This window comes from Daphnia pulicaria, chromosome 6, assembly GCF_021234035.1.
Source record: "Daphnia pulicaria isolate SC F1-1A chromosome 6, SC_F0-13Bv2, whole genome shotgun sequence".
Taxonomy (NCBI): domain Eukaryota; kingdom Metazoa; phylum Arthropoda; class Branchiopoda; order Diplostraca; family Daphniidae; genus Daphnia; species Daphnia pulicaria.
Window position 1 is genome coordinate 19,444,106 of NC_060918.1, and position 63,460 is coordinate 19,507,565.

Genomic DNA, 63,460 nt, shown 5'->3' on the forward strand with positions numbered 1-63,460 from the left:
CGTGTGGTTGTTAACTCAACGCCGGGCTAGCTAACAGTTGGGCTTTCGAGCTTTGTGAATCTGAGGCTAGGAGAATAGTTGCCAGGGGTTAGAAGTACTGCAGAACAGGGCCAACGTTGTGAAAGAGGCGATAACGTCTGTCTTGATTGTAAGTCTCTCGACGTCTTGCGATCATCGATTGATCAGGGTGGGAAAGTCTCTGTTGCCTTTGTTAAATTCTGGATAAGCTGGTCTTGACATAACGAATAAATCACGGTCGGCAGTCATTTGGTGCATCGCTATATGGCGTATCGCTTCTTGCATCTCCCGTCGTGCTCTTGATCTCGGTCTTTTCTCGGTGAAATCCCATCATCTTAAAGGCAACTTTGGCGGACTCGTCGTCTGGGATACGTACGTGAGGAGACGCTCGTTAGTGTACTACGATCAAGCAGTCAGATTGAGAAACAAGGAGAAGTGATTGGAAAAAGTTTGAAAATCCTTTCGGAGAAGTACAGCTCCTTCATTGGCGAGCAAGAGAGATAATTTATCCTTAAGGCTGAACCAAAATCTACCGATTACATTGCACCACGTAACCGAGGAGGGCACACCTAAAAGATCGGTTTCGGTCGCGGATCCTCCTTGTGTTGACCCTCTGTTGGCCCCTCTTAAAGATTGGGATCGATTGCCTGCATTGGACAGACTCGAAGTGTACACGAGATAGTCTGAGCTTCCGATTCGTTAAATTTCTTTCCCGTTTGTCTCCAGGTCTCTTGGGTCCCGAAGCCTTATCTCTCTGCTCCCGAGGTCCCGACTGGTTAACGAGTTCAACGGCTCTGCTGATTTAACGTACGGGCCTAGTCTCCTCGTAGCAGTCATTGATCGAAGACGCAACCGAGGTGGGTTGACGAGATCTTTGGCTACTGAAGTCCCCGCTGCCTCGTTGACAACGTGTAAAGAGTTCTTTCCCAAGGGTCTATCTTGGTCTTTTTCTTCCTCTGCAGATAGAACTGAACGAGATTTCGAGTCCGTAGCTCTCTCGTTCAGTAGCCTGTTCGAGCTCTGCTCTCAGCGCTCCTCCTTTCTAGAAAACCCGATTGTCTCTCATTCGGTCTGGTAAACGAGAATTATCGGGCCAATAGGGTAAAACAGCGAACTGGGACAGCGTTTTTCCTAATAGACTTTCTTATGGCATTTACGTGTATCGACGAAATGCGAATTATGGGACAAAACGTGTAATCATGGGACAAAAAATGCTAATTGGGACAGACTTATTTTTAAAAACTAATTATTTCATTCGACGCAGAATTTTTTTCTGAATCGAATTGCTTAAGACACTAAGTATGGTGCAATAGAAAAATATTAAGATATTCTGATTTAAAAAATCCAAATATTGAGCTGTCAGAAAGTTTTTCAGTCTGCTAAACAATTTCGATCGTGTTTCAAAACTGTTCAACAGCACAAAAATGTGATTTTGAAAATCTTATGATCTTATTAGCTTAATCTAAAAGGTATAACATACTATTTACAAAATAAAAAACTTAACTAAATTCTGTTGTTCATTTATCGAGAAATTCGATTGGGAAGTTGGACGTCCGTGTTGCGAATGTCCCAAACTTACGCAAAACGAGGTTTAGCTTTACCTTATGTTTCATCAATATATAATGGCGTAGCGGTGTAATCACGGCGAACGAAGAAGATTGTTGTGAGTTCGATACTCACAAATGACTAAACGTTTAATTGTGTTATCGGCAACAAGTCTTATTCTCTTTGATAATTGCGATCATTTGAAATGAAATCGCGATATCAAATGAAAATAGAAATGAAATTGGGTGGTTGGCTTAGGTTTCGCTAATGAAATGTTAACATGTCATGTTTGAAAAAATTGTTATTGGTGGTCTAGTGGATAAGGTAGTAGATTGCTACTACAAAGGTCGTAGGTTCAAGTCTTGAATATGTTGAAGATCTTACTAGTGATTTATGGATCAGAGCGGGATTTCTAACCGAATAACTTTTTTAAAAAATTCATTTGACAATGGACGTTAATCAGGAATTTTTTAAAGATATAAATACAATTGGGAATTAAACCACGAATTAATTATTTGTTTTTACCGGATATGTGATTCGAACCTCATACCCCAAGGATACCGCGCATTCCAATCTAGCATTAAACCTCGGAGCTACGATTTGTTTCGAAGATGTCTGCGATAGAGTATTGTATAGTATAGACAAAGTCCCCCATTCGGCTGTCCCAATTAGCATCATAGCACCTTATGGCAGCAAAACTGCAACTATTTTTTCAAAAAAATTATCGGTTTTTCGTTCTTTTTGCATTTTTTAAAGCGAATCCCAAACATTTTATGAAAGTGTAAGGGATTAATGAAAAAAGTTAAGAATTAAATAATATTGCCAATAAAATAATAAGGGGCTATAGTTTGGGACATAAGATAGGGCACTATGAGAAAGAAGAGCCATTATCTAATTCAAATATTGACATAAAATTCAAAAATTTTCGCGAAAATTCCTGAAACCCTATTCGCTTTCAATGCCATTTTATGAAAAGAATAAAAAACAAATAAGTTGAAATGACAATTTTCTTGAACCTGGATAGAATCGATCCTGAGTCCCTGAAATATTATTTTTCAAAAAGTGCTTAAATGACAAAATGAAACCCTAAACATTATACATCAATCGATTCGCCTTCAAATTCTGCGTCGATTGATGTACAGACATGGCGAAATAACGAAAAAAATTTTTTTTTCAAAATTGTTTGTCCCGATTCGCGTCTGCTGTCCCAAATTCGCATTTTTCTTCCATTTCCTGGTAATGAAATATTTCGATAAATATTCAAAATACTGACAAAACCTTTTACAATATTGTAGAACTTTTCATTCTCTATCTTTTGATATAATTATTTAAGGGATTACTTCACTTATACTCTAGATATTCCTTATGCCGTAACTATTTTTGCTAACAGCCAACACAGAGCCCAAATTTCTTGGCCGTAAGCAAAATTCTGAAATTGCAATTAACGATATCTCGTTTAATTCTGAATATTATATGACGCCCTTTTGCTTAATTGCGTATCCCCCCCTATATTTTAAATTTAATGAATTAGATTTTGCAATAAACCTCAAAATTTTTTGTATTTTACTTTAAGAAAAAAAAGTCGATTTGTGTCCCAATTCGCGTTTTTGCCGGCCGTGTCCCAGTTCGCTGTTTTACCCTAATTCGTACAGGCCAGCTCTTTCTTTTTCTACAGCCTCCCTTCGAGCTACGCTCGAATCTTGGTTAACGAGGACTATCGGTCGGATAGTTCGTACGGGCCAAAAAAAATTTTTATACGCAAATTTTCGTTCTGCTATCGGCCGCAGTGGTGCGCATCGGCGTAAACTGCGCACGATTTTTTACTCGACTAATACTTTTGGGTGGGAATAACATCTATAACAGATAAAAAAAGAATTAAAAAAGAAGTAAAATCAAAGGGAACTTTTTTTTGCAATTGTTTAACGTTAGCAATAAGTTAATTTTGCATATTAAGTTTTGAACGACGTGGATTTGAAGCATTTCGATGAACCATGCCTAGTCATTTTAAGGGTGCATTGAACCTCTCAGCGTACTTTGTTAAACCCATTGCCCCCTTTAACTTGAAAGAAAATGTAGAGGTACACGTCTTCGATACTGGGATTTTCTCAGATGATATCGTTTTCGAAGGCCTCCGATATACATTCACTCCCCTGGGCTGAAAGAACTTTTGTGTAAAATTAGCTAAACTTCGTCAGGCAAATAATGTAACAGATTTCAAATATTAAGTTCGTTGTATTTCTGTTATTTTCGTGGGATGCGGCAATTAAATAATTTTTACAACTTTTGCTCAAAAATATTTAATGCTCTTGAATGTCCTTTTAAAGCACAAAACGTAATCCATGTTATCCAGCACCATTTCTCCCCGTTATATTTATTAACAACTTTACAAAATTTGTTTAAAATATAATACAGCCTTAGCATTTTCATAAACTTTTTTTTTTTAATAAATTATTTTGAATATATAAAAAAATCGCCGTAAAAATATCATGTCGGATGAATTTCTAACCGTAAAGTCATGCTGAAGTGCATGCTTTCTTTTTTCCTCTAAAATTACAAATTTAAAGAAATTGAGTCTCCATCCCATTTATCGGCCGCTTCCTCTTCTATTTTTTCTTATTTGTTCTTCCTCAGTCTTTTCTACATCGCCGTCATAACCCAAATTTGTGTATATACAGTAACAATAATACAGCCTTAGCATTTTCACAAACTTTTTATTTTGACTTAATCATTTTGAATATCTAAAAATACCGTCGTATTGTCACCATCCTCCTCCCCCCCTCCCAAGTCCCCTTCATTCGTCCCTAACACCTCCTCTTCGCTTCCGTCTCCTTCCACGCGTCCCACCACTCTTTCGCATCACCCGACTCTTCCGCATCCCCGTCGTAAGCCAAGTTTTTGTCTACACCGTCCAACTCAACTCTTTGACGATGAACTATAAATTTGAAAAAGGATGTATAAATACTTCTATATTAAAATTCTATGTAATCTACCTAGAATTGAGTCTTTAACTTCCCCATAGTTATTATCCACTACAGGAGTAGATGTCTCATCTACACCAAATGGAGAAAATAATATTTCCTTAAAGAGTTAACAGTTAAAATATTACGAAATATAAAGTTCTCTGAAAATTTTCTAACCTGACAATTGTCAGCGAAGTCGGGCATCGCTGACGGAGTAATTGGGGATGACGGAGCATCAAGATCAATTGAATATATTCCCTAAAAAATCAAGTTCTTATCATTAAAAAATATAACAAAACAGAATTAAAATTTACTTACTGGTAGAGTTTGAGGACGTCTTTCCATTTTTGGATGTGAATGATGAATTATTTATCTTTGAAATTCCTGTCATAATATAACTAGCAAAGAGGTAGAGAATTTGCGCGGGTATAGAGGTAGCGTAAAAATTAGTTGGCTACCCTGGTTTTAACACCGGCAATTTTAAATATAAGTCAAAGTATAAGTCGATGTTAAACACAGTGTAATTATAACAATTTATTTGATACATCATGAATATGGCAATAATCCTAATGGCAATGCGCAGCTGGTCCTTCGGTAAGTCGTCCATTTACTTCCTTCACAGTCGCAGCGCATGACTTCTTCCCCTTCAAGCCTCGAAAATTGCATCGCCAAGTAACGCTGGCTTGATTTTTGCGTTTGACTCCGTAACAGAACCCCGAGCCATCGATAAAAATATTGGATTTCTTCATAGAGCCACTCTCAACAATCTTAAATTTCTTCGGCAACGGCTGGGAAGCTGCAGGTTCATAATCCATGTTTGACCTATACAAAAACATTAAAGGGTAAGGTTTATCATGTTAACAACACAATTGATTCAAATAAAATTATCTACCTTTCTCCCTCAGTTTCCGAAGATGAGAACTTTGCTGTTGTGATGGCTCAATCTGTATATCGTCAACTGCTTGAGAAGATCCTGGATCGATGTTTGACCTATACAAAAACATTAAAGGGTAAGGTTTATCATGTTATAAAAAAAAGCCAATTAAAATTATCTACCTTTCTTCTCCAGCTCCAGAATATTGCTCTTCTGATGGTGGAAAACCAAAAAATGGAGAAGACAAAGGTGAAATCATGCGAAGGGGAACATAAATGGGTGATGAAATTTGTGATATCAATGGTGGAGGGACGAAAATGACTAAAGTAGACTGAGGAGAAGAATTTACTTTCTCCGTAGTGTTCTCTTCGCTAACAACGGTTTTTTTCAGATGAGATGAAATTTTTAGCACCAGACTCAGAAGGAAGATCATTTTCAATATTTTGCAAAGTGTAAATGGAACATTTGAAAATGTAGCAACGCTAATTAATGTGCCTGTAGTCAGCTGTATCCTTCCCTGCATAGGCTCTGCAGCAATGTCGTAATATTTCCGGATTGAACTTTCAAACTCCATAGAATGTAATTTTCTTTAGTATTTCGTCAAACTCATCCTACACACTAGAAAACAGTATTCACAATAAAACTCTGTATTTAAAAATTTTAAAACCCCCTGAATGAAACAAATGCTCAAAACATCACAAAACCGAAATAAAAGTGAAATCTATTGCAAAAAGTCAATCTACTGTCGTCGCATTATCACAAGGCACAAGCAGGTCTAATCTACCAGCGTGATGATTACAAACGTTCCATCAGGAGAATAGTTACCCCTTAAAATGAAGGCCCTAGGCTCAAGGCTTGAATCAAAATATTTAAAAAAAGAAGAAGAAAAGAAAAATCTAAATTGGAATTTTTTTTTGTTTTTCTCGAAGCAAAACCGAACGGAATACATCTGCATTGATACCAATAAATGTTGTTGAAAAATGTAGCCCAAGATATAGCGAAAGTGAAATCATAAACACTTAAGATGTAATTAGGCATCTAATGGCGATGTTCAATAAAAAATTTAAAACAAAATTGGATTAAATCGAGGATGTCATCCTTCAAGCGATATCGGCATGGCCATGAATGTTAGAACGTCAAAGTCAGATGTGGGCGACGAATTGCAACAGCGGGATGTGATTTAAAGAAAAGAAAAGAAGCGTTTTCAATTTGGGAAAGAACAGAAAAATGTAGTCTAAATTAAAATAAGCATAGCAGCAGCGGCGTCAGCACAGCAACCATTAGGATCAATTGACTCACGGGGACGTCAAAACCGCAAAATTTCCCGTCTCTGAACAAGAAGTTGCTATGCCTACCACTAGAGAGACTCATCATTCGGGGAAAATTTTGCCGTTTTATCCTTTTTATTTCTTTTACATCCCTAAACTTAAACAAAAAAACAAATTGCAGTACTTTAAATGAAGAATGGCTTATTCTTCATCTTTTGCTAAAAACTAGAAGGGCGTAAGTCTGGTGACTATTTTTTATGATTTTTTTTAAACAAGGCCATTTTTTGCAGCGCCAAGAAAAGCACTGCAACTGCTCCAACTTTCTCTCGGCGAAATTGCCCAAATTGGTACAGTTGGCGCCAGTTCGTGGTGGTAGGGAAATTTACATATAGGGGTGGCGCATTTTTTTCGTGTTCCCAGTTTTGTTTCGAACACCCTCCAAAAATCTTAAGACTACGGCCACTAGGTTGCTAATTAAAAAATAAAAACTAAAATCGCGTAGCGCCATAAGAAGCAATGCTATAAATTGGTACACTGTACCAATTTCGCCGGTAGGTACTGTACCTATGCCGTTCTCGTGCGGGACACAGTCCTTTTTAATGAACAACCTGACATCGCAATAAGTGAATCCTCGTGGAAAATAGTGACAGAGTGGGCACCAGAAGAGAAACTAAAAACTATTAGTTCTGTGGAATTACTGATTCAACAGCTGTCTGACATTGCAGCGCGTCATCGAAGAGATGCTAAGTTTTTTCTCGAGAAGGACGTTTCTTTGGCGTTTCAAGAATACTCTAGTTTCATGGCGGCGGGAAAAATTAGAACTTAAGTCCTTTTCTTTTCCGCACTACCGACCTCGATTAACATCTCCTCGACAAACAAGCAACGATTGTAAATGAAACTCTGCAGCTAACACGGAACAATTTACTTATCCTTCGGAAATTACAAAACGTTCTGAGTTGTTGCAAAACAAAGCGGACTATATTATGGATTACATCAAACATAGTGAACTGATCCACGCTCAACAGATAGAATACTTCGCGGAATAAGACTCTACCTTTGCTTCTTTGGATTATCTTTTGACGTGGTAACAACAGCAATTGGAGGCTTTGGAGGTGGGTTTGGCTAAATTGGCTACTGATAGGCTATCTCCTCAGATTCTCTCCCCTCTAGCTCTCCAACAAATTTTAGTCGCCATCAATAAACAATTACCTCTCGGGTGGACGATTCTAAGAAATGATCTTTGGGTATTTTACAGGGAAGCACGGTGGCGGTTTTTCATAATAAATTCCGTCTTTTTATTGAAATCCCCATTTAAATCATGCTTAACACTTTAATTTATTCAAAGTAATTCGGCTACCGAATATAACGGTTGATGGCTCCCACGGAGTTGTCGGAAAATTCCGACCCATCAAGAATAAGTTTAATTGTATTGTCCTTTGCACCATGAAAAGACAAGTCGAAGCCCAACCGTTTGTTCCAGACAAGTCTGAGCGTGTCAGACCCCTCGGGTTATTGAGCGCATCATATTTCTACTTACCCTTTTTGCTGAATTGTGTCCTTGATGTCTGAAGTGTCCGACAGTAGCTTCATATTCATGGAGCCATAAAGGTTGCAGAATATAGCTGATTTGTAAGTTTTCAAGTTAATGTTAGGAAATATCCGACAGGAGTAATATATCGTAATCTTCCCGATTTTTTGGCCGTTTCACCTGATTTAGACACCTTTGTCAAATTACAAGATTCGGAATTACAAAACTGTCAAGATCTCGACAAACAGTTGTGCCGTTTTCATACCGGTCTTATTAGAATAGGATCAAGGAAATCCTGTGCCATTTCATTGTTTACCCAAGATGACAAACTATTTGCACAACATGTCAGACGGAATTTCTCCCGTGGATGGGACCGGAGATTTCTTATTTAGAGAGCAATCGTTGGGCGTTTTCAGCGGTTGCCCCTCCTGACGTTGTTTTCTCGTGCCCTGCCAATGTACAGCGTTTGCCTACACGGACTTTACAACTTTCCACCATCGGAATATTTGAAGCCCCACCGTGGTGCACAGCTCGAAAGGAAGATTGGTTATTTCCTGCTAGCATGGAGGGCCAGACGGAAGCGAAAATTTCTTCGCTGGCCGCTCCTCATTAATGTTCGTATCTTTCTAACAGGTCTTTTAACAAGAACGCGGCTGCATTTGAGCTTCCACGGAGTAATCATTCCCATCGAAATCAAGTCAATGAATTGCTGCGCTTACAGGAACGCATCAAAGTTTCTATCTATCATGAATGGAGATCAAATCCAGGCCTTGCTTAAACAAACCAACCTTGATATACCAGGTCCTGTCTCATCGGTTTCCCTGCAGTTACTTTCAACGGCAATGGGGTTTCTGTTTTTTTGCATAGGCGGTTCGGTGTTGTACACCTTTGTTTTGGCGTTTCGTCTACAGAATCACATTCGTATCAACACGAACATTTACGAGTTGGCGTATGCTGATCGCCGCACTTCTTCCCATCAACCGGATGGTGCTGATCTTCCTTTCTTGTCACATTTCCACGTTTCCCAGTCGGATGACCACACACTAGGTAACCATTAAGGAATAAAAAAAACCGCCTAGCGTATTTCTCAGAAATATTTCTGGCCAAGAATGCTATTGGAAATAACTAATAACATCAACAGTTGTTTAATTTGTGCTAGACGCAAAGCCTATGGAAAGAAGACCGTCTAAGGAAAAAGAAAAAAGAATGCCCCTCTACAACCGTTAGAGCCTTCAACCTTCTTTTGGCAACGCGTTACAATGGAAATAGTAAGGCGACTTCCCGAAACGCTATTCTAGTGATAGGTGAATTCTCGTAATGTCGGAATATGCTGTATGATAGCCATTGCTATGAAAGATCAAACTGCTAAGACAGTAGCCAAACATCTCATTCTAAACGTTATACTCAAATATGGCAGCCCATTCCAAATACTTACTGACCAAGGAAGAAATTTCATGTCAAACTTAATGAATGACATTTGCGCACCCCTTAACATTAAACAGACACGTACCACTGCCTATCACCCAGCAACTGACGGAAATGTCGAACGGTTCAACCAAACCATAGGTGATATGCTAGCTACAGGTCTAGCTAAAGACATTAACAAATGAGACGAGTATTTACCAGAAACTCCCCATTACTTATTACTATTTGGTCAAAACCCAATAGAACCAAACGATATTTCGTCAAGCATTGCACACAAAAAAAGAAGATGCATTGACGACCATTCTGGCGAATTTTTCAGCATCTGGCGAAACGCCATAGAGATCGCTCAAGAAACTTTCAGAAAATCACAAAGCTCACAAAATACCACCATAAAAGTAGAAGCCCATAAAACCAAATGTGGCTTTGAACCCAAATTTAACGGTAGGAAACAATAGGAAAATACGAATTCACCCGTACAAAATTCCGACCTTTTACCTGGAGCAACGGTCTCGTTAACCTTAACGGAAAAAGGTTTTGAATATGTAAACGAAAGCTGGACCCCGATCAAACCCAATATCAAAATCTCTTCCATTGGCTTAAAAAGTCATTTTGAAGAAGAAGTTGATATCGAAGCTAAATATTTACATAATCTAGTAACCTCTTTCCACTCTAAATAAAATGAACAAATGAACATGATTGGTGAATTAATGGCCGTCATGCAGCATGACGCGATCAACCCAATATCACCTATCCTTTCTCATTTCGACGAACAAACACGATTGGATTGGTCTTGGACCAACTGGTTTTCAAATTTCACTTCCTTTTTCACAATAATCCCCATTATAATTATTTCTCTAGTTGTCTACATATTTTTACGAAATAATAACACAGCAGACTCTTCCTCTTCCGAACAAGTATATTACCATCAACCATTTTCATTTATCCCACCAACTCCAGAGTCAACGCCTGCTATACGCAGAAAGACCTAAACAGTTCCAGAAATTTTCTCAAACATCAGTCAAGTCCAACCCAGATCCCCCCTCGCTTTTCACCCCCTCCTCCACCCCAAGCATTAGCCCTATCAATCCTAGTACTCCCAGTACCCCCAGTACCCCCAATGTACGAACCCTAAGGAAAATCATGCCGATATTTCTGGTAGCCACCCCAGTAGCTCCTCCCACCCCACCTATTAACGCCACAATATTGCCCCTACCATCTCACAAACTTACACCATCTTCGACCATCCCAACTCTAGAAGTAGACACACCCATCACTCCCCCTCAAACGGAAAGTCTAGTAAATATAGAACACGACAACACAGATCAAAGATACGTCATATCAAAAGGATACTGTTAAAAAGACGGATGCCTAGTGTTCACTCCCCTCAATTGAAATCTGACTTCCGCTATCCCAGTCCCTCGAAAAGAAGCATATTTCAACAATTTGTTTAAAAATAAACAACTCACCCTTTTCAAACCCCCTTTCAACCATTCATTCCCCTTATTTATCCCATCACACAAATGTTACAGCTAGCCGACCCCAAGTTAAAATTAAAGTGCCTGGTTATTTTACACAAAATACCAGCCTCTCCACCGTTTCCACTCCATCAAGAACGAATAATTTCCCCAGTGCATAAAGAATCAGACGCTCAAAAGATCTTCCTTTGGAAGGTAAGATCAATATGATATCTCCTAATTTAACTCTCTCGAGTCACTCGAGCAACCAAAAAAGTCGAAAATAAGTGTCAAGGATTTTATTTTCCTTCAAATAAAACTTCGGAGCCCCCTCTACTCAAAACAAAATTTCATATTCAATTATACTTTTGGCTGAAAAGCTGAAATTCAGATGTAAGGAGGTTGTTTAGGATGTTTTAAACTATTACCTTCTCCCTTCCCGTAAACACTAAAACTTCAAGGTAAATTGTTTATTACTTGTAAGGAAATTGAAAAGTAAATACAACCAAAAATCAGTTAGATATTGCGATTCCTAAGCACCCCTTTTCTCCCTTTTCTCTTCTTACATTGTTGACAGAAAATAAAAAAGAAAGAAACAATAAATGTAAAAATCATACTGCGTCAAGGATTTTTTGTTTCCTTTTGCTAAGACAACGATAAACTCAGTACTTAAGAATCAAGTAGCATATACACGAGGGAAAATTTATAGTTGATTTACTATGCTATAAGTTGACTGTTATTTCAAGGTGTCTTTAATTTGTAAACGCTTAACGAAAACAAATATGTGCCCCTCTATTCTCAGTTTCTATCGCCCGGATTAGAAAAGTAAAATTTTTTGTTCCAGACAGAAACGCTTCATTTTTGTTAAGAAAACCAAGTGTATCATCTCAACATTTTTGTTGATAAAAAATTCTCTGAGTATCCAGAAATGAAGTAATTTTGCTGTGACGACAAATATTTAGAATACGTACAACATGTAACTCTAAATAACTTCGAACAGTATGTAATGTTAATTGACAACGTATGGCAAAGCCAATTGACAAGTTCTCACACTTGTTGATGCGTTTACCATATGGATATTTCTAATTGCTTTAGCAGGCATAGCTACCATCAGACAAGCCATCTTCTGTAGCCCCGTATATAAACCGGACATTCGATTCATTTCGTGGTCGCTTGTACGGTCACTTGCTTGTTGCTTGTAATCGTGTTACAGTTGTCGTCTTGGTTGTTCCTGACTTTTAATACACTTTTAGCCGCACCTCTCGTGTTGACTCTTTTCTTGTGATAGACCCATCATCACAAACTGGTGAACGTGCCAGTTTTGGACTTCAAGACCTGCCGTGTGTCAATGAGAAGGAATATCGCCCCCAGCTGCCACACCGCCTAGGATCAGACAACCAGACAACCCACAACGAGATCATCTACACCGAGGAAGGAAACATCAATTTTCTAAAAACTGTAAGTGAATGACGAATACTCAAACAACAATTAGCGATACTTCGTTTACAGCTATTAATGAGTCTTTAATTGATGAGATAGACCTTGAAGAAGACGCGTACGTAAATTCCTTAGCTGATAGTGTACTGAAAGTTAGAAACAATTTTGTTACCTTAAGTCTTTGTAAAAGTAATATAGATGAAACCTCAGATAAACGCATAACACGAAGTATTTATATAGCAAAAAGAAAGGAAGTCACAGGTCAAGTTCATCATTTTTTGCAACAGTATACATTTGAATTGCATAAGAATTAGTTTGCAAGTTCAGTATATCTTACCGGTGAGGGTAAAGAAAAAGTTTTAGAAAATTTAGGGACATATTTCGTAGAATTAAAAGCAGACCCCAATAAATTTAACCCTTTGCTACAAAATGTTAGAGAAGCTCAAAGTCGAGAAGTAGATTTTCGGAATAAAGCATTTAAAATATTTAAGAGGGAACTTCTTTTAAAACAACTAGCATTAGATGAGTATGCAAAGAATCTTGAACAAGACGTAGTGAACGAAACAAAAAAGACTGAAAAAGAAGTAGAAAAAGTAAGAAGGGAATTTTCGAAAAAAGTAGCCGATTCTTACCTAGAGAACACCCGTTTAACAGCAGAAGTAGAAACATTAACCCGAACAAATTTTAAACAAGCAACTTTAAAAGCAGATTTTAATAATAAACCCAAAGAAAGTCAGGCAAGCGATGAGAGTAAAACATTTTTGACAGAATACGAAACAGCTAAAACCGATCTAGAAAAAGCTAAGAGCGAAATCATAGGACAAAACGACTGCATAAACGATTTAAGGGATTCTCTATCAAAATTGAAGTTAGAAACTGAAGATAAAACAAAACAACTAAACCATAGCTACAATCTATTAGACAACGCACACGAAGCTTTGAAGAACGCAAGTAAATTAACAGAAGACGACGTAACAACACTTACACATAAAAACCAAGAACTATCTCAGAAGCTAGACACATTGCAAATTGAAGCCAACTCCAAAAAAACAAACATAAAACTTTTGAAGACAACCAAACGAGAATTGTCCAATAAAATCTCTGACCTCCATCAAGAACTTAAAGCTAAAGATTTATACATTCAGAAACATTCGAGATCAACTCTAGTAGCAGATACGCAAACCCATTCAAAGCCCACACATAAACAACTAATATTATAACCATGACATGAGGCAATGAAAATGAAGATGCACCAATTACTAAAAGTCATTTACGTGAATTATATTCACAGGACGAACGGAAATCTATTCCAATTTTCAAAGGCAAAAGAGGAGAGCAGTTAGTTAATAATTGGTTAAAAGATGCGGAAAGAGTCGCACAAAGCGCAGGGTGGGAGAAGAAAGATAAAATTACATATTTTTCAGATAGACTAAGAGGAGATGCTGCGGATTGGCACAGTGATTATATGGAGAGAGCACAAGATGAGGAAGATTATGATGCCTGGGAAAAAGCTTTAATAAATAGATTTCTTACAGAAACAGAGCTAGAAAATTTTAGGAAACAATTAAACGAGCTTCGGCAGACCCCCGATCAAAGCACACACACTTTCGTTAGTAGAATTAATCAATTATATGACATCATACACGGAAAAGAAATTACATTAGGTGGAAACGCGACGAGCGAAGCTAAGGCATTACCAGAATCTCTAAGTCAAATGAGAGGCGAAGCTAAACAAAAAATTCTTTTAAAGGCTCTCTTGCCTAAAATAGGGAAAGTAGTTTGGAGCCGCATGGATGTTGATAGTGCTTACGAAGACGAATGCGAAATTGCCTACGCCGCAGAAACTTTAGTTAATAGGATGGAACCGAATGAAGATAAGAGTTTAAAGGCCACTATAGCAGGTATCTCTGCACACGATTACGAGCAAGATATAGAGATCTTGCGGCAGAAAACAAAGATTGTTCATTTAGAGAAACAGTTAGCCGGTCTAACTAACGGACAAAATGCTCCACAGGAATACAACGAGATTGATTTTCCCTCAATAGCAGTTGCCGACGCCTTTAACAGACACAGATCACCTTCCGGCGATCGCAGACGGTCCAATTCGGAAAATCGGATCTGTTTTCAGGTCCCCCCAAGCCGCCAACACAGCGTGGATAGAAATATTCCTCGATCTAGAGGTACGAATAATCAATACCATAGATCACGTAGTTCTATTGGTAACAGATATAATGATACACTAGATAACCTTCCGAGAAAAGAGCCAACTCCACCACCACAAAATCATTCAAACAGGTCACAAGGACAATTTCAGCGTGCCCAAAATTTTAATCCTCGTCGTAGATTTCAGAACTTCAGTGAATATTCCTAGCATTTTCGAAACCAAACGTTTCGTGCCCATCAGGTACCGCGCCAGAATAACTTCGTTACCTCAGGTCCCCCTGGAGCTAGGCCACAGCATAACGCTTGGTATAACCCAGCCCAAGGATTTAGAAAGAAGAGCCATATAGAGTGTTATGCTTGTGGAAAGCGAGGCCAGTACGCGCGAGAATGTCACAGCGTGCCCCCGCCCCAGTCACCAGAACAGCAGTAGGCTTATCAAGTAACAGTGTTGTCAATATAAATATACCCGTAATATGTAGCGTAACACAGTTAATGCGTATACCAGTGAGTTTTTATAGTCTAAAGACACAAGCTTTAGTAGATACAGGTGCCTCTGTTAGATTCCTTGCACATCGACTACTAATAAATGTACCCTATGGAGAAGTTAAAGAAATAAATACCTCCAACAATAGCACACGGCTTTTTAGAACAGTATCAGGCGAATTAGTCAAACCACGAGGATGCTACGAGCTAAATATAAAACTAGCTCGTAGACACTCATTTTAAAAACATCCATTTTATGTAATGTCAGAGTTAGAAGAAGGATGCATTTTAGGTTACGATTTTTTAGCAGCTAATGAAATAATAGTAAACCCTAGCGAACGATCAATTACCTATAAACAAGACAATGAGTTAAAGAAACTAATAATACCTCCATTACAGATCAACTCAATTAGCATAGTTGATCCACCCCAATTTAATTTAGAAGGCATACCAACAACACACAGGGAAACTTTAAAGAACCTTTTAATTTCAATTTTTTTGCTTTTTACTGAGAATCTAAATGAGCTAGGAAAAAGAAAAATCAGTCAAGCACCTTATACGTACAACCAAACTTCCGAACGTTATGCCTATGAGAAGAACGCCCGAAAGGCTACGACTGGTTGTAAAAACAAAAAACAAATAGAAGACATGTTAAAACATAATATAATTAGGCCCAGTACAAGCCCTTTTGCATCGCCTATTCTTTTAGTAGCTAAAAAAGAAAAAGGACAAATGAGATTTTGCGTGGATTATCGTGAGTTAAACAGTGTTACCATAAAAGATAGGTACCCCATACCCAACATTCAGTTTCGAAGGCTTAAACTCTTCCGATAATTTAAAGGATAGGCCCAGAAGAGAAATCTCAGCATTATCCGGCGTATTCTCTTACAATGGACGACCTTACACAGGTACTCCAAACCTCTCCTTAAACAGTAGAGCAGTAAGATTCGGAAATAATTCAACAGATGAACGTAATTGACCTACACACAAAAGACCTAAACCAAGTGGACAACGTTCACCTAGTCCTTATATGAACAGATCCCCTAGTCCGTACACCAGAACTATATCATTCAATCGACCTACTAGTCCTTTCCAAAGAAATCGATCTCCAAATCTATAGCCCCTCTTCCACCTTGTTTTTTTTTGTTTAAACTTACTTGTTTTTCCCCCATTATTTTCTTAAATGATAGTCACAGTCCTAACTCACCAAGCTTCACATTTCAATAGGAAATGTCAATATGTCACAGTAGTTGCCAAAGTAAAAACCAAATTCTTTTCTCTCCTCAATTCATAAAGCCCCGGTTATGAACCAAACGCTTAAATTTTAATTTAATCTTCTTCATTAAACCCGTAAAATAGAGACATCTTCCATATCCCCATTCGAACAATTTAAACATATATTCACCGAATCAATGTTAAACTTAGGCAGAACATCCCTAGTATCCCACGAAATAGAATTGACAGATCCTATCCAGATCCGATAAGAAATATATCAATGAAATAATAACACACGGAATAATTAGCAGAAATGCAAGCCCCTACAGTTCCCCTGTAGTCCAAGAATAACAAACTACGCTTGTGTATAGATTACCGAAAACTCAATCAAATAACCGTGAAAAACAGACATCCAATCCCACGGATAAACGATTTAACAAGTTATTTCAAAGGAACAAAAATTTTCTCCACCGTTGACCTTTTCAGCGGATTTTGGCATGGTAAACAAAAAAGACAGATTTAAAACAGCTTTTACCTGCGAAATGGTACATTTCCAATTTAACCGACTCCCCTTTGGCCTTTGTAACTCCCCAGCTACTTTCCAAAGCCTAATGTTTCAAATCCTAGATAAAGTTCTTAATATCAAATAATCTTCCTTGGCAACGAAGGGATACCCAATTCCCTAAAAGCACAGCAGTAAGTAAATAACCGGTACCCAAGAATGTAAACCAGTTTCGCACCCTTTGAAGGAATTGCATACAATCATAGAATATAAATTGTAAATTTCGTGGAAATCGCCCACTGTTTAACAGAATTAACTAACAAGAATAAAGAATGAATTTAAGGGGACCGATCAAACGAAGCCTTTAACGCGTTAAAACATAAACTAACCCAACCAATTTAGGATATCACAACAGAATCTGCAGTTTCTGATCAAATGTATAATCCCAAATCTGGCTGACGCAGTTTTAAAACAGATACGTATAACCCCCAGCATTTAAATGAAACCCAATCCAAGTGGTCCACATTTGATAAAGAATTTTACGCAATCGTACACGCAATTCTAACCTTTCAAATATATGTACACGGCACTACCATTTAAGTTTATTCAGATCATAAACCATTTCAAAAAGTGCTAGATAATCATTACATCCACGGGAAACCCTCCCGGTGGAAGATGATTATAGCACCATACGATATCACCATCAGATACCGTCCCTGACGCGGACACCTTGAGCCGTATTCCAGTACAATCAGGTGAAACATCGAAAAATGAAGTACGTAAGCATTATAACGAAAGGTATTCTACCTTCTAAAAGAAGAATTTATTGGTGCACAAGTTAAAGACCACTTTTGTATTTATAAAAAGTCTTGAAAATCTGCTAAAGGAATCGGCCTAAGCAGGAAACTTTTTACCCTCAAAGGAAAAATTGTCGTACCGGCAACAATTACAAACAGAGTCATCGAAAGATTCCATGACCACATCCTGGGCAAACAACTTGGGATAACCAAGCAACCAAGAATATTTCTCAGAAATATTTCTGGACAAGAATGCTATTAGTTATAACTAACTTCATCAAGTTATTTAAATGTGCTAGACGCAAAGCCTACGGAAAGAAGACATTCCCTCTATAGCCGATATAGAGTCCTCAACCTTCTTTTGGCAACGCGTTGCAATGGGCACCTTAGGAGATATGCTAGCTACACGTCTAGCTAAAGACATAAACAAATGGAACGAGTAATTACCATTCGTAATTTACATTTACAAGACGTCTTTTCATGCAATTACGAAAGAAACTCCCCATTACTTACTATTTGGTCAACACCCAATAGAATCAGACAACATTCCGTCAAGCATTAAAAAAAAGGAGAAGTTGCATTGACTACCCTCAAAGTCAAAGTTCTGACAAATTTTTCCGCATCTGGCGAAACACCATAGAGATCGCTCAAGAAACTTTCAGAAAATTACAAAACCACAAAAAACCGCAAAAGTAGAAGCCCATAAAATCAAATGTTGACCCAAGTTTAACAATTACAAAAAAAATAAGAGACGGATTCAACCGTACAAAATTCCGACCTTGCACCTGAAGCAACGGTCTTGTTAAACCTTAACGGAAAAACGTTTGAACATGTTAACGAAATAAGATGGACCCCAACCTTTTTTCAACTCAAAAGAAAATAAACAAATGAACGATTGGTGAATTAATGACCGTCATGCTGCATGACGCGATCAACCCAATATCCTTCCTCATTTCAAAAAAAAAGAAACCAAAATTTGATTGGTCCTGAACCAACTGGTTTTCAAATTCTACACCCCTTTTTACAATCCCTATTGTGGTTGTTTGATTAAGTTATCTGCATATTTAGAAAAAATGTAGAATAACATATGTAGATGACTTGACAAACAATTATAGTAGAACACGACCACACAGATCCAAGATACTTCTTATCAAAAAGATACTGTTGAAAAAAAGGATGCCTAGTGTTCACTCCCCTCAATTCAAATCCGACTCCCGCTATCCCAGTCCCTCGAAAAAGAAGCATATTTCAACAATTTGTTTAAAAATGGACAATTCATCCCTTTCAAACAAATGTTTAACCATTCATTCCCCTTATTTACCCCATCACACAGATGTTACAGCTAGCCGACCCAAAGTTAAAATTAAAGTGCCTGGTTATTTTACACAAAATACCAGATTCTCCACCATATATTTACACTCCATCAAAAACGAATAGTTCCCCCATTGCTTAAAGAATCAGACGCCCAAAAGATCTTCCTTTGGAAGGTAAGATTATGTCACGTCATGTCATCTCCTAATTTAACTCTCTCGAGTCACTCGAACAACCAAAAAAAATCGAAAATAAGTGTCAAGGATTTTATTTTCCTTCAAACTTCGGCCAAACAGTACACGTTGGAACTTTAATGATTTTATTTGTAGGATCACGACACATTTCAAATTCAGCTTTGGCTAAAAAGCCTAATTTCAGACGTAAGAGAGAAAATTGCTTGAACAAAGGTGTTCACAAACAGTGAAAAATTTGTTAAGAAAGAAAAGGTTAGAAAAGTGTCTGAAACTAGAATGCTGATTTTCTCGTTTTCAGCCCCTTATTGAATACAGAACACGTGCAAACGCTCACCAAAAGTGAAATTACCATATTCAGGATCATCCTTGATGATCGAGTTAAGATGTTTTAAAATTATTACCTTCTACCTTCCCGTAAACACTTAAAATTCAAGGTAAATTATTTCTTACCCGTAAGAAAATTCAAAAGTAAAATTAGTCATCGAATCAATTAGGTATCGCGACTAATTTGTTAGTCATTATTGATTAATCATTATTGCGTTTATGTATTGCATGGTCGTTTTTGGAAGCACCCCTTTTCTCCCTTTTCTCTTTTATTAACAATGTTGATAGAAAAGTAAAAGGAAAGAAACATAAAAAAAAAGAAAAATTATATTGTGTCAAGGATTTCTTGTCTTCAATCAAATCAATGAAGGAAAATTTCTAGTTGATTTACTAAGCCGTAAATTTTCTTAAGGTACTTGTCAAAATCAACTTGTAAAATATTTGGGAATAACGATTTGGCTATTGTTTATGTATAGCAATGGCTAGCGGGCCGCGCGCTTAACAAAAACAAATGTGTGCCCCTCCTTTCTCAGTTTCCATCACCTGGATTAAAAAAGTAAAACCTTATTCCAGACAGAAAATCAGTACCCCAAATTCGTTTTTTCCTTAAAAATGTGTGCGCCAGAGTAAAGAACTGGCTTAAATGCGTTTATTCAAAAGTATCCAGACAGAAACGCTTCAAACGTAATGCTAGTGCAGTGCGCATCTTGTTCAAAAAAATTTTGTTTGACAGACTTTAGGATACTGGCTTGAACGTGTTTATTCGAGAGTCATTTTGTCAGAGAGATTGTCAATCAGCCTTTGTTATTCAAAGGTGGCCACCCATGCCACATCAATATAGCGTTTAATCTCGTATGTAGACGCCCATAGCAACAGGTATAAGCTAGTAATAAATGGGGGTGATTCTACTTGAAAAAGAAGGATTTTTTTAAGAAGAAGGAACTTTAAACAGTAGCACAAGATTCAATACAGAGAAAAGCTTAAATAATAATGTTGTATAGTCCGTTATACGTCCGTTGCAGTTCCGCAACAATAATAATGTGTTTTAACATTCTAACTTCCCAAATTAAACGTAGACTGAAAAAGGCAAACACAGACACCTACCCTTATCATTTATTTCTATCCTTGGACGTCCGGCCTTTAAGGACCTCTGCAGTATTTTCGCTTATTAAAATTATTTTCACCAGTTGAGGATGTGCCGCCGTTCAGGCGACACCGAAAAAGTTTTAATAAAGCCATTATACCCTTCATTCCTATCTCCCTTGTACGTCCGGCCTATAAGGACCTCTGCAGTATTTTTTCTCGATAGAAAGTGCCGCCGCTCAGGCATCACAAAAAAAGGTTTCTATCTAAGCCATAATACCCTTCTCTCTAATTAATATTTAAAACCATTTCCACATTTCCATTTCAAAAATATCTTGATTAAATTCTTGCTATATGCCAAACCTACAAAAAAGAAAAACCACACAAAAAGAAAAAGCTTCGCCTTCAAAAAAAATCCCAAATTCTAAAAAAAAAATCCGTATCTGTCTAATTAATATTCTTCTACCCATATTTATCCCCCAGTAGAAATACTCTCCTTTCCTTAGTATTTCCATATTTATTTACAGATCCTTCAATATGACTGACCCCCAAATGAAATATGCGATTGTGATCACGAAAATCCAATTTGTTTCCGCAATCACAATCTCCACGTGTAAAAACGATACAGCAGATTTTATTCCACAAACCGAAAAAAGCTGTTGTGTTTATAAAGTTAAAGTCGAAGATCCCATACCCAATAATTCCACTTCCACCCAAATAATGACTCAAAACGTCAGAATAAACCCAACTAAACTTCCCAATTTTATTAGAAACAACCCGACTGTCGAACATATAATATCTAACACCCCCGAGACAGTCGAAGCAGCCCAAATTCTTTTCTCTTTAAAAGAAACTTTGAAAGAAGTAGTCAAAAAGATTTTTCAACTTCTGAAAAATAGCCGCTTTCTTTCCTTCATTCACTACCCCCGCTTCTCACTTTTAAACCAACCTCTTCCCTTTCATTCAATATAAAAACCGTCCCCTTCTTTCGATTGTCATCGCCACCCTATTCCCCCCAACAGTAATAAGAGCAAAAAAAAATCGTCACTCTTTATATACATGCAAGAAAATTCTCCATATTTCCCCCGATTTACGCTCAGTCCTAAATCATGTCTCATCCAGTTAAACTTCCCCAGTTTCCCAAATACGTGCTATTCCCACTCAAAAACTCCAAAATTTAACATTTACAACAGAAAAGTTGCAAAGTGTTTACACCTAATCAACTTCCAAGACGCCGCGGAGCCATTCCTCAAGCGCCCCCTCGAACTAGAGGCGCGCGAACTATTTGAAATATACATGTCAAACTTTATTGACGATTGGGTAGAAATTCCCAATCATCATAAAGTCCCAGTTCCAACCAAACCATCGGAACTACTTTTTTCAACCTTTCACCTCGTCAACACCAGCAAATGGACACCCTCTTGCAACATCTTTAACCATCCTCGCAAAGGACTACCCGCGATACGGACGGTATTGCACGGAATATACGCAACAAGACGCCCGCTTTCTATATTTTGTAGAGTCAGCCATTGATGTCTTCCACAAACCAATTTTCGCCCGAAATGGATACGGCACCAACCAACTACAAGTCAAGGCAGACCAGCATCTCCTCGCCGAGAACGAGAAAATTATTGAAGACAACCAAGCGCTCAAGCTTCGCCAATCCCGCATGGAAAAATACATCACACTACGCGTGAAATCCCAAAAATGGCCGTACTCTTATAACTATTTGCCACTCCAACCTTTGGAAGCCTCGAGGACGGGACTTTCGTAGGGGGAGGTATGTAATGTATTTCAAACTATTGATCCTTTCCCCCCACATCGCTTTCCCTTTTCCGCAACCTCAGCTTCCGCATCAGCTAATCAATCTACAACTACGTATCTCTGACTCTGCCGAGTCAGACCCATCACTCACCTTATTATCACCCATATGTATTCTTATTACCCTCCTTCAAACCTTTCGGGGTACCTTTTCCCCTCATCCAATTTCCCGCCGATGACCGTGGAATTTGGAGCCATCTCCAAATTACACCGACTACGCTACTGGTATATAACCCAGCAGCCACGACATCCTCGGGGCAGTAGCATCAGTAGTAGCAGAGCAGTAGCATCTTCAGCCAGTCAGTCGCCCGAGTCGCCAGCCGCCGGACATCGACTACTCCGCAGTCTCCTCCGTAGCCGCTGTCCTTCCCCGCTGCTCTTCCTCGCTGTTCTTCCTCTTCATTCTCCCTCGCCGTTCTCCCTCTCTATTCTCCTTCTTCATTCTCCCTCTCTCTATTCTTCCTCTCTATTCCCCCTCTCAGTTTCCCCCACTCAGTGTATGTGTGCAGCTCGTGATTCAATACAACAACCAGATCTGTCATCACACGGTGCAAGGTATTTCTCGACTCTGGATTTGCTGAGTGGATACTGGCAAATCGAGATAGAAGAAAACGTAATATAAAACAGCTTTTATTTGTGAATATGGTTTGTACGAATTTAACTGTATGCCATTTGGTTTGTGCAATGCACCAGGCACATTCCAAAGAGAGATGAATACGGTGTTAAAGGACGTACTTTATGAATTTACACTTGTTTACCTTGACGACATCATCGTTTTCAGTAAAACGCTTGATGATCACATAAAACAGTGTTAATAAACGTTCTTACACCACCCCGCGCGCCGTTTTATTTGTTAAACAAAGAAAACACGCGCTTATGAGGGGGCGACAACTCAGCGTGGGTGAAATGGGGGAGAAGAAAGGGCAAAAAAAATAAAATCTATTTTCAATTTACAATTGACTAATACATGAAATATGACGCGAAAAATCTGAAAATGAAGATTGTTGTTCTATAAGTTTTTACTACTAGAGTTCTGGATATTCCGAATCATTGTTCTTCTACTGGGCGTCATTAGAAATTCTAATAAGAAATTCACGAATTATTCAATGTGCACGTGGACAACTTTACTGCGGATTAGCAAATCGAAAGATTCCTCGCAGTATTTCATCGATGCAGATGCCTCACAATACGGCGATGGTGCAGTTTTGAGACGAGATTTAAATGTATTTGAAAAAGTTATTGCTAAGACGTTTCCTCCGTCAAAAATTGGATTTTTTGGAACGCAGCGAAATTCTAATTTTTTCGTATTAAGCTTCTCTCACGCGAAGAAAACCTGTACGTTTGAATTTCCCACGCTGATCGTATACAAACGCCATCTAGCGTTCACACCAAGAGATATGCTTTAAACGTTTCTTGTGCGAATTGATCTACAGACTACAATCGACTTTATCCATCCAATTGTATAAGAATTTAGTTGAAAGGTTGGACCAACATATTAGTTAATCCAACCCATCTACTAAACATCATACAAGAAGATTTATTTTTAAATCGGGTAGGTAAGGAAATGGGTGACGCGTGAGCCATGAAAAATATACAACAATGAAAATTTATTAACCGAGGTTAAATCAGGAAAGGTTGATGTTAGAAATTATGTCTTTCCGTCTTCAATTAGTTGTGGGGAGTGGGTAGCGCAGAGGCCATGGTAAAAGGGCCAAAAACGGTTAAGTGAAAATCCGACCACACTTTACAAATAAAATAAATGTACACATTTTGCTACAATCTTCACACAAGTAACACAAACGGATTTCTGAATAGAAAATGATGAAAGCCGTACCACAGATTTTCTAAATTAATTTTTCTTAAATTCTCCACAAGCAGTGTCACCCCAGCCACACCCTAATAAGGCAGACATAGAAATGATAAAGCAGGAACCACGAACCAGGAACAAGGAAACGGAACAAGGGAAACGCGAAATGGCGGCAATAGCTGCTTTGTTGCCAACTTGCCAGTCTTCAATATTGTTTATAAAATATGCGGCAAGGGCGCAAGGCCTTCATCAGGGAAACCGAGGAAAACTTTACATTTTCAATCTCGAGAAGAATTCAGGCGATCGAAAAAAAATAATTTCCTATGCACTCTTTAATTTCATTATTTTGTTGTTTGTATAGTGCCTCTAGTGTTACTATTATAGGCCTACTCATTATTGAATGAACTTTTTAACCTAAAGTGAAATGTTTGTATTAGTCATGTTATCTTGTTGAAAATGTACCTTATTGCCATTGGTAAATATATTTTAGCGCCATGGTTACCCGTCACTATCAACCCCACCACAAAAGAAGGATAAATTATTTTAGATCTTGAGACTAGTTTATTACATAGGAGGAGCACAACCATGAATTAAAATATAAAAGAATTTCGTATTGTGATAAATATCGTATACTTCGCCGCTAACACGCTTTCTGGCTTATTTTTAAATTTAGAAATTATCGATTATTCATCCAATTAATTTCGTTGTTAGCTACGCCGGTGACTTAGAGAGAATTTAAGTGTGGCAAATCGATGCATTTTTTGCATCCGATTAACAATAAACAAGGCCAGATTTAAGCTATATGCGTTCACAGACGTTGTATCAAAATGGCATTCACTTGACTTTATAAAAGCCACATGAAAACAATTAAAACTCGGAATCGGAAAGAGAATTTGAATAAAAGATATTACGTGCAGTTGATATAAATGCAAAATATAGGCATTACTGTACACTTAACAAACTAATAATCGGAAGCCCCTACGATTGGTATGAGAGTTAACGATATCCGTTTACATGAATGGAAAATCTTACAGTAGAACATTAGGAATCCGTCTCGCTTTCGTCGGAGGTGGACACTCGATCACCGTTCACATCTCCGTCAATGCAGAGATAGGTGTCTACAAACAAATGTAAGTCGAGTTTGATGTTTCGTTGGCGGCAAGTTTTCTTGAGTTGATTAAAATCACCAGAACATCTGTATTTAATATCTTTAAAGAGAGAAAGAGAGCGCAAACATGGAAGATGTGCCAGTATCTTCAGTCCCATATCAACAGTGAATTTCCGAGGCATCTTATACTTGAAGCTGACTAGATGAGGCCACTGTAAATGAAAACAAGTGTAATTATAAACAATCTTAAAATAAATGTTTGAATATTCTTGTCATACTTGCAGAAAAAGTTCGATAAATTGCTCATCCGACTGTCCAACATGATGCAAGCATAGGACGTCGATATGTTTAAGGGTAGACTTCTTTAGAAAAAGTTCCTCGAGTTCGGAGTTCATGCAGAAATCCAATTGCACCTCTTCTAGCTTTGGCAAAAACGTCTCGGGGATCAGATTTGATTTAGTCTCTACACTGAAATAGCTTTTGAGCGGTGGGTGAAACTCGGTAGAAAGTTTGAGGATCTGAAGGTTGTCGCACGAAATAAGAAAGTCGAATTTCGGGATAAAAACGCCGTCCAAAACTACTTCGAGCGCGGTTAGGAAGGGCGCCGTTGCTTGCGTGATCACAGAACATAGTGGACCATCACTCTCCGTACAAGTTAAAACCCTTAACTAATAGGGCACAAATTAAAATTTCAAAAATAATGCGCAAACATTTTTAAATTAATACCTTATTTAATTTGTTGAAATCATTTGCTATTTCTAATAATGTGAATCCATTTTCTGAAGTTTTAGTTTCAGCAACGTCACGAACACTTGTTTCAAGGAGATGAAGTTTCTGAAGATCAGGACAGAGTTCGCACATGCTCTTGAGATTCAAGTAATCCCTCTCACCTTCAACGAAAAGACTCGTCAGAGCCAACTTTCCTGGATTCGTAAAATCATTGTGATTATTTGGTTGAAGAAAGTTGCGAGTTACAATAATAATTAATACCTGAAAATTCTTTTAGCACAATAGAATCTGAATTCGAGGGAAGAGATAACTCCATGCTTTCGTCGGCAGATGACTCTCGATGCATTCGATTCTGAGTATCCCACAGTGCGCGAATACTAGTAGTGTAGTCTTTGAATTCAAAATCAGATGTTTCAAGCTTTTGTAAAAGCGGCAGGTGGCGTAGAATGAAGGCAATAACATATGGCTCATTACTGCTGAAATAATTTATCCGAATTTCTTCCAAGGTTTGGCAGAATGAATATAAGAGATGAGGCGGCACACAACATTCATTGTAAGCCTTTTTCTGTTCGGTGGCCGGGTTTTGGTCGTGTTCGATTGAGGGAACATCTGGAGTGACATTTCTCAGCAGGGTCAAATCACCGCAGTAGAATATACTCAAAAATTCGTCGATGGAAAGAGGTAAATTATCGAAACCGAGACGCAAGGACTTTAGACGCGGACAAGACTTTCCCAAAACGGAGATGATGGATTTGCACTGAATGGGAACCTTGTCTAAATGCAAGCTTGTCAGAAGAGTAAATTGGCTGATGTAAAAACCAATGGTCTCTGGCCAGTCTTGCGCCTAATAAAATAAGTACATATCTCAAGTTATCATTTGTTTAAAACAGAATTTTATGTGTCACTTCTAAAACGTAAAACCTACCAAGCCGTTTGAGCAACGGAAGTGAAGTTTCCCAAGATTCGGGCAGCGCTTGATGATGATCGGCAAAATGCGATTATCAAAACATTCACATCCATCCTCGTCCCTACAAGGAATCTCGACGAGGTCCATGTGATCGTCCAAGATAACATCAAGAAGGCGAAAAAGACCCACTAGATCTCTGGCCTCTTTTCCCTGACTCTGAAAATGTTTAAGTAGTCGAAGACGCATATCTTTATTTTTATTTGCGTCATATTGGCCTAGTTTCTGATTTAGCTCATTACGAGCGGAATGAAGCGGTCGTTCTTCATCGGCTGATCGGAGCAGGGCGTCAACCATGCAAAAATAAATGTTTAACATTTCGTCTTTGTTTTCCTCCTCCAATCCAGGCGCAGATGCTTCTTCGGACGATGAAGGTGTTGACGACGGTGGCGGTGTTGTCGTCGTCGGAGGTTTTGGTCTCATGGCCCAGCTACCTTCATAGGCACCTTCTACGTCTTGACTAGACTTGCGTTTGCGGCTATCACTTAAGTTAGACACGGCGATCGGCCTCACCACCGCACTGCGTTGAGAAAACAAAAATATATGAGTTCAAAGATAGGAAAACTTCATAAATTAAATTATAAATTAGACAGTTTACTGATGCATCCAATTTTTCTCTGGCGAAAACAAAATTACAATTACATTTTTTTATAAAATTAATAAAACTTACGAAGAAAATGTCGCTATTATTAATCAAAGTTAGATTTTATTCCAAACGGCTGTTTTTCGAATACGAAAGGTGGCATTTTTTTTTTTACACGAATGATTGCCACATTTTGTTGATGAAACACATTTTTGAATAATAAAAGACACTGGGAAAATTGTTACTAAAACACTTTTGCACTGTAAGCGTAGCCTAAACGCTAAACTTTACACTAATAAATTTTGGGGTTGAAGCGCCTTTTGGGATGCACTTCACGTGCCGAATGCCTCATACACAATATTAAAAGGTGAACGCAAATTCTCTTCCCGATGTCCGACGGCCATTCACAGCCGAGTTTTATAAGTGTTTCAAGGTAAAATCTTGAAGAGTATACCTCGACCAAGGTATAACCGTGTGCAGTTTTGGCTTTTTGGAGCTCATTCTTTGATTGTTCGTAGTATAGCCACGTGCCGTTTTTCATCCTCGCAAAAAGGGGTTGCTTCCCAGTTCCCACTGTGACCTTGTACTTTGATTTGTTTAGACTTAATGGGAAAAACATGAAATTTTACACATCAAGGTCTTTCATTGATTGAGGACTAAGATCCCCGCTCAAATGCGCAGGTAGTGGAAGTTCACGTGTTTAATTTTTTATAAAACGCAAAATTCGATTTCTAATTTTTGGTTGCATTTGTATCGTTTGGCAACGCAGGAAGTATCAGTATACCTTGCTGCAGACGAACATTTTGAGAAATACTGTTTCAAAAGTTGTAGTTTAGTGGATGTTTGAAGAGCACATGTTCTTTAGATTCCGAAGGAACATAACTAATCAAACGAGAAAATGTCATCGTTTACATTAGGTCACTTTAGCCAAGTATGCAGCCAGTTGTTAAACCACTACTATGGAGAAATTGTCGGCCAAGTCGGATCCTATTTACTTAGGCGAGGCAATCGTATGTTGACCGACATACGTACTGCAACCGGCTTGTCCATTCGCGAAGTGTGATCAATTTTAACTATATTAAAGAGACACTTTCTAAAAATTCTGCATTTTTCATAGGTTAAGAAAGCTTTGGCTGTGATGATTCAACATAACCTAGTCAAATTCCAAGCAAGTGAACGGAATAACATTGTTGCAGAGTACTCAATGATGCATCACAATGTCTACTGTCTCATTAGATACCCAAAGTACATTTTTCTTATATAGTGGTAATTTCATTTTAAAATTTTACAGTTGACTTTGCAGGTATCTATACATGATTAAGAGGATTTATGGGACATCGGAAGAAATTCTGCTAGAGATCTTGCTAAATCTAGGACAAGCAAGTGCTTCCAATGTTATTTTCCATTCAGCAAATAGGCTGAACGAAGCTAATGGTATTTTCAGCCCTGATTTTTGTAAATTACAGTAACCATACTTATATTCGTTGTAGATAGTGAAGTTTTAAGTCCCTCAGCCCTCCATCAAAGTTTTCAAAGACTTGCCCAAGATAACTTCATCATTAGATGCCCAAAGCTTGCAGAAAACGCAACTTTACTAAAAGTGCCCACACTTGAAATTGAAGAGAAAGAAAAATTTGCTGTTCCAAACGTGGAGATTGAACCTATAGCCAGAATGCTGAAAGAAAAAGCAACTCAGTTAGGCGGACATTGCGACAGCGAAATAATTTGGCGTGTAAATCACGAACGATTTGACATTGAATTGAGGTAGAAATAAATTTATCTCCACCCTAAATTGCCATTTTTATTGTATGTAAAAAATGTTTTTTAGGAATGTGATTCTAGTCAATGCTGCTGCCAGAAGAGTGGATACAACAGCTGGCGAATTATACCATTTAATCCTCAAGCTCTGGCGCGAAAGTAGCAACCCCGATTCACCAGCAACAACTCCCGTATCCTACAACGTAATTAAGGATGCCGTTAGAAAAAACGACAGTAGTCCGATTTTGTTGGAACATTTCGATCACTACTTGAGAGTGCTGCACGAGGATTCTGCTGGTTTGATTGACAAACCGGGCGATGCTGGTGGCGGTCAATTCAATCTTGACTATTCGAAAGTTTTCGAAAATTTGGCTTGCGCTTCGTTGGACTCGATTGTACTAGAAAGATTTGGATCGAAAGCTTTACGACTCTTTAGGTGGATCAGAAATTTTAAAAATGGTTCAGGATATGCTAAAACATTAAATCTTCTTGTTTCACACTCTTAGACTGACTCGGATTCAGAAGTTTATGGAACAAGACCAGATGCAGAATGTTGCAATGATTCCGGCCAAGGAAGCCAAAATGTTCACCTACAAATTGCTGGAACACAACTTTCTACAAATCAAGGAACTGAAAAAGGGGACTTCCAATTTTGCTCCGGTCAAATCCTTCATTTTGTACCACGTCGACTTACCTCAGGTGAGAACGAAATATAAATACCTTGATATGATGCTGTGTAATTGCAAAAATACTTCCTTGCACAGGTTGTCCGGACAGTACTGGAAGCGAGTTACAAAGGCTTATTTAACGCTATGGTACGGCAAATGCACGACTTGACAGAAAACAAACGCCTGCTTGAAAAACATGCCATGTTGGAATCAATGCTTGAACGTCTAAAAGGAGATGATGGAGTTCCCGAAGAGGAAATAGCAGAAGTTAGTATTTCCCATTTTCGCAAATCTCTTGATTAAAATACTCCCACTGTTTGACTTACGAAACTTTTCTATTGTAACAGTTATCCGATACGATGCACCCTGCCGAAAAGTCTTTAGTGGAAAAAATTCACTTAATGAGTGATAATCTGACGTTAGGACAAACCCAGGCAGACGAAACAATCCTAATATTGGAAAGTTATTTAAAGTTTAAATCAAAGGAATTGTAACATTGGGTGTCACGAATCTGACGTTGTCTGGGTTTGGGTTTTGGATGTGAAACTGCTGCGTAATTGTCGAAGATGTTCAAGAAAGCAATCAAGGATCATCCCTTAACCTAACTCATGTCATGTGTCGCTCGAAATTGTCTTGGATTGTAAAATTTTGTTCGAGAATAATAACTAAGCATTTTTCAACATTCCCCATAAAGTATTTGCAGAAATGACTCAGTAAAAAGAAAACCAGCCGTTTGTAGTCGAAGAAAAATTATCTAGAGCAACAGCAAAAGGCGCGCTTTGTGAAATAGACACCCTCAAGGGAATGAAGAAAAAACATGTAAATAAGCAAAACTTACGTTATGGGGCTCGTTGACAATTTTGTCATTGTGTCACCTTATCGGTAGAAAATTAAGAAACAGTGTAATGCGTAGTTGGCACAGGTTTATAAGCACTCAAAAACTGACCACCAATTGTTGCTTGTCGAATGACAGATTCTCGATAACACGCCAGATAGGAACAATTTTTGTAAAATATGTCGATTGCTTGAGGGAACCGCTATAGACTAGTCTATATGGGAAAAAGCTACACGTGCCGGATGCTAGACATTGCCCTTGACTGTCTACAGAAATATCTCGAGCAATGTCCGCTTCGCGCCTTTTTTTTCTCAATGACACGATTAATGATTGACAACCGTGCCAATTTTTTATTTTGATCACCAAATGGCCCAATGTGAATTTGCGTACAATTGCTGTACAGTTGGCGCCAAACCTTTATTCAAAGCTATATAAATCATTTTCATTCATATCAATGAAATATTACCGGATGCAACGTAAAATGACTGTAACTGTGGTTATCAATTGCTTTCATCGTGTATTATAGGGATAAATGATTAACAAAAATTGCATACGATTTTAAAGGCGACATTCACATCGTGACAAGTGTTATAGGAACTTTAGTTGTCAATTGAGGCAGGTAATTATTATTTTGTAGTTTGGACGAGGACCGTGCCGATAGCGTGAACAACACCATTATCGGCCTTCATATCTGTTTGTATAATCGTGAAGTTTCCCACCATGTTAACTAATAAAAATAGTTTTTATTACCAATAGAATTTGAATAGCCTATGCAGTTATTTTTAAATTGACGTACTACTTCCGTCGTTTGTAACATTTTTCATATCTCCGTCGATAGTCATCAACTCAACCATTTTCGTTAGATCGTCGAGAAAGAAAACACCGTCAGCAATGTGCGTGCTCAATAATGATTTCATTTCGCTGGTGTTGGAAAACAATTCGTCCAGCACATCTTTTGATAAGCTGGAGAACGCAGTGTTTGTCGGAGCGAGAAAAGTGTACAATCCTATTTCCAGATACCAGCATAGTGATCAGAATTAAAGCACAGTTGAAATGAAATATTGCCTCACCGTTTTTTAAAGTGTCTGCAAAGCCGGCCAAATTAATGACTTGCAAGAGCATAGAAAAGCGATCGTTGTCTGTTTCCAATACCTCCATTATGTTTTTAGATTCGACCTATTCATAAAATGTAAGGATTTCAAAAAATGAAAATATATTTAGAAAAAAAAATATGACTCACTACGCAAATTAGTGACCACGGGAAAATGATCACGTTTAATACGAAGGGCAATATTTTCATGTTAACTTCTAGAAGACGATACTGACGTAACTGAAGTCGATGCTCGAATTCCTTTATATAGTGAGGAGCGTCGTGAAAGCGATTCACTACAGTTAATGTTCAATACTGGCTGTGTAGTTCGAACACAATGATTTCCAAAGATTTCCAATTAAATGGATCTTGTTTGAACCGAACAACTGTGTTTGGTAACATGCACTTCCTCCATGAGAGTGAATTGCGTGTGCCATTTTTCTGTTCAGACTTCAGACAGATCCTTTTTCCTGGCTGGCCTAAAAGAGAACTAGGCTATTGTCATGTTGTTTATCTTTTTTCACATACTACGTTGTTGGAATTATTCTGAGAATGATTGTCCGTGTGTAGTGGGTCTCTGCTTTCCATCTCACCGGATGGTTGTATCTACTATGACCACACAACAGTTAACATTCAGGCGTTGAAACGATGATACCTCGCATCGCTGTCGATTTGACAACTGAGATTTTGGAAAACATGGAAATGTGTTTATTGATCCATCTTCAGTAGCGGACGTGCATTATTAACCATCGGCGATGACAAGTTATAATATGCAGGCTTAATTATAAAATGACGAAGAAACTATTCATGGGTGCTGAGGTTCAGATCTTCTTGCAGGGCCATTAATCACTACGACATCAAAACACGATCGATTACGTGGACGACTCCATTGGCAGCTAACATATCCGCCTCGACGTTAATCTTGGCGCCGTCGACCGTCAAAGCTTACGAAATCATTCACGGCGTTTTTTATTTCAAATTGCATAAGTGAGTTTAGCTATAATATGATTCGAAACTGTTGTCTTACTATTTCCCACGGCAATGCGGTTTGATCTGCCATCCAGCGTAGGTAAATCACTTTCGTTTGTCAATCCGCTAAGGAAATACGTTCCAGAAACAATATGACCCAGCAGGATGGTTTTCAATTCGGCGGGAGATGCCATTAATTTATTTAAAACGCCATCAGGCAAACGGCGGAAGGCGTCATCGTTCGGTGCAAAGAGCGTGAACGGCCCCTCTATTGTTCGTGTAACCACCAAAAGAAATTAAATCATGTGTTTTAAGGCCCCGGAAAATCGTAGCGTAATTTATTTTACCTTTTTCCAAAGTATGGGTCAAATTGACCAATTGGATGGCCTCCACGAGAATAGAAAAATGTTGCTGTTTGTTCTCTTGTTTGTGGATTTTTAACAAATCGAATATGCCTCCTCCAATCGCGCAGAGAAGAAAACTGTCGTAATTTAACAAATCATTCCCAAATTCAACATAAAAACATCTAAATATAGTTTTCTGTTTTAGCGTACTTGTTTAATTTGTACATGACGACGGTGGGAGTAACAACTGTTGGTACCCCAAACATTACACCGTTAACAGTCATTATCTATTATTTAAAAAAAAATAAGAATAGATATTGAAGCTAAGGTGTATGAAGCGTACCACGCCTTATTCAAATCATATTTACCTTTTTGTCGGTTCCGTAAACATTGAAGCGAAGTTGTTTGTCCTTCAGGAATGGTGTAACTGTCATGTCGTTATGGATGTCGGCGGGCATTATCTTTCGTGGAACAACGTGGTAATGCAAAAACCTCCTGCAATTTATTTTGACGTCATTTCAAAACAGTTTGTTAATTTTAAATTCACACAGATACTTGCTTGAAATGGGTGGTGTTGCCATTGAATCCTTTCATCATCTCTGGTTTGTTGTCCATCATCGCTTTGAACGCTTCGTTTGTCGGACAGAAAATTGTAATTGGCCCTGTCAGATAAGCCAGTGATAAATATAATCAATCAACGATGTTGAAACTATTTCTCTGAACTTGATTTGTATTCATCATTTTCTATTTTTTTTTTTGAAAGGTAAAACGTTTTGGGTATGGCGTCATCGAGGCTGACCTGTGGCGTTTAATACGTCATCGAGACGGTTGGCTACGAGTGAGTCGACCAGTGCCGTGAAATTGGCTGAAATTAGCATGACCTTAACACTGTTGGGTGAGACCTGCAATTGAGCAATTCACACCCATGTTTTTCACAATTAATAATAGAAATCACGGAAATAACGGATTGTTGCGGATGACTTTGTGTGTAGGGAACTTACCGGTGAAGCGTCGATTGCGGACGAGGCCACCAACAAAGTTGCTATGACCCAATAAGGCTTCATTTTCTTATTTCCAGTTAACTGAAAATTAGCCGGCTGGTGGCTCTTGGGTGCAGCGTTACTCCAACAGGAATGACACGCTAAATCGTTTTACATGTCAATATATTCATGCAAACCAATGTCACAGAGGGGAAGCTGCTATCCATTTTCCAACATGTGAATAACGTAATAATTTCATGATAACAGGGCTTTTCAGCGAATCCAATTTCCGTCTTTTTTGTCCAAAAATTTGCATACGGTGCGTGCTTGCCCATAGAAATCTCTTTTCCTGTCGATGGGGATCAAAAAATGTTTGGATTGCGGAAGTTCCAATGCAAATTTCCATTTCAATCCGTGAAACGGATATAGCTAGTAATATTTTCTTTGTACTTGTTCATTGAAATATTGTTTTTTTAAAACGATACACTGATCAAATATATTCCGATAGCTGCATATCGCAACAGACACTGGACTTGTTCAAATTTTACAGGGCTACCAATATTTAATAGCTGGACTGACTTCACAGCGAGGGCTAGAGCTAGAAGATATCAGTTATTGTCTACTGCGGCCAAGTCTACTGCTGTACGTAACATATTGTTTCCTCAATAGCAATAGTGTATAACCTTGGCGTCGTAACCTTGATGCCATTGTGTGGGATTCAAGAAACGACTAGGCTATATACCGAAATTCAATCTCGACTGATGACGTCTAATTTTTTATTAACCGGCTAACCGCCAACGAAAAGAACATCATACACTATATGGTCGTTTCAGTGTCGATTGCCTCTATATATTTTACGATTGCAGCGTAGTACGATAGGCGAGTCTATGTTATTGAAATAAAATTGAAACAAAAGCCAAAAGTAAAATGTATAACAACCAACTCGACGACAAGGTCGTGATCGAGAGAAGAAAAGATTTCTAATAGCTCCGGTTACGAATCGAATAGCCCCATTGTTCGAGAGCTCAAGTTAACCTGTTTGTTGTGTTTCCTGATTTCACTATATTCTGCCTCTAAAATGCATACATTGTTATCAATGTCAGCAGACATTAATGAAGCAAACAATGATCAATCTAACTTTCGGAGAATTTCATATTCAAACACTTTGGTCAAATTTTTATTTAGCCAAAATGTAATTATTCCTTGATTTATCTGTAGGGTGACATTCTTTGCCCTGATTATCGTGTGAACGGGAGTCTGATTTGTAGGGAACCGATGATTTATTATACCCGCTCAGTGGATTGAAGAAATCGTGAGCTTTAGCTCTACTAATGATAAGGACGAAAAACCTGCAATTGATAAATTTCTGGTCTCTGAATTCCATTTTCCCGAAATAATACTATCGAGTGGAATTCCGCTTTCGTATCTGATGGATATACCAGCCAAATGGCGAAACGATGACTGATGTTCACAAAGCTATATCAACATATACTCGTTAGGGCGATCAGGTGGTGCGCTCAATGTCATCACAGAAGGTCCAATTCAAGGATGACTAAATCCAGAAGCACGAAAATTTCCCGAACCGTCAGTCTTAATCGTGTGGGAGGCATCTTTCCGTCATGCGAATATGCGCTATTGAACGGACATATGTGGGAACAGGTTGGAAAAAATCACGAAATCGGGTAGCGAACGTGTTACGCCGAGATTAGGTTTTATTCGGAGAAACGACCGGAATTGAAAAGAAGGAAATTATAAGCAAACTGAGGATTTATTTCTAATTACATTTTGGATTGGTGTAACGTACGAAAAATATGTTTCCTTTTCGTCACAAAAATCTGCAGACGAAATTGATTGACCACGTCTGTGAATTGACCGATTACATCATATGAGAAAGTAAGAACATTTAGAAGATAAAAACTTCGCTATCGGGATTGGATTCTTTGTTGAATATGAATGTAAACATAAAGAATCAGTCAAATTGCAGAGGCAACATTGTTTAGAACCCATCAACTTTGACCCTGAATGCCGGCAGATTGGCGAACTGCTGTAACCCAGCTTCGAGGGGGCTTAATTCAGGGACGGTTTATGACAACGAGTAGGACTGTTGGTGGAAACTCCCAATTGTCGGGATCCGGCCGAGGCTGTGCAACACGTCGATGTTTCGTTGCGGGTACTGCAGGTACGGTGTATCCAAGTAAACGCGCACGAGCCGCTAGGACTTAGGAAAAACCCGCTGCCGCAACGACGGACCCCAACAGACGCCTAGGACGTCTATAGGATCGAACCTGACTTTTTTCTAAAATTTTTTTATGCGTTATTAGTATTTATTTTAACGTGAAGTAGTCAAACTAAATGAAAATATTAAACGAATCTGCAAGAATAAAAATTTAGAAGACACCAGAAGGGAACAGCGGGTTTATATGCTCCAGGTAGTTTGGGAACAAGGTTAATTATGTTTTTAAAAGTTGTAACGTGGAGTAGAGAATTTCGTAGAATAAATTGAGATTCGCATAAGTTCAGCAGCATAAAATGCCTCAATGGTTTGCGCTTTAATTCGCTGAAATGTCAGTTGTACGGGAGGTCGACTTCTGGGCATGTTTTACGACAATGTCTGTGTCTACTTTGTATATATAGGTCAAGACAGACCATTTTGCATTCATCTTTAAGTACGGTTTACATTCGTTACGGTGGGGTATAACGATCTTATATCTTTTCGTACACACATAGGCTAGCACAGAGCAGAGGGGAAAAAACTAAACGGATGCTGAAACGAAATTGACGTGCCAATCCAGCAAAGTGATTCCTCCTTAAATAAGCTTTACCGTTACCTACCGTTACATGGGAATCTTGTCAACGTTCAAAATAGACAGCACAACACTTAACAGCACGCATTTTACTTTGGATATTTTCTTGGTTAAGACGATTGGTTCGTCAGGATATTGTCGAAACATTTTTGTTAACTGAATTATTAGCAGAGTCAATGATTGGTCTTTTGCATCGATAAGAAACAACAACGGCATCACGACTCTATAGCGATAGACATCTACACGATTTGGATATGTGAAACAGCTGGGAGCGTGGAGAACTAAACTCAAATTAATCTTGTTATCGGAATGTTGAATATTGATGTAAGAAGCAGTTAAACAGCAAAGGCAACATTCTGTACCCACCAACTTTGAACCTGAATGCCGGCAGATTGGCGCACTGCTGTAACCCAGCTACGAGGGGGCTTAGATCAGGGACGGTTTATGATAACGATTAGGACTGTTGGTGGAAGTGCCCTTACGTCGGGATCCGGCCGAGAATGCGCAACATGTCGATGTTTCGTTGCGGGTAATACAGGTATGATAAATCCAAGGAAACGCGCAAGAGACGCTAGGAGAATCAGAGCCCTGCCGCAACGACGGACCCCAACAGCCGCCTAGAACGTCTATAGGATCGAACCTGATTTTTTAAGAAAATTTGTTATGTATTATTAGTATAAATTTTATCGCGGAGTAATCAAACTACGTGAAAATATTAAACGAATTTCTTAAAAATAAGAATTTTGAACCCACCCGAATGGAACAGAGGATAACGTGACGGAGAACTACTGTGTGCGTACAACGGCCCGCTTCTGGGAGGGCTGAGTTTAGAAGAAAGAAAAAAAGGTTTTATGGAAGCTGTAAAAGATTGCAGTGGTCTGCTCAATACGGTGGCTCACTTTACCGACATTAGCTCTATCCCCCTTAACTTTTTGAGCGCATATATAAGGCCAGAAACGGTTGACGTTCGTGCTTTATTCCTAGTAACCGTTAACAACGATTGGGATCAAGATTTCAAAGTTCTTTGCTTGGAAATACGAGAAAGCTTATAACTACTACGGCAGATTATAATCCTTAGAAATAGAATTATATCGATATATCGTGTTATATTGGCAGGATCCGTTCGGTTTTTGGGTGGATAAATTATTGGCCTTAATTTGGAATGTGTAGTGCAGCACACATTGCAATTGGCATTACACTAATTGAAAACTCAGCACATTTTGTTTTGTTTTGTAAAATTCAAACAGATCCGGTTCTACGATTGGCCGTCGGGAGGATTCAAGTTCGTGATTTCGCTACTAGGTGTCACGCTACACGCTGTAAACAAATGCCGAACGAACGAACGAAAAAAGAAAAAAATAGATCGACGCATTAGAAAAATCAGTAAAAGAATTATTTTCTCGTCCACAAAAACCCCGACTGGAAAAAACGTATTAATGACGGTCAGGTAATGTTATAGCTGGAGCTGGATCTGTCCGGCATGAGTCGATAGACGACACACCACACACGGCGTGTGAACGAGAAAGAACCAGTCACGGTTTCCTGCTGCTGCTCTCGACCGCCGCCGCTTTTGTCGATTCAACTCGACCGTTTTGTTGGCCTCACACACGCGCGTTAGACAGGAGACTCTCGGAGGACTAATCTCTCTCCCGAATCGGGTGTATCCTCTCTTCTCTGAGCTGAGACTCTCTCTCATTCTCTCATTCTCTGGCCGTGAGTGTTTTAAATTTCGTTCTCATTCCCAGCAGTCGCTGAGCGGAATGGCCGCGCGTCAGCACTCATCATCACGCTCTTGTTTATGTGCGTGAGCGTGTGTGTGCAATTGATGCTGTGAGTTTGGACCGTAGATTTTTCAACAAGAGGAAGTGGTATAAATCCGACTCTGGTTACCCACCAGCCACCATGATATCGTCCCTTTCTCTCTCACGCACGATCTTTAATTTCCCGATGAACTTTGTTCTCTATTATTATTTTATTTTTTTGTATAATGCGTTTGTATTTGTTTGTGTGACATCCTAAACTCTCCTGGCCAGGTCAATAGAACAATTAAGGATATCAAATTTGTTTTTTGGGGGTTTTTTTCCCCTTAGTTGTTACTCTTTTTTTTTTTGTTTGGACTGTATGACTGCGATTGGACTCCGCCAGTTTGTATGAGAGTTGAGATGCGATCGGGGCGGGAGCTCTGCGTAATGTTTGTGCCTCTGTAAGGCGAGACCGACGTTCGTTGGACCGAATCGAAGCGTCATGTCAGCGCAAATTGAAACGGCGCGTGGGTGACGCTATTAAGGCCAACGACTGCCAGCCAATTACAACGTGTACAAGAATGTAGTTCAGTCGGAACGAATCGACAATGATTGGGTGTGCGCCGCAATGTGCCATCTCGTAAAAAACAACAATCTTGCATGACCACATTGTTATTAAAACATGATAACATTTCTTTCTTAGCAGCGGATTAAAGTGGAATCTAATTTGCATATCGAAAATGAAGTTTTTGGGAACAAAAATGAACCGCCCCCGGGTGGGCTCGAACCACCAGCCTTCCGGTTAACAGCCGAACGCGCTAGCCAATTGCGCCACGGAGGCCATGTATGAATGGAATGATCACAACATACAAATCGCATGAATTGTATAAAGTACATCACGCGTCTTTGAGGTGTGAAACGATTTGTGGGACGACTGAGAAAAAAACGAGTTTGACTTTTCTGATCCCATTTAAAAACAAATGAGGGTTAAGAAAATTGGAGAAAATTTTTCGTTTAAAACTAAGTAGACAGATTTAACTGGATATTTAGTAAAAGAAAAATATCGCCTAATAAAAACAAAACAAAAAAGCGACTCGTTTTTTTAATTGAAGAAATCAACAGTTAAATTTTATCGTCTTTTCTGGTGGCGCTGATCGTGTCGTAATAAAAGCGTGGATGAAATAGATTTTTTGTTTCTTTAAAAAAAAAAAAGTTTTCTCGGAACTCTTGAATTGTTTGAACGTTGCTCTATAAAAATCAACGTTACGGAAAAAAAGGGCCAAGCATATAATCCAACTATCATAAAAACTCTTTTTGATAAAATCACGATTTCTAGTTCGGCTATATAGCTCCGCGTACGTATATACGTGCTCCTGGATTTATTCTCATATCTATAATACTACGTGTACGAGGGGCTTTCACCTTTGTGACCTGTCGCACAATCGCGGGCCGCCCGTGCCGAGCTTTTCTTCTTCTTTTTGAGACTTTTGACTAGTTGGAAATTACCACGTCACTTTCGGTTCCCTTCTCTGTGTCTGAGAACCAGCGCATTTCTGATGGCTCCACTTCTTCTCCTTTTTTTATGGTAAATATTTATTATTTTAATGATACCGGAAGCCATCAATGTCACATCCCCCCTCTCTTCCCTTCTGGGCTTTTTAGCATGGTCCCCCCTCTCTTTCGAAAGGTCACGAAATAGGCGTAAAATTCATATCCACACACACCGTATATAAACACACACATATATATACGTGTGTGTATTTAAATCCGATACTACTTGAAATGAGTGTGTGTGTATATGCTCAAGGATTTTTTTTTCTTTTTCTCCTCTACATTTGATATACCTGTGAAAATTTCAGGTCATTTTCCAACCTCAAAGAACCTTGGAAAACATTTTTGTGAGCTGCTCCGAATTCAAAAGGGCTCCACATTAGCTGCTGCTACTTCAATAAGAATCTACCTGAAATGAGAGTGCTATTATTAAAGCGTAACGTCGAGTTTATTTTCTTATTATCTACGAAAAAAGAGATAGTTCTGTTGTACAGGTTGTTGGAAATCGATCAAGTCTCATTAGCGCGGAGAGCCGAGATTGAAGCGCACACACATGTTTATTAGGGTTTTTTCTCAACACACACAACACACACACACACAAGAATCTCGGGTGAAATTTCTTCTTATTTTTTTTCAATCACAGTTTTATGTACATCAAACAGGAAAAAAAATTACAACACAAAGACAATCATAAATGAGATTAGAGGGAGAAATTGGTTGGAAGACGACGATGGTTTTGTTGCGTGCGGTTTTTGTTTTTCAAAATTCTGCGCCCGTTTCCAATTTTTCCAAATTAAAAATAATTTTACATTCCGAACTGGGTCACATGTGTATAGATTTTATTTTTTTTTTTTTTGTATTATTTGTTTATCGAATTTTCGATCAACGGCAATGCGAGAAGAGATCAATAGGAAGCCATAATTCAATTCACTTTCTTTATAATAATTAATTACTTTTGAAAATCTTATTCCCAATTTTATTTGAATTCTTCTTTGTTTTTTTAATTTTATTTATTAATTTTTTTAGTTTTAGTTTCTTGGATTTTGGCTTATGAACAATGTGGGAAATGCGGAAGAGACGGAACGTATTACACAAGGCCAAGAAGACGAGAGAGACAGAAAAAAAAAGAGGCACGTGTGAATTCCGCTCACCATACCACACAATGCGAAAGTGAAAGACATCCGGTTGTTCCGGCGCGTCGGAATCTCGAGGTGAGCCAACAAACCGTGTAAAACAAAAAGGAATAAAAAAAAAAAAAAAAAACATTTCTGTAACTTTAGCGCAGATTGTTGTGTTCTTCTTCTTCTATTTTCAGCCGAGTTCCTAATGTACAAACAAACAAAACGCGCACAGCTGTCGCAGTATTATTAGACAGAAGACGTGGGAGGATGATCACAAGTGGTTCCGGAATGATTCCGCGTTCGTTCCGAACGAAAAGAAACGCGCGCACAATCAAATGTTGTACATCTCTACCAAGGCCTCCACATGGAATCGGTATCTTTGCCGTCGCTGGATGAAGGAGGTCGAGGCGAGAGCTGGACGATTTGGCTTTCCACCACGTAACAGTCGGACGACGCTGGATGGGCAGCAGCGGCGGAGCCGGGCGAACTGCTGGAAGTGCTGGCCACGGGTTCGTTGGATTCCGACTCGGTGCGGAGGCGTCCGGCCGATTCGTCGAAATTGAAATGGGCGTAGCGCTTTTTGGGAATGTGCGGGAAATCGGGAGAGGCCCGTCGCTTGCTTCCGGGCGACACGGATTCGTCGGACGATCCTTCGTGGGATGGATGAGCTGGCGGCAGGTCGGGAGTGATCCGCAGCGGCTGAGGCGCTACGGGCGGCCGGTAGACTTGAAACTGGGCCGTGATGGAATATTCCCGCGCCGACGGTGCGTGATAATCGACCGGAAGTGTCAGCGATGGGAAGGCGGTCGAACCGAAATTGGCTCCTTCTGGCTGTTGCTGCGGCTGATGCGGAAGGGAAGGCGGCAGCGATAGTGGCGGCAATCCGGCCAATCCCAGGACGGGAGAAGGCGGGACCGACTGGTGCTGGGGTTCGGGAGAGATTTGCTGGGAACACCTGGCCAGGTGGGCCAAAAGCCTCTGACCCAATCCGGGTTCCAATCCGGGCGTTTTCATCACGTACGAGGCCACTTGTTGAGCGCAGGCGATGAATCCGCCCTGGTAGCGTCTGCGATCGGCCGGAGCGGCGGCCACGGCGGCAGCAGCGGACGGAGGCCGGTTGAATATCCCGCCACCACCGCCTCCGACTGCATTGAGGCTGAGCTCACCTTCGCGGTGGAGTTGGTGCAGGTGGCGGACGGTCAATTCCAGGACGTCGGCCTTTTCCAGTTTGGTGAGATTTTCACCTTCGGCCGCCAGTGCGGCGCTCATTAATTCCTTCAATTCGTCCAGGCACCGGTTGATTCGAGCTCGTCGCTGTCGTTCCAGTAACGGCTTGGTGATCTAAAACCAACAAAAGGGGGAAAAATAAAATAAAAACAATTAAAATAAGAGACAAAAAGGTTAACATTTTCAATTGATCTCGTCCATTTCAATTGTGATGGGCTCAAACTGGTACAGTCTAGAAAAGGCGGGCGAAACAAAAGGAGACGGGCAGACTATCCAACTATTGTTTCGATTGGTCCATTCTTTCGTCACAAATCAGAAAAACATTGTGGACCCTATCGTCTATAACTATAACTCCGTGCTGTGAATGGTCAAAAACAACGTGGTGACGTCACAGCCGACTGAATCTTTTATTTTAGTTCTCAACTTGTTTCATCAACGGATTGTGACGGGCTTTGCCGGCCGTGACGAGCGTGAGAAAGCGGACTTTTCCCGAAAGAAAAGGAAAAAAAAATAGTCACGGTGTATACCGACAATTTCTTTTGTTTTTTTCTTCCTCCCCCCCAAAAAAATTCGCTTTTTTTTAATTTGTTTCAATTGACAATTAATAAAAGGCTGTCGACATAATCAATGAACGCTTGGCTGATGATTCTGAATCAATTGGTTTACCTTTTTGTAGAGCATGGTCCTGGAAACGGATTCTTTGTCATCCCAGGTGTTGGTAGCGGGCGGATGCGAAGGCATTTTGGCGATAGACGAAATGATTTGCTTTGATGAACGCACAGGTAAAAAACAACAACTTTGAATTGAGTCGTCTCGTGTAGTGTAATAGAGTAGTGCACTGTGTATACAAGGTCTAATAGGACATCGACGTCAGGTTAGATATCAATTGGGAAAGGAGTGAGCGCACGTAGGTGTTGTCAGCTCGACATGCCGATACAGACTGACCGTCCGTGAGAGTTTGTCGGTGGTTGTCGTTGGTCGTGGTCGCTCTGTTGTGCCGCGACACCACGTGGAGACGAGAGAAGAAGAAGAAGAAGAGCGGGAGCGAAAAAATCTATCCCAGTCAAAAAAGAAAAAGAAAAACGGTTCAAAGGTCCCTCTCCTCCTCTTTAGAGTCTCCTGTGAGGTCTTGCACCCTCGTGTAAAGCTATGCCACCCTCCGTTCCCAGGCTCAAACACCACCACCCCCACATAGAGTCGTTTTAACTCCTCCTACGACTGTATAGAGAGCGAAAATGGTGGCGGGCGGTGGTGGGAGGGGGGTGGATGGGGTGTTGTGCTTTTTTCTCTTCTCTTCATTCCGTCAGTTGCTGCTGCTGGATGGAAGCGTGGGAATCCGGCGTCTTCCCACAGTCTCTCTCCGGGTCTCGGCTTATATGTGATGGCAGCAGCACAAGCCAGGGCCACGGCCAGGGCCAGCCAGGGCCAGCCACCACCTGTATTTTTTTTTTTTTTGTTATCCGGATGATTACGATCGGAATCATCCATCAAAGGTGCGCGCCAAAATTCTTTTTTATTCATCAGTGACATGTTGATTGCACACACACGCTCCACATTGTTGTGCTGCAGCGGCCGGCCCGTTCCCGCTCTCTCTACACCCCCCCCCCCCTTTAACGGCCCCGATGAAAATGCATTTAATTGCTCGGCAACCTGATGATGATTGGGCCGGCCGAATCCAAAGCGGATGCGCTACAGACAGACGCTCATCAACTTAGATACAAGACGCAAAAAATCGAAACATAAAATTCCAGGGAACACATAAAGGTCGTTCGCTTTTCGGACTTGATACGATTATCCCGGGTGCACTCAAACGATTTTTTGGAACCCGATGGCGTGATTTGAATTGTTTCACGCGGATCCGGCTCTCTGATGATTTTAACACGAAACGTCCAGGAGACGGATAATTATTATCCAGGATAAAAATAATAAAAAAGTGGGGGCCTTTTTTTCATTTTATTTTGTTCTCTTTCTCTCTCTCCCTCATTATCAAATTCGAGAAGAGGCCCATATCTGGTATCGGTTGATCAACGGTTAAAATTCGAGATCGATTTCACGCCCATCGGACGATAAATGGCGGCGGCGCTGGCGTGGATGGAGCGACGCGCGGACAATGGCGCGCGTTGACGGACTACCACCATCATCTTTAATTACAAGGGGGACGTCTTTTCCTATTTGCTATTGAATGAAGGGGGGAATAAACCCTCATGACGCGAATGAAAGGAAGAAAATGAAATAATAAGGTGGATCGAAATTCGTCTTAAAAATAAAACATTCGATACCGTCATAGCGGTCGTTGTGCTGGTGTTTCTTCAATCAACTATAATTTAATATTTGCCAGACTCTAAGTATAAGATGCAGCTAGGCGTCTGAATAAATTGAAGAATGTACCCCCGTCGGTGTGTCTACGTGTGTTATATTATAGTTAAGGAATAAGAGCGAAGAATGTAGAACGAGTTCATTCATTAATAAAGAAATAATAATGGAGGTGGTAGTTTTTTCTCTAACAAAAAAAAAAAAAAAAAAAAGTGGAAGAAGAAAAATTATAAGAAGAAAGAAAAGAGGTTTTGATGACGGGAAAAAATTATTCCAGAGGGGAATGAAATAACAGATTTCCCATCCTCCTGAAGAAGAAAAAAAAATCATCATCATAATAAAAAATAAGAAAAAAAAAATCTACAGAAAATTGGTCGTGATGCAACAGAGTACAGTAGGCAGATAAGGGACGGTGGTGGTAGTGGTGGTAGTACCTTGGTCGGTAGTGGCTTCTGCTGTGGGTGGAGAATAGGTGGGCGGTCGCGGAGGAGGAGGAGGAGGAGGAGGAGGGGGGGAATGAAATGAAACTCTTCAGCGTGAGAACATTTTCTTTCCCACGAGTCAGCAGCGCGCTCCTATACACAGCAGCTCCTGCTCTATCCTCCTCCTCTTACCTCCCCCTCCATTTTCCAGTGTGTATTGTATGCGTGTGTGCTGTGTGTGCACTGTGTATAGGCACCCGCCATATTGTGTGTGTAGTGGCACGCCGGGGTCTTGACCTCCATTTCTTTTTCTTTCTCATATACGTATATACCTCCCCCAACCGCCACCCCATTATATTCCCGTGTATACATCAGCGCGCGCAACACAATCATCAAATCGTTAAAAAATCACAGAAAGAGAGAGAGAAAAAAAGAGGCACAACCCGCGCTTATTCTATTCAGATGAGAGTGGTAGTAGTAGTAGTAGTAACTAGTAGGCCATATCGATTGAATCATGACGGATTAAGTTCACCATTTCAATGGCCTCTCCCCTCCCCTCCCACCCCTTATTCATTTGGCCACTTGAACGGTTTCCATCCGAAATCAAACACCTACAATTTAATGAGTTTTAATGAAAAATAATGAGTTCGGTTCAAGTTCGTCGGCCATTAATGTCGTGATCCATTAATGCGGAAGCGGCGGGAAATCAAAAACGAGCTCCGGCTACTCTGCTGCTGTTGTTGTGACTCTCCGCGACGCCGTCCCTTTTTTTCCCCACCGACTTTCAAAAAAAAAAAAAAGGAAAAGGGGGATTATTTTCATGTCAAACATGTCCCATGAAAGCACGACAAACAAGGTGATTTTCACGATTATTCGGCCTCGTTCCAAGTGTTTGCTTTTTTGTTGGGTTTCCCCTCCCCCTTTCTTTTGTTTGTCCCTTTTTTTCTTTCTATCCGGGTGGGAAAGATTTGATTCTTTTCTAATTGAAATTTCTGATTCTATTTTATTTATCTATTTTTTGTCCTTCGCGGTTTTTTGTTTAAATTTAAACTTTTCCGATTGGGTTGGCGCTGTGGCCGAGAGATGGCGGGCGGTAAACGGCGGCGGTGGAGGAAAACGGGCGCGCGCGGTTTGAATGGGGAACGCGCAAAGTGGAAGGAGGTGGTAGATGATGGTCGGTTGGGGGGGAAAAGATTTTTTGGGGGACCGCAGCCCGGGCAGTACGCGCCCGCAGTTTCACTTAGCACGTGCCGTCATCGCCTGCGGCCTATTCCTCTCCATGTCTTTTCTACTATAGCTGCTGCTGCTGCTGGGTTGCTCCTGCTGCTGCTGCTCCCACAATGGGAAAGAAACGCTTTGAACTGTCTGTCTCTTTTTCCAGCCCACCAATCTCTCTCTCTCTCTCTCTCTCTCTCTCTCGCTATTTTATGGTCGGAGCTGCTTAATTATATGCGCTGCCATGAGCGCACGGAGGGGAGAGAGAGAGAGAGAGAGACCGCCGGGTCGTGAGAACCAAAAAAACTGAAGGGAAACGAAAAAATAGAGATAGAAGAGAGAGAGAGAAAGAAAGACGAATTTAACAAAAGAGAAGAGTCGAGAGAGAGAGAGAGACAGGAGGGGGGAGAAAGAGAATGGACTCGGTTCAATCAGCTGACCGTGATTGTTCTCTCTCTCTCTCACTCACTCTTGTCCCTACCTGTTATTTTCTACCTATCCTCCACCAGGTGATTATATGTATCTAAAAAAAAAAAGGAGGGAACAAAAAAATCAAAATTGGAATATTATCAAAAGGTAAAAAAAAAAAGATTGCGTGAGTGAGGTGAGCGCCACCTGTGAGCTGCTGGTTCATCTCTCGCGGACGGCGGCTGACTTGTTTTCGATTCGGATGGGCCTCATTTTCCCACAGAATCTTCAGCAGCCAGCAGCAGTGCAGCAGCAGCATCTTTCTTCTTCTATTGTTAAAACACCTTCCTGTGTACTACTACTACTACTACCTAGTACAAACACGCAACCGTTTATTCTGCCCCTTTTTGTTTCTTTATTTTTGGTCCGAAATTTCCGGTTGACCTCAATTTATAAAATTTCATTTTTTTTCTCTCTCTCTTTCAATTTGACTTCCGGGTAAAATGAGATTTTTTATTTCGAGGGAAAATAAAATGGTGTGTTGTCTTGTCGAAAGACGGCCATCATCGTATTACGTTATGAAGAAATTACACGGGGTAGGTATAGGAGAAGACCGTCAGGTATAGGAGGAACAAACCTGCGCGCGCGCAGTCGACGCACTTGACACCTGGCACGTTTTCCCACGGCCTTCGGATAGTTCGGAAACAAGTGCAACCGACACAGGAAGTCGCAATCCACCACCACCCTCCTCTTTTTCTTTTATTTTTCCCATCATATCGCCGATGTGCGATTTTTCCGTTTCGATATTTTTTCGCGGATATTGTCGACCGTCTGGAATGTCACACCTCTCTCTTTTTTTCTTTTTCGTCCCCAACGCAAATTCCATGTCCGAAATGATGATCCAAAATAAAAATAAAAGATGAAAGCCAAGATCAAATTTCTCGGGATGATGGCGCAATTAGCGACCACCTGACGATTTTCGCACCTCCTCCTCGTCCCACGAGATGATCAGTCACCCATATAAGAGACCAGAATAATCAAAATAAGAATAATCAAATCAAAAACACATTTTCTTTCGAGAGAAAAACATATTCTGATGTATTGGAAACAAATTGTTCGGGGTTGGAAAACGCACACACACATAAGAAACGGGGATAATAAGAAACCAAAAATTGGGATCAACTTCTTTAACTTCTTCTTCTTCTTTCTTTAGAATCCCACGACAAAAACAAAATCTTTTTTAATTTTTCTTTTTTTGTACAAGTTATCACATGAATCCCCCGGCCCACCAACATAAAACATTAGGCAAAAATGTTATCACAACAATCGAGGGGTGGGGGGGCTCGAACAAATAATGGAAACGTTTTGGGGGTAGTAGTAGATTCTTTTTCTTCTTCTCTTTCTACCAAGGCCGCCAGACTTTCTCGGACACGTTGGCCATCACGGCAGACGGAGAATACAGATCGGAACGGATCGAGTATTTGGAGTAGTCGCAAGGTCCGGTCATGGTGGTGCTGCTGCTGGTGGAATCCATGACGTCGGAAAGAGCCGGACTGACGGGCAGCGGAGGCAAGACGGAAGAGCGATGAATGCGATGAAGTTCAGACTGCTGCTGCTGGGTGGGAGAGCTGGGTGGAGTGTAGCTGGCCGACGGGATAGCAGCACCGGAAGCCGGAAAAGTTTCCAATTGGTGAACGCAGCGTCCCAGGTGGGAGAGAAGTCGCTGGCCAACCGTCACGTCCAAGCCGGTGGAGGTGGCCAGGTAGCGAGACACTTCGGCGGCGCAGTGCGTGAATCCAGCGCGGAATTTGTCTTGGCTGTTGTTGTTGCTGTTGGGCGATCCGGGAGACGACGGAGACGGGCTCAAGCCGAGAGCTTGGCGTTCCCTCAATTTGTGCAAATGGCGAACCGTCAACTCCAAAACGTCGGCCTTTTCCAATTTGGTCAAATTTTCGCCTTCAGACGCCAAGGCCGAGCTCATCAATTCCTTCAATTCGTCCAGACACCGGTTGATTCGGGCACGACGTTTACGTTCCAGCATGGGTTTCATAACCTTTAGGGAAAAAGAAAAGAAAAAATATATTTAGTCTCGGTTGTTTCAGTGGCAAAATGGAGTCGATTGTTCGATTGAAATCGAACACACTTTTGGGTCGTAAAACGTGGAAAGTTGAACACACCTTGCGATACTGGTAAGTCCTCGAAATGGGCTGCTCTTCTTCTACGTTGCTCAAAACTGTGGAAGCCATTTTGGTTGTGTGTGTGTGTTGTCGAAAATGAGAGAAAAAGATTCACTTGAGAGAAATTGTTTCGGTGGAGAGAGAGTCTGACAAACGTTGTGAACTGTAAGGCACAAAGATGAATAGTGATGAAAACGGCACCCGTCCAGGGTGGTTTATATAGGAGAGGAGGGTCTCAAGCTCCTCCCACCGTCGTTTTGGCTTGTGCCGTGGGTGGTGGGGTAATCAAGTTGGTGGGCGGTGGGGGAATTGCCGAGTTGCCTCCACCGGCCACGATGGGAATCGGCGCTGGTGTAGCGGCACTTTGCCCCCGCTTGTTGTTGTCTCGGTGTGTTGGCTCTCGCTTATATGTGCGTGGGGGCTATACAACACAGAAGATCTGTCGGCTTGCAGCCGTTCCCACGGTCCTGGGACCGACCGATTTGGACCGGCGCTTTAAGTTCGCCCCAGCCAAAAGCCCGGCCAACCCAATAGGAAAATCGGCTCCAACATTTTCACTCCCGAACCAAAAACCGCTCTTGGTACAATGGTCGTCGCGCGGCTTCTGTTTTTTTATCCTCTCTCTCTCTCTCTTATTTTTATTTTTATGATCATGAAATTTTTTCTTCTTTTTCTTTTCCCAACCGGGTCGCACGGGTGTATAGTCACGTTCCAACCGCTGAACAATCGACGCGGGGCGCTCTTTCAGCACGCGCACACGTCGGGACGTTTTTGGTCACTTTCCCACGTTATTTTTTCTTCTTTTTTTATTTTTTCGGTTGTGTCCAAAACTCTTTTCTCTTTTTCGGGGGGTGAGCCAATGCCGTCACATACACACACACACGAAAAGGTGTGTGTTGTTGTATCGCCTCGAGTCAGCCATTTTTTTGTTCCTGGTCACGTGGTGATCTGATTTTGCCATCATGTCCGAATTCGTCTGCGAAAGAATGAAAAACAAAAAAAAAAAGACGTTGGCCAACGTTTTCCCATGCGAATGAAACAAAAAGATTTTTTCCAGTTGACAGTTGAGTGATGTCGGCATCTTCATCTTTTTTCCAGGATTTGGTCGATAGGACGGCATTGGGGAATACTTTATCGATACACACTAAATAGTCTCATTAAAACTCGGCCATTTTGTGTGTGTGTGTGTGCAAGACCCTTCTTTCTTTTTCCACATATTCCCCTCAGAAAATGGCGGCCGATTAGGGCACGTGCCGTTCGATAAGAACTGCCATTTATAAAAAAGGGAATCATAAAAAAGGGAATCAATCGATACAGGTAGACCAACGTGAACTTGTTCTTGTGAAGAGAAAAAAGGCCCCCTCTTCTTCTTTTACTTTATGGTGGTGATATTCAACACCCCGCCAGGTTGTTTTTAGAAAGAAAGGCTTGTGCTGAAGAGAAGCGTGGGAAACATGGAATCGTGGGAGCGTACAGTCAAGAAAATAAGAGAAAAGTCCGACACATCCTCCTCCTCTTTCATTGTTATTCATCCTCCCTCCCTCCCTTCCATATATACTAGTAGTCTCTCTCCCTCCTCTCTCTCTTCTCTACGCGTGCCGCCACTGCTACCAGCTCAGACAAGCCGCCGCCATATTTTTTGGCTGCCGTGGGAACGGTTCTGATGGTGGCATGCGCCCATCGTCTTTTTTTCTTTTTTAAAAAGAATTCTTTTTATTATTATTATATTCCCCCTCTTTCTTTTTTTAAAAATAATACAAACACATGAGACTTTTTTTTTCCTTGACTCGGGGCGTGTGTGTGTGGCCACTCGCCATTTTTGGTCACGTGATTTGAATCATTCATTCTTCAATCGAGTGTGTGTGAGTCTACAATGACCAAAAGTGGTGGCGTCGTTTATTGGCGATGATGACCTGCCGTCTCTCGGGTCAAAGGTCGACGATCATTTTTGTGTTTAGAGGGTTTTTATTTTTGAGCCGTCTGCTGGTGCTAATGACTTATTGGTCATTTCCGAGGCCGTTATAATCCATTAAGGATCGGATGATATGATTTGGTGAAACTTTTATCTTGAATCTGAATGGGCGCGGCCATTTTTTGATTTCTGGGAAATAATCATTTCAAAAGAAAGGGTGGGTCGTGTTTGGTTGGACACTAAAAGACTCTCGTCTGGGTGTTGATTGGACGCTTCCGTTTCCATCGGAATTCTTTTCGTTACTTATAACCGCGTATAACCACCGCAGTCTCACACGTGTAGAATTCGAACTTTCGACTTTTTTTTAAGGTTGACATCATCGATTCGGTTGAAAACAATGAACTTTACTTTGATTCTTTTTGATTCTGAAAACAATGTTCAGCTTTTGTGTGTGTGTTCCCAATAGCCATTGATGGATGGAGCAGCGATTTTCTCTGAATATATAAATCCGGCGGCTTTTTTTTAATTATTATTATACATCAGACAAACAACCAAAAAAAGGGGGGAGATGATGGGAAGTCTAAAATAAAAATAAAACCGTTTTCTATTGTGACTGGGTGTTGTTTTGGAAATCAGTCCGATCATTCGATCCGCTTCACGCTCATATCCGCCGCCGTCTATCTCTCTCTCTCTCTCTTCTTTTTGCGTCTGCCTAGTATATACATCATCATGTGTGAATAACATTCGTCTATATGAACAGTTGGGGGGAGGATAGACACACACACACACGCGCGTTGTCCGGTCGTCCGTGACCCCCCGGGACCGACATTCAAATCCGTCAGTTCTCGTGCAACTGACGGAACTCTGCGTGCGTGTGTGTGTAAAAAACTCTCTCCTTTCGACTGAGAGAGGATCGCTAGCGTCCATTGCATGTGCACTGCACAAGAGAACATCAATAACACACACGTGGCTTCAGCTTCACGTCCTTATTCTCTCTCTCTAGTTGGATGTATTCATCCTTTTTTATTTCTTTTTTTCTTTTCTCTCAACTTCCAATGTGCCGTGTCATCATTACCGACACCGTCATCTCCGGTTCCATTGTTTGTTTTCCTGTCGGCTCTCTCTCTCTCTCCGGCGCAGAGCAAACGGCGGTATACGTAACTGGCGACGCGGTGCAACCACGAATTTTTTGGGGTTTTTTTCTTCTTCGGGAAAATCAGCGCCACTCGAATCTCACGCGGGCATTTACGTCAACACGGCGCGTTGGATGATTATTTAAACGAAATTGATGTACGGGGGGATCGGGTTTCGTCCTATTGGGAAAAAATGTTTATTTATTATTTTTTCGACTCACACTGGAATTCAGCGCCAGTTTTAAGTCTAGCGGTAATCTGCTCAACTACACTGTCCACCCCAAACCAGAGCGCGCGCCAAATTGAGGGAGATTTCAAATGCACCAAAAGCACTCATTTCTAATTTCCTATCAGGATTATCGGTCTAATATCTCAAATTTTGCAACTAGTTAAAAACTATAAAACAACCAGTTTATAATCCCCCCCACAGTTTCCTAGGAAAAAAAAATATCTCACGACGACGGATTAAATTAAAGATAGACGATGTAAACTTGGGCCGCCTTATTTCGATATCTCTTTTAAATCCATTTGATCCGACTTCGTGTGTGGGTCCACCAAAACGTCAAGACCAAACAAATTCTCACGTAGGCAGAGAGATGCGTATAGTTAAATAGGCCTTGTGAATCGTTAGAAATCCGAACGCTTAAAGGTCATATTGTTTCCAGACACGAATCTGAGCGATATACACACCGCGACTACTGACGGCTGGCTACTCCACTTTCCCATGGAAAAATAAGACGTCGATATTATATTTAATGAACCAATATGTTGACTCTATTCTTTTGTTTGACTGCGACTTGACTGTAATCAGTTGAAACGTGACTTGAGCGCTATCCACTATGGCTTCTTTCAAACCGGAAAAAAAGGCAAAAGACACACACAACCACACCAGATAACATCTATAAGCCCGTATGCCTCTGATAAACCCAACGAAAAAAAATCCCTTAATCGTTGCGCAAACGAAAAAAAAAAAAAATATTTTCCTTTTTCTTTTTATTTTTCCCCCTTGCCGAGTCATTTGACCGGCGTCTATTCAATTACCAGACAACAACATCGTTTGAACTCTTGCCCATATATAGTCTCTCCCCTCTTTTGGTTCTTGAACGATTACAACTGGTCGGAAAATATAAATCCCCCCGGAAAAAAAGAAAAGAAAAGAAAAGAAGGGGAACGACGGCTATTAAATCGCGACGTTGGAGCGCAAGTGAAACGGACGATAACAATCAAGTGAATAATATAACAAAAAAGAAGTCCCCTTGTAGAGTATTATGTGGACAGCTAGTAGCGCGAGAGGAGGGAAGAACATGTTAGTGAATTCTACCTGACTCACGACGACGCCCTGCATCTATCAGCCCCCCTCCTTGTGTGTACACGTCAAGAGAGGGAACTCTTATCAGTGCTGCGTGTGTGTACACACACTCTCCACAGTTTGTGTGTGTATAATACTACCTGTAACTGTGAAGAGAAGAGAAGGGGGGAGAGAGACTGTGTGTGTGTGTGTGTGATGGCCCGGTCGTGGGAAAAGACGGCAGGTGCGCCCAACTGTTGAGTTCTATATTTCTAAATTCTATTTGCCCTATGCTGTGTGTTTTTCTTTTGGATGCCTTTTAACTTTGGCCCCGAACCGGAGTCTAAGATTTTCGTCCATCATCATCATTATGATCACGACACCCATCACGCCAAACGGAGTCGTCTTCTTCTTCTTACCCGGCTGTGCCATGCAGTTATTGTCATCGTCGTTCGGCGTGACGGCTAAATCCCACCACCACCACGTAGATCCGCTGTCAGTTTCTTTCTATTTTTTTTTCTTCCAAGAAGGGGGAAACATGACGGAGGCTGAATGAATCACCATCATCTTTCGGAGAAGCCAGCGCACCTTTTTAACGACCAGAGAGAAGCTCACCGACCTTTGATCTCCAATTGTTATTTTTTTTGTTCTTTCTCTCTCTCGCAGTGGATATCGCGGTGTGTGAGATGTTGCGGCCGCCAGACCACCGTCGTGATGAGCCGAGACTCGGAGAGAGATGCTGTGAGCTGAGAGAAAAGAAGATTGGCGACTGCCGCGCAATAATAAAACCTGCTGGATGATAGCTGTGCTGTGCGCTCTTTTCTTCTAATCATCTGTCGAGTAGTAATTGGTTAAGGTGGCGGCAGCGGTTGGGTTAAGGTCGTGGGAACAGCTCTGACCAGGTGCGTTCTGCTGTGCAATTGAGGAGATTTTTCTATAGACCGACGAAAAACGACCGTAAGCTTTTTACTCGTTTCACAGAAAAATCGAATAGAATATAAGAGAGAAAAAAAAAGAAAAGAACCTGAAAAGGATTTAGTTGGTAATGATGATGTGTTGGATGGACGACGACCCGATGCCAGCGGACTTTTGACACTTTGATGGTGGTTATTAAATTCGAATAAAGTATGTCGGTTCGAAAGAATAAAGGAAAAAAAAAAAGAAAACCTTTTTTTGTCCGAGTGAAAGGTCGTTTCGAATCGATTGATATAAGAGCCAAGAACTTATTTTTTTTTTCTTTCGAACTCTTCTTTATAGAATATGCCGAAGAAGAAGAATCTGAAGAAGAAGCCGAGAAGATAATAATCGAAAAGAAAACGATAATATTCCATTCAACAGGGGGGCCACCGAATCTATTTAATGTAGGCCTATACATGTTGCGTGCACTGTGTGTATATATTTATAGACGTGGAGGGGGGAGATCGGGTTTCACATTCGATCGAATATTTACACACACACACACAGCAGTGTGTACACTTTATGTATCGGGTGTTGCATCAAATGCACACACAATTTTTTGTGTCGAATTCCAGCGCGCCTATGTCCTTTTCATTCCATCATATCCATTTTTTTTGCTTTCCTATATCTCCTGGATGTATTATCTATCTAATATTTGTATGGCCTACAGTGGGAGTTGCCTATAAAAAAAAATAGGAGCCTATACACACACAACATCTTTTATGCGTAGAAAAAAAAAATTTATTTTTTTATAGTGAATCTATTAGGTCTATCATGGTAATCCGAGCGGGCACTTGTTACCTTATACCATTATTTATTAAAGATGGGGGTGGCTATAGAATTCGAGTTGCACTGAAATGTCAGCAAGGCACAATAAGGTAGGGGAAAAAAATGAAACAAAATTTGAAATTCGAATTTTTATAAGAAATAAAAATAAATGAATGGGGTTTCGTTTAACATTCCTACCAAATTTAATTTTTGATTTTAAAATTATTAAATTAAATTTCATCAGAAAATTATTGGAAAACGATTAAGATTAATAATCATCTTATTAGAACTAATAATAATCCAAATGGCCGTTTCAAAAATACTCTTCTGATAAACACAGCTGTTGATGTACTACAACACAATTCGATTTAATCCTTCCGTGTATAAATAAATACATCCCATTGAAACACCCACAATTGAGCCGTGTCCTCTATATAGGACCCGAAAAATATATAAATCCTTCCTTAATACAATCACAACAGGATAATAAATTGAGAATAATGAATCCCATAAATCTTTTTCTTATTCTATTCCTTAAAAATTTTTCGCGCAGATTTCATCAGGCCCACAAATTGAGCGTCTCTACATCTTTTGAGAGAGTGATTATCTGCACACATGTTTACCTGTGAATAGAAAAAAACCCACCAAGTTTTTCTTCTTCTTCCCCCGTTTCCGTTTGATACACAGTACAAGAGAATCCAAATAATATAGAAAAATATAGGCTATATCTATAGTCAAAAGCATTTAAATCGGGTCAATGGATCTATTAGTCTAACTGTTTCCCTATATAATGATGTGATTATAGCCTCGTGTTTATAGGCAACCCTGTGTGCATTTCCATACAATTATAACAGGGGGGTTCGTACGATATACAACGAGCAGGTAAAAAAAAAAGACTTGGCCTATACACCTATATAGTAGTTTTTTTCCTTCTTTCCTGTATGTGTGTGTGTTATTTTAAGTATCGATCTGTCCGGATATGAGAGAAGCTCTTTACAAGCTGTTGGAAATATTAGAAGAAGAAGAAAAAAACTCGACGATGGAATGTGTGGCTGGTGTTCTGGTGTGTGTTGGTCGTCGTATCACAATGGAGAGATAAGTGGGGGAGTTTGTTGAGTAGTCCTACAACATCTATCTGTGTGTACACACACACACACACACGAGGAGAAACCGGCAGCAGTCGGTGGTCTTGATGGGCATGTCGAGAGAATGGCCACAGCCAGAAGCAGATGTTTTCCCACGTTTAAAAAGAAAGAAAAAAAACCTTTTTTCTCGGAGCTATCCCTCAAGTTTAACTGCGCATACAACAACACACATACACATACACAGACACACACAAAAAAAGGCTTTATATTATTTTTTTGGCCGCTGGTTGCGGGAGGTATGCGCGAGCCCAATAAGTTTTCTCGCCCCCATGAGCACAGCACATATTTGTTGGCATTTCTCATTCGACCCTCGTGTGTATTGGTTTCTTTTCATTCTAACATTTAATTCTCCGTGTTGTTGTTGTTGTTGCCAGAGAAAATATAAGAAGAGGGGCTTCTTTTTCCGACGATCGACATTCAGGACTTTTCAATCGATTTGCCGGGGCGCTTTTGTGTCGCATCATAAATGAATGGGGCGTCACGCAATCAATCGAAAGAGGATCCCATATCGTCCGCCCATGACAATCGGAATTCCTGTCAATATTATGAATCAAAAAGTGCTGTGTTTGTGTGTGAGGGGGGACTTTATATAGAGCAGAAGAGCGAGCTGGCAAATGGACCGCGCGGGGCCATCAAAACGAAACGCCTTTTTGTATTGTCATCGGGACGGGATGACGCGATGAAAGACGTCGCATTTTTCTGGATCGAATTCCTTTGACGTGGCAGCTGATTTTATATTATCGTAGAGCTATATGTTTAAATACAGCACATACGTGCGGATGGAATAGAAGTACGCCATCCCCGCCCTTGGTATCAAGTTGCCCAATATCACAAAAGTGACGCGATTGAATCGGAATGATGAGGGTCCCCCCTCAGTTATCATCGCGCGCTCTTTTTTCAAAGGGGTTTTTTTTCTTCTCTTTGATGATATTTAACTCAGATGGAATTGAATTTTTATGCAGAGTAACCAGTTATAATGTGAAGGGAATGATTGCAATTTAATCATTATTGGGGACATATGCGTGGAATTCTATTGGAATTTCACGATTAGTCGTCATACCAAAAGTATCAAAAAGAATTGAAAATTTTGTGTAAAAATTTATTAACATTTTTCTTTAATTAATTTAAATTTCTAATTTTCTTGGGTTGATCTCGTGCTGTTTTCTAAGAAATTCGAGAGGTCCAACTTTCACACCGCCGGTCTAAAATTGCGGTGGGGGATGAAGAAAAAAAAACCCCCAGAAAATTCAAGTTATAATAATTATACCTGGACGATCATCGTGTTATCCCGTGAAGAAATAAGAAAAAAAAAACCAAAATCTAATTTCTCTCTTGTTTTGTTTTTTCCCCTCCATTTTGTGTGGGGGCCCGTTGTTTTGTCTTTCCTTCATTTTTACATTAGGATTGATAATAATTAGCTCCTAGATACCCTGACGAGAAGTCATTATAGTATGACGTTATAAGACATTTTCCTATATGCGCAGGCCTATAGATAGACATTAAAGCGCATACAATAAACCATCCATCTATATTTGTTTTTAAATAGTCGTCCAGTTGCTACATAGGAAATGCTATTATAATAGAACGCGTTTCAAAGCTATACGATGTCTTCCAAGTGTACATTCCTTATACACCCCGGGTTTTCGTATTGTGACTCATTCGATCTACATCTAGAAAAGCGTGGGAGTCTTTTTTTTTTCTTTCTCTTTATGGGGTTCTATATACACACAGGATAGCAAGTACTACCCACCTCTGAATAGTTATAGACATTCACTCTAAAGGGGGTGTGTGTATATAGACAGAGCGCCGAGACCAGAGGCCGGCCCCTAGCAGAAAAGAACAGATGGAAACCGGCGCGCGGTACTACTGCGGACGGACCCTGTGTAGGATAGAGACGAGCGTCGCCGCCTTGGCCCTCTTGATCGTAACACGGGTTCTAGCGACTGTTTGACAAGTGTTTTTTCTATACCATGTTTCATCGGGGGGCTCGAGTTCCCCGAGATTCCCACGCTCGACCCCAGAAGGAGAAGAAGACCCCGAAGAAGCGCGAAAAACTCTCCAACCAGCCGGGCTGTGCTGCCTTTTTCCTTGTATATTTCTTCGCATGGTAATAATGGTATAGGGAAAAGTAAAAAAGAATGTTAGTCAAATAACATTTCTCTCCCCCCTCTCTTTCTTGAGCGATCTGATTTCTTTACATTTCCCCAACGAAAAGAAGAAGAAGAAGGGGGGAAGACCCGTGTTGACCTGCCACCCTTCATCGTGTGTGACACACACACGCTCTTATTTACTTCATCTATATTGTGATGGATGGAATTGGAGTTGGTCGTGTTGTTGTTGTTGTTGTTTGTCCGCTCCTGACGTAACGGATTTTGGTTTACGACTTTTTGGCAATGGCCGCGTCACCGTTATTATTTATGTTTCCCTCGTTTATTTTGCTTTTCTTTTGTTGGGAGGATTGAGACATTCAAATCATTTTTTTGCGCTCATTTTCCGCTGGATGAACTTGTTGTTGTTGCATAGCGCCGAGGGACTTTTAAGCTATAACTGTATATATACACTCACCGTATTTTTATACGGCGCAGTATAACAATGTATAGGCTCTAATCATCTTATAGGTCATTATATCTTGGGAAAAATAAAACTCGGTTGGAACTGCGATTTATAATTGGCTGCAGATGATGTAAAGCGGATTAAAAATATTTATACAAGACAACCTATGTTAACATACATGTATATGCCCAGTACTATAAGTATATTTAAATTATATGACGCCCGTCTCTTGTGTTGTTTACACAATTTCCAGCCCGCGGGACCGATATACTGTATATATATGTTTGTTTCAAAGAATATAACGAAATCCCGTTCATATTTTTATAGACTACGACGAAACGAATCTCGAAAAGAAAAAGAAGTTTATACAGTCTTAAAAAGATTTGAGTGTTTACATACTTTCGGCGGTTTCGGTCGGAATGTTTTGAATCAAACCTTCTGCTTGGTGTTTGTGTCTTATTTATATAATAAGACTTGTGTGCGTCATGCCAGCCACGCGTTCGTTTATTTCCTTGCCGGCCGCCACAGATGTCATTGAAAAAAACATCTCCTTTTTTTAAAATTATTATTATATCTCGAGATTATACATCGAAATACGCACAACATCTTTGATATAAAATAAGGGCCGAAAACTTGTTTTATCATTTCATCCCGACTCTTTTATCAGTTTCCTCTGTGCAATATAAAGGCGAGAAAAATTCTCCTTTTACAAAGAAGAAAAAAAGGCGAATAAGGTAATAGAAGACGAACAAATGACAAAGTAAATGGGGGAATAATCAACTCGAGTGACGTGTGAGTTATATTATATTCCCCGCCTTTTTTGAATAGATAAATATAGAATAGAGAGACCACACTAGAGCGATCGTATGTCAAATTTGGTGGAAAACACGTGTTGGAAGGAAAATCGTTTCGAGCCCAGCCAGCACATCTCCACACCCACACGAAAATGATGGCTTTGGCCATATATGGCGATATAATGAGGTGACTAATTAGTCGGAAAGAGGACGCTAATCCAACGCCAACGCCAACGCGCAGTATCTCCTTACTCTCTCTCTTTCTCTCGGCTGCAAGACCATCCAGACAGAAATGGGTGTGTTACTGGGCTGCTGCTGTGTGTTTGGTGAGGGTCTTGTTTTGTCTCCGACGAGTGAAATCTTGGCAAAGGAGCAACAACACAGCACAGCGTACATGCTTGATGTAGTGTGTAGATATGGAAATCCGAGCAAAGTACATAGAGCCCATCTCTCTCGTCTATTTGAGAATAAGCGAGAGCAGGAAAGTGGTGCTGCATGCTGGTAGAGAAAAGAAGAAGATGTGGGGGCGACAACACACACAACAGCTAGACATCTATTTAAATACATCTTCTCTCTTCTTCGGCTTGTATAGAGATGGATGGATGGAGCGAAACCCTAGCGTCTTTTTAGCCCAGATGAATATAAAGGGACTCTGTGTGAGGGGCTGCTGCTGCTGCTGCTGCTAAAGTCATTAAAAGACTAGGACACACACAAGAGCCGAGCATCAGCAACGCGCGGGTCAAAAGGATCGCATTTCTTTTTCGTCTTATAGTCGCGCTGCTGCCCTTTCAGCGCAGCACAAAAGAAACTCAGCAGCCCCAAGAAGAAGGAGCCTCAGCTTCTTCGGAAAGCCCTGTACTACTACTACCACTACTCTACTACACCGCACGTGTTTCTAATTGAATGCGAGCGCCTCCATCACAGATCCTGTTTTGTATAGCCGCCCAATCTCCTTTTTCTTGTGTGTCGTTTAGATTTTCCCACCAACATCTTTTTGAATTTTCAAAAGGCAACCCCCTTCTGAATATTCTCGACCCTTTTTTATACGTGTCCAACGCCGCGCAGGCCAGAACGAATGGATAATAACGCAATATACATTTCGTTTTTCTTCTTCTCCCTTTCTTATTAGAAATATATAAGAGAGAAAAACTTGTATTGTATTGCCCATCTCAACGGAACACGACCGCGTATAACTAATATTCATTTCTATTCTTTTCTTTCCAGCTTTTAAGATTGTATTTAAAAAATAAAAAGACGTGCTGCTGCGAGAAAGGAGAGAAAGAGAAGCGTGTTTTGCTCGCGCTTAATCGATAATTAGCCTACTAGATGTGATGGGCCCTGTGGATATGTGTCGGACAATTTATGAGTCTCGGCGCTTTTTCTCTCTATATATATAGTGTGTGTAGACGTTTATTTCTTTTTGGCTTATATTAAGGGTGGCACGTCTATAAGTTTTTTGTTTTTGTTTTTTCTGGGTAAAAAAAGAAGTGGGGAGGAGGGAGAATAGTCTCATGTGCCGCTTCGGTGATGATGATGGGTGCGGTGCCAACACCATAAAATACAAAACTAAACTACCTGGAGCATATATTAAATAGGTTAGCCTATACCAGAAAATTATTTCTAAGGCTTTTTTTTTCTTTTTTAATTTGAAAACAACAAAGGAAAAAGATTTTTTGAATTAAGTAAAATAAAAAAAAAAAATCTGAATTTTCATCGGAATATAATGTGTGATACGACTGAATAAAAATGTTTTTTATTCGGTTCGTTATTATTATGAGTAGCGACTATTGCATCCAATTATCGCGTCAAGTCAAAATGAATTCGAGTTTTTTTATATTCGGCCGACTTGGAATTAAAAATAAGAGAAAATCGAAAATTCGATTATTTGTAAACTATATGAATAAAGATTTTATGCGAGGATACTTTCTCATTATTAATAATCGTATTTTATGTCGTTACATTTTTACAAAAACCCAATGACATTTTTAATTGGTTTTTAAACTCTCACTCTGGAGGTTATATAAGGTGTCGACAACAAATTTACGATAATTCAGTCAACTTGATTAAGGCCTATTATATTTGTAATAAATAAAAAAAGGGGGAGGGAATGCCACACCGGGACGAATTTCATTTCTATCATTTTGATATGTTTTGCTGAAGCATTTCCTCTTTCTCTCTCACACGTACACGTGCATTTCTATATAAATCGTTATATTATTATCTCAATATTTCGAAGGCCCCGCTTACATACGTATATACGGCGCATCAATTGTTACATTTCTCCGTTTCCGGCGATTGAATTCAATTGAATTCAAGTATAACAAAAAATAAAATGCATATTCTATTCAATAGATATATAGCCTAGTATACACGCGCATGTGAATCAAGTCGATAGAAACGTATATTACAATAACCACATTAATATCTAAAGCATATCGAGCTGGGCTTTTCTATAGGCATCTAACACGCTTAATTGTGTGTTATAATGCAGACCGCGCCCTATATAATACAGAATGAGTCGACTGTTTAGTACTACTTGGCTCCTATTTAACACAGCGCGAGAAAGATGTCGAATATATAAAAAAGAAAAAGTGGCGACCCTTAACTTCTCCTTTTTTTCCGAATCGATTATCTTATAATGGGTCGTGGCTGGAAAATGGCCAAAGTGGCAAGTGAAGCGGAGAGGAAGAAGCCATGCAGTCTCAGCAGGAAAATAGCCGCGCGCTCGACTTGCTCCTTCATTCTGGCGCGTCGCCCCTGATGCCGAAAACTATTTAGACGGATCATCTTCTCAATATGTGTAGACATTTTTGTGCCGCTCAGAAAAGAAAGAAAGAAAGAAAGAAAAAGGTTCTCTCTCTAGCAGCTCTTCAAGAATCCATCAGCAACTAGAGTAAAGAGAATATATATGTAGGCCGATATCCAAGACCCCCGCACAAATATACACAGAACCCAAAAAAAAAAAAAAGGGCAGATGTTTTTCCACACACTCTGCGTGGGTCTGAACTGGAAGATGGCGGCGGCCGGCAGCAAACCGTGAAATATTTTTTCTTCTTTTTGCTGCCCCCCAGACTCTTTCTATATACCATCTCTTCTTGACGATATGTGTGTCGCTATGGGTTTTGATGGTCATGTTGACATCAAAAGATGACCACAGAGAGAAAAAAAAAACCTTTTTTCCCTTCACGTGTGGGTTCGAGAGAGATGAAAGCCAAGGAAGGCCGGCAGGAGGAATAAGATCTAACCCCCCGCGACTCCTGGTCTATGGGGCGGTTAGATCCTTCGCGTGCTCAATGGTGTGGACAGAGCACTATGGGATATACTACTATCGTATAGATAGATCTTTTGCTCAGATAAACTATATGTACACCAAGGCAGAAAGAGGGAATGGCCCAGCCTCATATTATCGGGTCCGGCGGGTATTTTTTTTCTTCCCTCCCCTTATATCTTCAAATGACTTTGACCGTCTAGGCCTATACATTCATGTTCCTTGGAGACCCTGAGCACACTATGGGCTAAATACACTGCGCGCTATATCTATTCTCTCCATCTCTCGCCCATGTATATACTCTTGTGGGGGCCTGGCCGGCCCTGGCCCTTCTGTGCACAGAGAGAGGGGGGGGGGCAGACGTGTATAATAACTCGCCAGTGAAGAAACCCGTTGGAATAAATATCCAAAAAAGAAGAAAGGGT

General features: G+C 40.2%; 6 protein-coding genes, 1 long non-coding RNA gene and 1 other non-coding gene across 10 annotated transcripts; 1 reads left to right on the forward strand and 7 right to left on the reverse strand.

Annotated features, from left to right (window-relative positions):
- Positions 1-4,605: 4,605 nt before the first annotated feature.
- LOC124343430 lies at positions 4,606-4,877 on the reverse strand. The gene is made up of 3 exons (XR_006919257.1): positions 4,842-4,877; positions 4,701-4,781; positions 4,606-4,641 (listed from the first exon to the last, which is right to left on the reverse strand). It is a non-coding gene; the product is annotated as an uncharacterized LOC124343430 (long non-coding RNA).
- A 20,135-nt stretch (positions 4,878-25,012) lies between these two features.
- Positions 25,013-31,079, reverse strand: LOC124344318. Of its 3 annotated transcripts, none has more exons than XM_046797833.1 (6): positions 30,858-31,079; positions 26,972-27,530; positions 26,308-26,890; positions 26,044-26,240; positions 25,596-25,985; positions 25,013-25,529 (listed from the first exon to the last, which is right to left on the reverse strand). In XM_046797833.1, exons 1-6 carry the CDS (start codon positions 30,884-30,886, stop codon positions 25,251-25,253), a joined length of 2,037 nt encoding a protein of 678 aa, XP_046653789.1. In that variant the 5' UTR covers positions 30,887-31,079; the 3' UTR covers positions 25,013-25,250. The 3 variants fall into 3 exon arrangements, with proteins under 3 accessions (XP_046653789.1, XP_046653790.1, XP_046653791.1); XM_046797834.1 differs by lacking the exon at positions 30,858-31,079 and adding an exon at positions 27,681-27,985; XM_046797835.1 differs by lacking the exon at positions 30,858-31,079 and having other exon boundaries at positions 26,972-27,169; positions 27,253-27,422.
- LOC124344319 (DNA-directed RNA polymerase III subunit RPC3-like) lies at positions 28,409-30,704 on the forward strand. The gene is made up of 8 exons (XM_046797836.1): positions 28,409-28,650; positions 28,711-28,838; positions 28,897-29,027; positions 29,084-29,357; positions 29,422-29,787; positions 29,858-30,050; positions 30,116-30,286; positions 30,367-30,704. Exons 1-8 carry the CDS (start codon positions 28,492-28,494, stop codon positions 30,511-30,513), a joined length of 1,569 nt encoding a protein of 522 aa, XP_046653792.1. The 5' UTR covers positions 28,409-28,491; the 3' UTR covers positions 30,514-30,704.
- Positions 31,080-31,350: 271 nt separating the features above from the next.
- LOC124341925 (transforming growth factor-beta-induced protein ig-h3-like) lies at positions 31,351-32,308 on the reverse strand. The gene is made up of 4 exons (XM_046794882.1): positions 32,095-32,308; positions 31,925-32,030; positions 31,651-31,860; positions 31,351-31,581 (listed from the first exon to the last, which is right to left on the reverse strand). Exons 1-4 carry the CDS (start codon positions 32,152-32,154, stop codon positions 31,481-31,483), a joined length of 477 nt encoding a protein of 158 aa, XP_046650838.1. The 5' UTR covers positions 32,155-32,308; the 3' UTR covers positions 31,351-31,480.
- A 341-nt stretch (positions 32,309-32,649) lies between these two features.
- Positions 32,650-34,376, reverse strand: LOC124341662 (transforming growth factor-beta-induced protein ig-h3-like). Its single transcript, XM_046794596.1, has 8 exons — positions 34,259-34,376; positions 34,057-34,159; positions 33,817-33,919; positions 33,626-33,752; positions 33,468-33,544; positions 33,261-33,394; positions 32,972-33,181; positions 32,650-32,888 (listed from the first exon to the last, which is right to left on the reverse strand). The coding sequence occupies exons 1-8, from the start codon at positions 34,319-34,321 to the stop codon at positions 32,794-32,796; spliced, it is 912 nt and encodes a 303-aa protein (XP_046650552.1). The 5' UTR covers positions 34,322-34,376; the 3' UTR covers positions 32,650-32,793.
- A 5,174-nt stretch (positions 34,377-39,550) lies between these two features.
- Trnan-guu lies at positions 39,551-39,624 on the reverse strand. The gene has a single exon. It is a non-coding gene; the product is annotated as a tRNA-Asn (tRNA).
- Positions 39,625-40,872: 1,248 nt separating this feature from the next.
- Positions 40,873-43,649, reverse strand: LOC124341901 (transcription factor HES-1-like). The gene is made up of 2 exons (XM_046794858.1): positions 43,349-43,649; positions 40,873-42,796 (listed from the first exon to the last, which is right to left on the reverse strand). Exons 1-2 carry the CDS (start codon positions 43,421-43,423, stop codon positions 41,804-41,806), a joined length of 1,068 nt encoding a protein of 355 aa, XP_046650814.1. The 5' UTR covers positions 43,424-43,649; the 3' UTR covers positions 40,873-41,803.
- A 4,464-nt stretch (positions 43,650-48,113) lies between these two features.
- Positions 48,114-49,417, reverse strand: LOC124341902 (enhancer of split mbeta protein-like). Its single transcript, XM_046794859.1, has 2 exons — positions 49,218-49,417; positions 48,114-49,093 (listed from the first exon to the last, which is right to left on the reverse strand). The coding sequence occupies exons 1-2, from the start codon at positions 49,284-49,286 to the stop codon at positions 48,443-48,445; spliced, it is 720 nt and encodes a 239-aa protein (XP_046650815.1). The 5' UTR covers positions 49,287-49,417; the 3' UTR covers positions 48,114-48,442.
- Positions 49,418-63,460: the final 14,043 nt, after the last annotated feature.

Coding starts and splice junctions, on each gene's coding strand:
- LOC124344319 (XM_046797836.1), top strand. CDS start 28,492: ATGTCATCGTTTACATTAGGTCACTTTAGCCAAGTATGCAGCCAGTTG. Junction 28,651..28,710: donor CCGGCTTGTCCATTCGCGAA/GTGTGATCAATT, acceptor CATTTTTCATAG/GTTAAGAAAGCTTTGGCTGT. Junction 30,287..30,366: donor CCGAAGAGGAAATAGCAGAA/GTTAGTATTTCC, acceptor CTATTGTAACAG/TTATCCGATACGATGCACCC.
- LOC124344318 (XM_046797833.1), bottom strand. CDS start 30,886: ATGACAAAATTGTCAACGAGCCCCATAAC. Junction 26,241..26,307: donor TGTGCTAAAAGAATTTTCAG/GTATTAATTATT, acceptor TTACGAATCCAG/GAAAGTTGGCTCTGACGAGT. Junction 25,986..26,043: donor ATTTCAACAAATTAAATAAG/GTATTAATTTAA, acceptor GTGCCCTATTAG/TTAAGGGTTTTAACTTGTAC.
- LOC124341925 (XM_046794882.1), bottom strand. CDS start 32,154: ATGAAAATATTGCCCTTCGTATTAAACGTGATCATTTTCCCGTGGTCA. Junction 32,031..32,094: donor CGTGGTCACTAATTTGCGTA/GTGAGTCATATT, acceptor TTTTATGAATAG/GTCGAATCTAAAAACATAAT. Junction 31,861..31,924: donor TGCAGACACTTTAAAAAACG/GTGAGGCAATAT, acceptor ATCTGGAAATAG/GATTGTACACTTTTCTCGCT.
- LOC124341662 (XM_046794596.1), bottom strand. CDS start 34,321: ATGAAGCCTTATTGGGTCATAGCAACTTTGTTGGTGGCCTCGTCCGCA. Junction 33,545..33,625: donor TTTACGGAACCGACAAAAAG/GTAAATATGATT, acceptor TTTAAATAATAG/ATAATGACTGTTAACGGTGT. Junction 33,182..33,260: donor GACCCATACTTTGGAAAAAG/GTAAAATAAATT, acceptor CACGAACAATAG/AGGGGCCGTTCACGCTCTTT.
- LOC124341901 (XM_046794858.1), bottom strand. CDS start 43,423: ATGCCTTCGCATCCGCCCGCTACCAACACCTGGGATGACAAAGAATCC. Junction 42,797..43,348: donor GGACCATGCTCTACAAAAAG/GTAAACCAATTG, acceptor TGTTGGTTTTAG/ATCACCAAGCCGTTACTGGA.
- LOC124341902 (XM_046794859.1), bottom strand. CDS start 49,286: ATGGCTTCCACAGTTTTGAGCAACGTAGAAGAAGAGCAGCCCATTTCG. Junction 49,094..49,217: donor GGACTTACCAGTATCGCAAG/GTGTGTTCAACT, acceptor TTTTCCCTAAAG/GTTATGAAACCCATGCTGGA.